The sequence below is a fragment of the Amphibalanus amphitrite genome, unplaced genomic scaffold, assembly GCF_019059575.1.
Source record: "Amphibalanus amphitrite isolate SeventyFive unplaced genomic scaffold, NRLGWU_Aamphi_draft 001683F_arrow, whole genome shotgun sequence".
NCBI lineage: Eukaryota > Metazoa > Arthropoda > Thecostraca > Balanomorpha > Balanidae > Amphibalanus > Amphibalanus amphitrite.
Window position 1 is genome coordinate 1 of NW_024883176.1, and position 71,029 is coordinate 71,029.

The following is a 71,029-nucleotide window of genomic DNA, read 5'->3' on the forward strand; positions in this document are numbered from 1 at the left end:
GCAATTAGTTTCGATATTATATACATGGTGTAAGGCAGTGTAGTACATATACATATATGCAGCAATCGGATAATATTGGAATAAAACACTGAATAACATTATCAGCCTCATTTCTCTGCGAATTCGCTAGTATTACGCTCACACCTCTGAATGCAGTTTCCAGTGATATGTTCTTGTCCATTCCTGCAGTCTCTGTATGAATTACATTCACGCGAATGGTGGAGACTGGAGAGGATATCTTGTTAGTCACTCCTGCAGTCCCCGGCGCTCGGCCGCGCGACATGGTGGAGTCTTGTTCGGGCGTTGCAGTATCTCTTCTCTGGACGCAATAGTGAAGGCTTTGGCATTTGAGGTTTGTACTCCGTGGGCTGACGTCAGCGGTCTACATATGTAATAATGGGTGGTTCAGTTGGGGTGGGTGCTTGTGAGCAGCAATCGCCAGGCCATGTGTGGATCGCTCATGATAGCAAATACATACAAGCATGTATGCAAGTTCATTACCGAAACGTCACAACAAAAACGCCAACAGGAGCGGGCGCTAACGGCAAACACATTTCTCATTCCCTGCTTCTGTTTACTTCCAGATCTTGCCACATTAAACAGTGAACACCTTAGCCGCACCGGCGTAGCCTAAGGTGTCTCGGCCAAGTCTCGGCCACGCACATTCCAGCTCCCCCACCACCAATCTCATTTGCGCGCACTTCCCTGCCCTGAGGGCATGAATAAATTATCGACTCAGCTGCACGTGAAATGCCGCAGGCGCCGCCCTGGTTTTCGAACAATGAATGGGACAAAAGCACGAGTCATTCGGGACCCGCAGTGCTTTTACGAGGGAGTAGTGGGGTAGTGATTAGCTACGAAAGGGGAGAGGTAAAAAGGTGGCTTGACGGAAAGTTATCTTTGAATTTTCTCGGAATGTGGAAACCAGGCGTGGTATAAGACTACAACAAATGTATCACAATGGGGAAATATGCAACTTTGTAACAGCTCTTGTGACGTCTTTTGATATATGTAAACATCAAGGACAGCTTTCCTGATCTATTGAAAAATATTACCGAGTCACCTACAACCTCATTCATCATTTGAGCACCCTTTCACCAAGTAACAACTTAGACGTAGAGCTCATGTTCGAAGTCATAACATCGGAATATGGGACACGAAAAGAAACATAAAAACATGTTCGATGAATCGTTAAAACTTCCTTCCCAATTCGGAAAACTTCATGATCTAACAACTCGCCACTCAGAATAAAAAATTATTGTACGCTCGATTGATTAAATTACGAATCAAAAATAGCACAACATAAAAATCTCCTTTCGTGTTGGGAATTGTCAAATCGTCATCCTTCAGTGCAAAGTGCACAACTTAAACTCCCCTCAACTGGAAGCCGTGGAGAACTACTAGCACCTAGGTACTCACTGGGTGTCGAGAGCCGTGGCTTAGCATAACAGCTGACGGATTATAGCGGGCTTAGAAAGCCTCTGCAGCGCCGAAATACTCATGGAATGAAAGGGAACGCAGTGGAGGTGGTTGTGAATGTGTTGAAGGAAAAATCGGCGTTACGTCTGGCACACCTCAATGCTTTTTATCTAAAAGCCTTCAACATTAAGTTCATAGTTATAATCGTGAATATTTGAAGGAAGTATCGGCAGATTAACGTTTAAGCTGTACTTACTAATTGAATACCCATGCACTTGCAAAATAGAAATAAAATGCAGTCTTTCATTTATTGATAAAATTTGAATGATGTTAATTTTTTTTCCTTGCAAGTTGCAACAGTGTATTGCATACGTAAATTTTTAGGTAGAGCATAGATGCGCCACTCTTAACCATGTAAAGACAGATCAACACACATTTTTGAACCTAGCGAAACGAATACTACTTACGTTTAACGTTCAAAAACAGATCTTATAAACCATACACGATAAACGATGTCGCTTACAGCTCAACCACCGCTCGGCAGCAGAGGAGCGGATAGCCGGCGAACGACCAACCGACGCGACAGCCGTAGCGGGCGGCAGCCGTATGTACGGGCGGCCGGGGCGGATCTTGTCCTTGCATAGAGCCAGGGGCAGCAGATTCCTTCGCGGTCGGCCCGGGAGTGAAAGTGTGTATAAGGGGGTCGCACCACGCGGGTGCCGGCGAGTTTGGTGCGTGCCGGCCGGTGAGGAGGACAGCAGGAGGACAGCAGGAGGACAGCGGGAGGACACCGAGAGGACTGAGGACTGAGGACCCGGGAGAGCTGAGGGTCCTGCGGGTTCTCAGGAGGACACCATGAAACTGTTTACGGTGAGTGATTATCATCGTTAAGGGCTACTTCATTTGTGCTTATTTGTGATATAATTAGTGGCAAGAGCATTTGATTTTTAATTTAAAGAGCCTTGGGGTTAACAGTGTTGCGGGATTGTTTAGCATTATGACCACATTTTCATGATAAGCCGGTGTAAATTACAACTGTTTCCGATTTTCCAATAATAATTTAACAACCAGCATCTCAATTGCAACTGAATAGGAAAGACAAAGAAAAGCCAAGAAATGCTTAGAACTGTGCATGAAGTAAGCGTGCATAACACCACTTCACATGCCTATAAATCGGAACATTTCTTCTTTGATATGATCATCCCAAAAAGCCTTTGCCTTCAATTCAAATAGATGTATGTTTCCTATCTATCATGAGCGCTTCAGGATATCCGCCAAGGGTCATGCAACATACAGAAACCATGCGAATTTGATTATTTAAGAGTCGCCAATATGAAGGATAACCGATAAGCATTAATTGCGAGGTGACATCATAGTTAATTCATTATTTGTCTAGGCGAATGCTCAGTGATTTGATGTCGTTCAAATTAACGACAAAAACCCCAATGCAGTGATGTGTTTTCTCTCACTGTATACCTATATTTTCGATGGACTTTACATTAGTACCTACTGAGTGGTAAATTTGTATATTATACGTATCATTGCTAACACCGTCATGCCCATCCGCCTATATATGGAACACACATAGTCTTTTTTTTTAAGCGAGCAATAAGTCAAATATTGAAACTTTTTGGTCTTAGTCAAATAACTAGGCAACTATTTTCCGCCATCGCCTTGTACTTGGAGTCGCTTTACTCATCGAACTTCGAGAGGCACGCAGATAATTGGCTACTATAGTTTTTTCAAACCCACGAAAGAACAGATTCAAACCGTCACCGCCGTTAATGCACGCGCCCTTTTATTGCCTGAGATATGTCCGAGAACATTTCTTTCACGGCTTCTCACAAAAATTGTTTCCGAATCATAACTTTCCAGTGACCGAAACACGTGCAAAGTGATTCATTCGCTTCAACTCCGTTTTTTCTTACTTTTGTCAGACTACAATAGAGCACGGGGAATGGAAATGATAGAAAAAAAAAACATTAAGCGTACTCCGGGGTGTTACAGTCTGGCAAACCTAAGAAAGAAGGGAGATAAAGCGCCTGAATCACTTTGCACGCGTTTTGATTACTTAAAATGTATGGTTCGGAGAAATTTGTGTGAAAAGTTGTTACAGAACATATGCTCTCACATATAAATGTACATGCATCAACGGCCGCAGCACTTTAAATCCATTCTTTCTTAGGTTTGCCAGACTATAGTAAAGTTATCCTGTTTCGGAATGACACTGAATTAAAAAAGCATCCGGAAGGTCATTTGCTACCAACGATAAAAGCATCAAATGACACGCGTTCCCTCGTAAAAAGGAGTCACGTGGTTGTGCAACCCCACGCGACTCACGTTCTTTCAACACCAACACTCGCACTGTCCTAGAAAAACGTCTAGTGGCCTCGTAACCACGTGCTATTTTTGCTCTGCGGACCGCCGAAAAACGGCGGCAAACACATCGGTAAAGGCGCGGCTAGCAGCGGATTCCGATGCGCGGCTTCACTGGGATGGTAACTCTCTAATCCCAATGGTTAACTTCTCTTGGAGTGGTATCGCTTTTGCGGAGAGAGGTTCGACAAAAAGGGGTACTATAGTGATGTCTTCATCTCCTCACCTCAGTTCTTGAAAGGTTCATTAATTGAACCTGTAGGTAAGGTAATTCAGTCTTTTTATAATTGATCGATTTTTATGTCTTTATTCATTGTATCAGACTAACCAGGACGGTTTAAAATTGAGTCAGGGCCGTTTGTAATATACATATACATTGACCTAAATGTCGTTTGCGTCATTTGGCACGGCACTCAACAACGACATTTGATACATAAAGACAGTGATGTAGGTAAATACAATACAACAGACCACACATTTTCAACACCTTTGGTAAGGTGTTTCGACACCTCTTGTGCTTAGCGACACGAGTGTAAATATCCCATGCAAGAATGATTGGGGACATGCAAATGAAGCACTCTTACGAAAGAGTCGGTACTGCAAAGTGCGGGTTCAAATGTGACTGAATGGCTGTTTAGTGTAAGCTATGAGAATGTCTAGAGACGGGTTTAGGCGTAATGTGTTAAACGTGAAAGTTCATATGCTAGTTGAAGACGGTTAGTACTGTTAAGATAAGTAAAGGACCATTACTATGTGACAATTTAATCAATTTTGAAGTGAAAAAATTGAAAACATGCGGGTATTAGCCGCTTTCACGACGGCTATCTCATACGTTTGGTCATATCTAGTGCGATTGATCAAATTAGGTTCATAGTTGATGCTTGTTGCTGTCTTGGTTCAATTAGTTGCGTATATACTTTATTTTTCAAATAATCAGACATCATTTTCAATCAAAACATTGAAAAAGTTGCATGCTATAATATATGTGTGGTAAAAGAAATTTGGTTAGCTTTGCTCAGGTTTGCTGCATTCGCTTGGGGACCCGTCGGGAAAATGGCTATTATTGCATCAGCAAAATCAAAAACTCATAAGGACACCTTAGAAATAGTTAATTGATTCGTAAGTCTAGTTATAGTATTTAGAAACGCCATTTATAGGATCACATTCAATGCTGAAAGTATGAAACCACCGGTAGATTACTGCTCTGCAGACACCACTTTTCATATATGGGCATTCCACGTCAAATCGAACAAAAATCGGCTGTTTTGCACCTTACCATCAGCGATTTCATTATAAATTTGTGAGCGAGTTCCTGTGTCGCCCCGGACATTACATTGATGTTTTTTGCACATTCTGACCACAGGTCTTCTAAATAAAGGGCATCAAATTTTTACAAAATGTTGCATCTTTATATTTTTGAACGACCATAACTTTGGTTGTACTTGTTTGATTTCAATGAAATAAACCTTACTGTTTAGGTAATTCCTTAAGCATTTGTTTAGAATTGCATCGACTTAAATATATGACCTTGAAATTTGCTTAACTCTGTTCTTAAGCACAAAAATTGAAATAGCAAAAAACACGCCACCTTCGATTTGGCTCATTTTCATATATTTTATTGCCTACCATATTCTTAACAACCTGTGAAAAAATTAGAGTGGGCCATTCATAAGTTTTGAAGAAAATGGCACATATGCAAACGTATGTTAGCACGCGCAGTGGAGGGGGAAGAGTGAATTTCGCCCCACCCTCCTGTTTTTCGCCAATATCTCATAATATTGATGCGAAATTACCTATGGCTACCTGTCCAGAATTGAATTGCACATCTCATCGTGCAAGCAATAAGAAAATCGGTTCACAACTGTTCTAGTAATAGCGGTGTAAAGTGAACATCCTGTCGCCGCGGCGACGCGGCGACTCGGCAGCCGGCGCCGACCGCTACGCGCCGCCTGAATTGTAGACTGTGCCGGGACGGAACGGAACGGTTCCGTCTTTACATCGCGCTCCTTACCGCTGATTACGTTCGATTCGCGTCAAATTTTGTGAGAAGACTAAGAAATGTACAGGCAATCTTATGGTGAAAGAATTCTGAAAATAGGTTGGTAAACAATTGAAATATGAACGTGTAAACACAAAATTGTGACTGCTGCGTTTCCCGCGTCGGCCGATCCCGCCTCAGCCGGCGACATGTTACTCTTAGCAGGATTCTAACTGCCATTTATTATCGAATTAACTAGAAATTCCCCATACATACTCAAAAATGTATGCTCTTTCGTATAGTGAAGATCAAAAGACGTGAAGATATCGTTGCGTGATAATGTTTTCGTTGAATTTATTTCATGATGCATTTCCACACGGCTCAAAATTCACCGCAAAATACCGTTTGCCTGAGACACTTTTACAATGGAACGTGAATGCTTGACTACGATGACTATGCATTACCATTCTCGCAGAGTTTGGGATATCACTAATCAGCAATCATTCATTTCAGAAAGTGTACACAAGCAAGCATGTCTTGACTCTGTCTTTCAAGGTCACGCGCGGTTGCGTGATGTTGATGCATGAAAACGGCGTTTGCCGCTAAAGTTATGAATGGCCCACTCCAATTTTTTTCACAGATGGTTAGGAACATTGTGACGGACATAATATGTAAAAATTACTCAAATCGAAGGTGGCGTGTTTTTGCTATTTAAATTTTTCTGTTTTAATTCAAGGTCAAATGCATTTCAAGGTCACTTCAATTTAATTTTATAATTAAAAATCAAAGCCTTATCAATTGCCTACAAGACCCTGTTAATATCATTTTGATACCAGAAAAGGAACCAGAGTTATAAGCATTTAAAAAAAAAATGATGTGTGGCATTTTTGGCTATATTCGATGACCTATATCTCGGCGATACGTTATCAAATTTTGAAAATATTACACGTAACTCAGTTTTGAACCATGCCCAGTCTGCCTACAAATTTTCAGAAAAATCGAAGGGGATGACGGATTTCGGTGTTGATTTGACGTGGAATGCCCCATATGTCATATACCCAATCTCTTGACAAACGGTCGTCGGGATTTATCGTATAATCTAACTAACCTAAGAAAGAACTGATTTACAAGGTATCCGCTGTTGATGCACGTGCCAATTTGTTATTACCTACAGGCTACAATATATCCTAGAACATTTTTCTCACGGCTTTTCTAACAAAAAGTTCTCCGAACCATACATTTCAAGTGATCAACACACGTGCAAAGTGATTCAGACGCTTTAACTCAGTTCTTTCTTAGGTTTGTCAGACTACACTTTTTACCAACCAGATTCGCAACACTGTTTTCGAGCAAATTTATCTGTGAGCGAGGATGAGCCATATGATCTCTTAAGGAAAAATAATTATAAGTAAATAACCGTTAGACTTGCGGTAGCCCTACCAATAAGTCCCAGCAATTAAACTTTCGAAAATATCGACCGGCATTCAACCAGAATAACCTAAATGACAAATCCCTTTATCTAACTTCTAAGCATCTCTGACATTGCTGATACCACTAACCCGTAGCCACAAAGCTGACATAAGCTGGGCCCACTGTATACTTCTAATAGGCATTTCTCAAAACGACCCTATTCCCTCATCCAATCGATGCCAATCCCATGGCGACGCGCCGACGCGACTTCGCGACATCACGTGACCGGCTTGACGAGTGCTTCATTGCATTTCGCACGTGCAGAATAGCTTCACTGACCAGTTTCGTAACTGAGATGTAAATTTCGGCAGTAGTAATGCAAAGTACGTTGCGGCGTGGATTTACATTTATAGCTGAGTGGTCCTCGACAGATTGACAAAGCTTGAAGGAAGTGCCTATGCTGAGGACAATGCGCGTTGCATGGGTGAAAGTTTGTTGCAAGCGGGTTCAATAAATGCATGCAGATATTCTCTGCCGCAACTCCGGAGTGGCTTATGCGTTGGTGCATAAATTTGAATGGGCTCATGAAAGGTAGTCATACAGCTAAGACACAGGAAGGAACAATCGCCTCGGGTACTGACCGTTTTTTTTTTAAGACAACAAATATCTACTTTTATGATATAAATGGTTTGATACGATATGATACATCCTACAGAGCATCTCACTCGCTGTGTCCGTTATAACTAAAACACAAATTACAACACAAAAATTCGCCTAAACGGCTTATTAGACATCTCTGCCTCTCATTCCATTAAGCTTAACTTCTTGTTTTGACGCCATCGTCATCTCTGTCATGTCCTCTCTCTCTCTCTCTCTCTCTCTCTCTCTCTCTCTCTCTCTCTCCTCTCTCCCCTCTCTCTCTCTATCCCTCTCCCTCTCCCTCTCCCTCTCTCTCTCTCTCTCTCTCTCTCTCTCTCTGTCTGTCTATCTATCTCTCTCCCCTCTAACCAATCATTTTCCAAAGAATCTATCCATGCTGGGTCTAGCGTCCACCCATCTCCCTCTCTATCCCCTCTAACCAGCCGTCTCCTCTAACCACGTTTATGTACTCTCTTTCACAGACTCTCCTCGTGCTCGTTCTACCCTCCCTCTCTCCTCTAACCCCCTCTCTCTGGTACTCGTTCTACCATCCCTCTCTCCCTCTTCCACCCTCCCCTCTTCTCTCTCTTCCACAGACTCTCTTCGTGCTCGGCCTACCTCCCTCTCTCCCTTCTAACCACTCTCCCCTCTCCACAGACTCTCCTGGTACTCACTACTCCACCTACCTCCCTCTCTCCCTCTAACTACCCTATTCTCTCTCTCCACAGACTCTTATCGTGCTCGTTCTACCCTCCCGCCTCCCCTCTAACCACCACCCCCTCTCTCCACAGAATCTCCTGGTACTCAGTTTATTAGAAAAAGATCCACGACGAGGCTTTTCACTCTTTCACGTCAATCAATAAAACGGCGACAATGATGGTGTAGGACAAGCAATCACCAACTTAGCTCACAGTATCAAACGCACACATACGCTGCACATACGCACGTAAAAGCATACATTCAGTACTCGGTCTACCCTCCCTCTTTCCCCTCTAACCACCCTCCCCCGCTCTCCACAGACTCTCCTCGTGCTCGGTCTACCCTCTTTCCCCTCTGACTACCCTATTCTCTCTCTCTCTCTCTCTCTCTCTCTCTCTCTCTCTCTTCTCTCTCTCTCTTCTCTCTCTCTCTCTCTCTCTCTATCTCTCTCTCTCTCTCTTCTCTCTCTCTCTCTCTCTCCTCTCTCTCTCTCTCTCTCTCTCTCTCTCTCTCTCTCTCTCTCTCTCTCTCTCCCTCTCTCACAGACTCTCCTCGTGCTCAGCCTACCATCCCTCTTCCCTCTAACCACCCTCCCCCTCTCCAGACTCTCCTCGTGCTCGGTCTACCCTCCCTCTTTCCCCTCTGACTACCTATTCTCTCTCTCTCTCTCTCTCTCTCTCTCTCTCTCTCTCTCTCTCTCTCTCTCTCTCTCTCTCTATCTCTCTCTCTCTCTCTCTCTCTCTCTCCCCTCTCCACAGACTCTCCTCGTGCTCAGCCTACCATCCCTCTCTCCCCTCTAACCACCCTCCCCTCTCTCCACAGACTCTTCGTGCTCGGTCTACCCTCCTCTTTCCCCTCTGACTACCCTATTCTTCTCTCTCTCCTCTCTCTCTCTCTCTCTCTCTCTCTCTCTCTCTCTCTCTCTCTCCCCTCTCCACAGACTCTCGTCGTGCTCGATCTACCCTCCCTCTAACCTCCCCTCCCTCCACAGACTCTTCTCGTGCTCGGGCTGGCCGCCAGCTCACAGGCCACACTCCACCTGTTCCGCCTCCTGACCGGAGGTGGACACGACAGTGGATACGGAGGTGGACATGGTGGATATGGGGGTGGACACGGCGGGTATGCGCAGCCCCTACCCAGTTACGGAGCGCCGAGGCCTATCTACGGGCCCCCCAAGGCAAGTTACGGACCACCCAAGGCAAGCTATGGACCACCCAAGGCAAGCTATGGTCCTCCTAAAGCAAGCTATGGTCCTCCGAAAGCCAGCTACAGGCCGCCCCAGACGAGTTATGGACCACCGAAGGGAGGGCATGGTCACGTGGCGCCCAGACCAAGCTATGGTCCTCCTAAGGCTACTTATGGTCCTCCCAAGTCCCACGGTCATGGCCACCGCAGGCCCGTGAGGCCTAGGCCTTCTTATGGTCCTCCTAAGGCCTCTTATGGTCCGCCTAAGCCCTCTTACGGCCCTCCTAAGGCTTCTTACGGCCCACCGAAGGGCGGACATGGACATGGGAATGGACACGGGCATGGGCATGGACATGTTACTCCGGTGAAGCCCAGGCCCAGCTATGGCGTCCCTCAGAAGCCCTCTGGAAGCTATGGCGCTCCCAAGCCAAGCTATGGTGCACCACAGAAGCCCTCGGGAAGCTACGGAGTCCCACAGAAGCCTTCGGGAAGCTATGGCGCCCCGCAGGTGCCGTCTGGAAACTACGGCGCACCCCAGACGCACGGTGAGTTCGGGGCGTAGTTTCAAGGGATGAGGCGTTATAACTTATATAAGTGATATAAACACTGATATAAATATCTACGATTAACAATGAAGAATAAATGCAAACATACATATGGATAAACATCGTAACAGACCACAACCGTGGCAAACATTGAGAAAACAATCATTACAATTTACAGGCGTAGCATTGAATGTGGCACTAAACAATATACCTATAAACGGTTTTTTTAAGCTTGTCAACCTAAGCATTCTTGCTGACACCAAAGATTCTAGCGTATAAAGACAGCCATTGTCGATGTCTGACGCTCTCCCCCTCTTTCCCAGCACCGACCGGAGGCTACTCTGCCCCAGCCCCCGTCCCAGACGTCACCTATGGGACACCTACACCTGTGGCCATCCACGAGCTTCCCGCTCCCGACCTCAGCCAGGGCTACAGCACCTCTGAAGGCCGCGTGGTGAGTTACTAGTTAGCGCAGCGGCCACCAGAGGCGCTGCTGTCGTGAGTCTGGCGCTGTGTTCAAACAAACGGAGGAGATGAGCTTTGCAGTGCATTGTGCTTTGCATTCTTGATCTTATCTGAAAAAGGAGCTAGCAATATTTTAGCATAAGCTGCTGAATGAATTTGGCAGGCTTTTGGGCTATTTCAGTCGTAGGTACAGGGCTTAGTCAAGAATTTGACAATTGGGGACTAGAACCGGTTTAGTTCAGTCTGTTTTTTTTTTTCTATGCAAGAACTGAAGGCACTACAAAGCCACCCAACAATCACATTTCTCCCTCTCCACAGCCTACACTGGTCAGCCAATCACTGGGCCCGGTCACCGAGGTGGGCGGAGCTGTGGACCAATCATACGTCGCCCCAGCACCGGTCGACCAATCATACATCGCGCCGGCTCCGGTCGACCAATCACAGGGCCAGGTGACTGAGGGAGGCGAGACCGTGATCGGAGTATCGACGGAGGTTATTGATGGTGGCCAGACGATCATCGATGGCGGAAGTAGCGAGACGATTATCGACGGGGGCATCGTCGAGGTCGACGGCGGTATCGTCGGGGTCGACGGCGGTGAGGTGGTGGAGACGGCGCAGCCAGACCAGGACTACACCGTGCCGCAGGTGGGTGGACGGGTTAGTGAGCGGGGAACGTGGGTTCGAATCTGGTCAGGGGACTTATTTTCTCAATTTTCCTATCGCTTATTTTCTCTTATTTTCTCAGCACTTATTTTCACTTATTTTCTCAAGTCTCAAGCCACTTATACAGCACTTATTTTCTCAAGTTTGCTCTATGAAATATAATGTTATTGTCTCCATTGTCAATCAAATCCAGCCTTATCTTCTGTGACGGGCAGCGTTGTTTGGTTAAAACTAAGCCGGTCACAACTTGACAATACTTAGATATTCTCCAAACAGCCAAAGCAGCGAGTGACATCCATATTTTCCAGTAGCGTTTCGAACGTAACCTCTCGTTGCAATGTTGTACCACTGATTTTCACACACCACTGACGTCATTAACCATAATGACCAGGGACGTAGTCAAGGGGAGGCCCCCCCCCCCCTGAAGGCGAAAATATAATAAATTATAAAAAACAACTGCACCACACCCCACAAAAAGTGGGCCAAAACCGAGGAGTTTTCCTTGTTTGTAGGTGGTACGACACTAGGAAACGACCTGTGGCCCCTCCCTGAGCAAAATCCTGGCTACGTGCCTTCCAATGACGTCACTGCCTGTGTTTACAGCTGGTGGTTCCGGAAATTAACGGAGGACTGGTTCTACCGGTACAGTCAGAGTATGGACCCCCAGAGGACGCGACAACCCCCGAACAGGTGAGACAGCACCACAGTTGTTGGTGGATATATGAAAAAGTAGAAGAAGCCACAAGGGCCAAATATCAGTCTCTTGTATAAGTATATATTTTTTCCGTCATTTTTTATTAAGTACAATATGAGCAAAGGCTATTTCGTCATCACTATGACAATGGTTGGTAGGTATGGCTGGTAGGTATAGGTAATTGGTAGGTTACGGACGCTTGCTGACGCCACTGCCCCTGCTCAGATGAGAGTACACTTCAGTTGCTGGTAGGCAATAGCCAATAGGCATTGCTGAACGGTCGGTTACGGGCATCTGCCACCTCTGTTCATGATACGCCCAGCTTTGTCAAACCAGTATGGTTACACAGCATACCTGAAGACCACAAATGAGACCTGATGCAACACTTCACTTTGACCGAGAGACAAGTCGGGTTAACCCATATGCGTAATACCAAATCCATCATGATTTTCTCAATTGACATCTACCAATAAGTCGCTAGAATTATATAACAGCCAGTTATTGCTCATGTTAATGCTCACGTAGACCGGCTATGAGTCGGTCAAGATCCATTGCAAATCACTCGTTGATCATTTATTCGGCAACGGCATTTTATGCAATATTTTCGAAATACGAACACAACACAACGTAGAGCACCAAGTGCTGTTTTTTATCGTGTGTATCTAAATCAGATCAACTGAAAACTGACCTATATCGTCTCTCCTCCCCTCTCCCTCTCTCGCAGCCGGAAGAGGACAGTGCCATTGATCCCATCTTCGTCCGGAGCAACGTTCCCCAACCTACCTCTGATGGAACTCCGGCCATTGGAGACATCGGGGTCGCCGGCAACTTCTAGATACTGAGGTCATCAGGTCAGTTCAGCGACGTCACTGGTGACCAGTATTACGTCACTAATGGCATAAGCTGGTTCAGCTCCTGCTACCAGATTTACTTTCGTTGTAGTGTGGACAGTGTCGTTTATAGTCTTAGATGGTACGGTTTAGCTTTCGTGATTTGTCGTAGTTCCTAAAACGTTTGAAGCGTTCTTTGCAGGAGATGAATGTGTTGTTTATGTTTATCGGTTGTAGGCGGATGCAATTGATGGCTATACTTTGCAATTTGCGTCACAACAAGGCACTTGCTCCCTAAATTGTGTAAAATAAACACTTTTCATGAACGCCACCTCACTGCCATCTGTTGTCCGTTTCAGTAAACTCCGTGCCATTCGCCGTGTCAGGCACTTCATCCCGCATCAGCTGAGCTCAGCGAGTCTGACGTCACGCCCCGTGACGTCACCCGTCGCCATGGTTACCGCGTTGAGGCTGTTTGAGCTCCTCCCGCAGCTCAGTGTGTGTTGTTAGTGTTGTTTCCTTGGTGCCAGTGTACGTGGTTGAACGTCATTGGCCCCTCATCATTGCCAGTATAAATACATTGTGATCCATACTCGGTTTGTTTAAGTGATTCCACTACGGAGAACAAAGACATGAGCTGGTGTTACTTTAAAATTGGAGGTCTCGACGCCCTAATCGTGACGGAGAGGCGATGAAACTCAGGAGAGGCGATAAAATCACGCAGAACGTCAGGAATTAAAGTTATTCAACTGTATCTAAAGTTAGTTTATTTTCGGGAGTATTTGACGATTGATCATCGACACTCTAAAAGCTAGAGACGGCGGAACATGACACCTATTTTGTACAGATCTAACAACACAATACGAAGTCCTTCCACCACCTTCACTGTCTTATACGTCAAAAAATACAGCTGACTCATATTGCACTGTGCCTACCCGGCAAAACGCACAACCATTATCCTTGGAGGATAGCAACATCCATCATCCGTATCACTCGGACTCCCTTACCTATCACACTAGCTATCTTGTAAATCCTAGCAACTCAGCTAACTTGGAGACTATACAACCGGTCACAATGACTTCAGTGTCGCGTCAAATATCATTCGTCGATTGGGGAGCCGTTTGAATGTGCCGGAGAGCAGTTAAATTCACCGTTTTCACCATCACTTTCTAGAATACGCAACGTAACCTGAATCCTCCAGATAGCGCAGCCTGTGGCATTTGGGTAGCGCCAACTATACGCCCGCCACGCTACCTATATACCACCAGCGCCACCTATAACCCCATCTCCCTACTTATACTCCGCGTTGAGCGCCCTGCCAATCACCAGCCTCCTTACTTCACTCGTACCCGCACCGATTTCATACAGCTTCGCATCCCTCAGAAGCCTACCTGTGGGATAATCGTTGATGTACCCATTACCTCCGAGCGCCTGGACCGCTTGGAGCGCCACCTGTGTGGCTTTCTCGGCGCAGTAGAGGATAACCCCTGCGCAGTCCTTGCCTGAGACATGACCGTTATCACAGGCGCGGGCGACGCTGTAGAGATAGGAACGGCAAGCGCTGGTGTCGCAGTACATGTCTGCCAGCTTACCCTGTGGGAGAGACCGGCGTTGGTGGAATAGTGGCGCCATCTTTAAGCTCGCAGCGCCACCTATACAGTCGCAGCGCCACCTTTCTACGGTAGCGCCGTGGGCCATGTGTTCAGCACGAGGCCACGAAAAAGCAGGGTGTCGGGAGGAAATGTGCTGGGCATAGGCGGCGGAACGGGGAGGGCACCGGGGCACCGTGCCCCCTTTGATTTTGATATTTTAACCCGCGCCCCAGTGGCGGTCTCAGCCAACTTCGCCCTAGTGGGGGGGGGGGGGCATATGTTACCACCCACCTCTAACTCAAAAACTAAGAGGGTTAGAAAGACGCGGTAAAAAGCAATCGATAGCTCTCAATGCGTACGTTTGAAAGTATTTCAGTCATTTTTCATCTTAGAGCAATATTGGGGTCACTGGAGCATGGGTGTAGGAGCGCCAAAAATATTGGTGAAGGATGTCACCTGAACCCTCGGAGAAGTCACCTGAACCTTCGGAGAAGGTGCAGGACCTTACCGCAGTGGAGGGGGGAGGGTGGGGGGGGGGCGGAATTTCGTCAACTCCTGTTTTTTTTTTCTCGCAAATGTCTCACGCCATTATCATCTAATTAACGCCAACTTTTCAGTACATGCCTAAAATTGAATTTTTAGGTATCCAAGCATACCTTTGGATACCTACCAAAGGTATCCACTATCCAAGCATACCTTTGGATACCTACCAAAGGTATCCACTATCCAAGCATACCTTTGGAACCTAAAGGTATGCTCCACTGCTCTTTTTTCGTGACCAAAGTCTTACAACTTTCCCACGAGTAAAAACAAGCACAAGCCAATATATTTTGATATTCACGGCATTTACTGAGATTAAAGGGACCCTCCCACCTTAACATTAGTTTTGAGTTGAGATAGCCAAGTTTGCGGCCAGGCTCAGAAACCACCATTTATCCTGGTCGCAACCCCCGCAGCTTTAAGGTGTTCAAGAAATTTCTTCCCTTTACTTGCAGGGTGGGACCAGCGTGGTCCCTATCTCTTAACCCGGCACCGCCTGGGCTATTTCCGTACCCACATCAGCCTGGGGGGGGGGGGGGTCGGATCCGACCCCCCCTGTTATCTCGAGAACCAATGGTCGTATCGAGCCCCGCGAGGCGGCGTTCGAAAGGTCTCTTCGAGGCCTTCCCAAAGCACTCTTAAGATTTTAAGATTGAGGTCAACTTTCGGGTCAAGGTCAGGTCAAAGGTCAAATTCAGGGGTTTTGCATGATTAGGCTTACGGACAGCGGAATCGATAGCTGCTGCTCGAAACTCACCACAAATGACCTCAAAGACCTAGTGAAGGTACCATGAGCGTATAGGGGTCATACTAAGTACGGGTCAAGGTCAGGTCAGGTCACGAAAGGTCACGGTTTTCACTTTCTGCTACATGGGCGTGCGACACATGTTTTATGGCTTATTTTTCACGCCAAATCCGATGGTAATGGTTATATGTGACCCCAAGTCACTGTGCTGGTGATAAGTGTGCATTGAAAGCATAAAAAATCGTTTATACCATACATAACTAAACGAGGGCTAAGAAAAAAGTCAATTTTTCAACTTTTTATTTTTGACATAAAAACGCACTTTTCTAGACGAGCTTTGTCCCAGGAATCTAGTGGTGCCATTTGTTTTCACATGCAATGTTCAGAAGTGCCTCTAATTCGCGAAAATGCTTATGACGTCACCATGCCCTATGCATGTTGGAGCTATTTTTTACAATTTGGGGGTCAAAAATCAAGATAGAAAGTTGAAATTTGGGACATCTAATGTTCTAATAGAGCTCTATAACATATATTCCGGTTTTTTGGAAATTCGCAAAATTTTGGATTTTATTAGCTGTTTTCCAAAAAATATAGTTTTTTGAATTTTTAGGGGTAAAAAACGCATTTTATGGAAAATCCGAGATAGCCATTTTAAAGAACTCGTTGAGCTGCGTCTTTTCATGTTCTTAATTTGCAATTTGCTTAAAACCTCGATTTTTGGCGATTTTTTAAACATTTACCATTTTTTGACTGAAAACGCCATGTAGTTACATCACTAAAATCGATATATTTCAAAAAAATTTGAAAATTTTTTCTTGAAAATTGCACAGGAGACGTCAAATTGATGGGGGAGAAGGTATGCGAAGTTTCAAGTTGATAGCGCAAGCGGTTCATGAGTTATTCAAGAAAAACGGAGGGGGGGGTCGGATCCGACCCCCCCCAGGCGGTCGCGGGTTAACCATTACGGGAATCTGATGACGTCATCAGGCTTTCGAACGTCCGTTAAATGTTTGACTAAAACGTTTTGTAGCACGCGGTGGTATATGCTGCTTTGCGCGCAACAAATGCCGCACTTTCAAATAAAGTCGCTAGGAACAGCGGAGATCCCAAAAAGTAAACAAAAGTAAAAGTCTAATATCTTGAAAACCGGTGAATATTTTTCGATGAAATTTGGTAGGTATTCGTTTTTGCTCTTTCTGAACCGAGCGACATCACTTTCATGCCAATTCATTAACTTTTTTGAAGGTGGGAGGGTCCCTTTGACGGAAATTTCTGAGTATGAGCGGCCGGCCGACCGGTCGGCCGGCCGGCCGCGGTCACGGTTCTGCGACGCTTATATCTCAGCAACCACTTGACCGATTTACACGCGGTAATTTTTGTACGGTAGCTTCATTCCTTCTACCAAGTATTGGACTATTCCCGATGCATGTGGGTGACCCCTTATGCACGTGCCACGTGCAAAACGAAGAGGTGTCACTTTTGTAATTGTTGCAATATCTCGGTAACTACTTGGCCGATTGCGCTGAAAGTTGGCATGTAGGTAGGCACCCACTAGGCAATGCATATCCATGTGCCAGAGTTGGGGTGCTGCTGCACGTGCGCACGTGCAGGGGTCGATTCCAGATCTCGACAATGGCTGGACCGATGGCGCTCAAATTTGGTAAACAGTTAGGGACCGGTTAGTAGGGTGCCGTGCAAAAGTCAGTTGGGACCCATTTTGCACGTGCGCACGTGCAGGGTGCCGCTTCCAGATCTCGAGAACGCTGAACGACTGGGCCGATTGTGCTCAAATTTGGCACATCGCTAGAGACCGGTTAGTAGGGTGCCGTGCACAAGTCAGCTGGAGGTACCCCGTCGAAATTTCGCACGTGCAAAGCTCACCCTCTCGCTCGCTCCGTTAGTCGCCCCAAAAGGCGTTATACTGGTTTATTAAATGGCGTGAATTGTGAAGAAGGTGGGCATAACACTTCATAACTGATAAGATGGGGTAATTGGGTACCTGTTGCCGTTTTAGCAATAGCCTTTTTGTTGAACCCAGTCGTTCTAGCATTGGTGAAGACCCTCACCTGCATTGCTCAAGATTGGTGAAGGATCCTTCACCAATCTAAAACTTTGGTGAAAGGTATCCTTCACCAAAGAGATACGTTGCTACACCTATGCACTGGAGGTCATCAAAGGGCAAAATTTGCCAAACGTCATTATATTTTTCAGAAAACATGCATTTATCTCAGGAACTATGATAGCTAGAAAAATGCGTGGAAAAGCAATCGATAGCTCTTGAACTCTTCTTTCGATAAGGTCCTTATCAAAATTGACCTCAGGTCAACGGTTTAGCCTCCAGAGGGCAAAAACTCCAAAATAGCTGTTTTTACGAAAAGTGTTTTTCGACAATAACTTTTGACTAAAAAAAGCCACGACATTTCTATTGACAGAATCGTGTTCCTCTCGCCGAGACGCATCGAATGAATTATAATTTGACCTTGAAAGGTCAACTTGAAAATTTGACCTCAGGTCAAGGTCATGACCTGACCGGATAAAGGTCATGTTGCATATCAGTCGATGCGTCTCGGCAAGACAAACACAATGAGACCATCCCCAGCGTTCTATCTCTTTCCAATCGAAAGTTATTGGCAAAAATCTGTTTGTAGCCTCAAATGACCTCGGATGACCTTTCTAGAGGCTATCAGCAAAAAAGACACCTTGGTCGTCACGGGTGGTCCAAATCATTGTGATTCTGAAATATTTGGACTGTTCCTATGCGTACACACGGATCTAGAGGCATTTTCATTTTTCTCCATTGACTTGGAAAGGTTTTTTTCTCCATTGATATTTTTCTCCATTGATAATGGAAAGATCACGTCACTGACCTGACCTTAGGTCACGGATATAAAAAATCCGAGATAAACAAATTGTAGGCGCCCATAACATGATGCAATCCACCAAGCTTGAAACCTCACTGACAAACACTGCAGGCTGGATATATTGCAAACTTTTTTAGGCTTGGTCAGTTAACTTGACCTGGTGGGTGACCTGACCTGACATGACCTGGGGTCAAAAATTTCACACATTGTCCAAAATTGATGTACAAAAATCTACCCCAAGCGGCGCAGCGCTACGCGCCGCGGTTTTTTATTTACACGCAAAAAAACGCGACAGGGTGGTAACTTATGCCCCTCCCCCCCCCCCCCACTGGGGCGAAGGTTAACATTAGCCCTATGGGCGTTGCATGGAAAGAATGGGACCAAAAGTCGGCAGTGCCTCCCCCCCCCCTAATTGAAGGTGTTCCGCCGCTACTGGTGCTGGGATCGAAGTCATCGGTTGAATGACGACTCCAATTTCTAAATTATACTGGCTGATAATTTTACCTCAGGGTACCATTCTATGGACCAACACCGTTACCACGTCATAAACGCAGTCGGTGACCTTCCACTATTTGAATATTCGATTACAAAAATCTCTTTGAATTCGTCTCTTTGGCGCGAAGGTGAATGACAATACATACAAACTACCACCACGAAACGCTTGATCAATCACGAATAAAACACTTTTCAATTTTTTCAGTTTCAAAAAACATACCTGCATCAGCTGGAAGTGACCGATGGGCTGGTTAAACTGCTGTCTCTGGTGACAGTAGTCGAATGTGACGTCACACGCCGCCTGCATTATACTGCAAAACATGAGGCTGGAGTCAGAATGATGCCAATATGACGTAAGCAGCCACCTGCATTTTACAGATAGCTGACAACTAGCAGTTGATGTCGCAAATAAGAGAATATGACGAATATGACGTCAGGATTAGGGCAAAAGAAAGGAATCAAAACCGTACTTTGCATTGAAACGGAGCAGCTAAAGGCTAATACAATTTTCTATCATTTTTAAAATTCCTTCTAGTGTGTAGTTCATGGCTCCCAAATGCCCAGCATCAGGATTTCTCAACTCTTCCCGTTCTGGGTCCTTCAATTCTATCCCATTCAGTGTCTCATAGTCATAACCCTCCTCATTCAGTGGTTTTCAACCCCGCTCCATTCAGTGTCTCTCAAATCTCCCTCACTCAGTGGTTCTCAACTCACCCGACCGGTCCAGCAGCCAGCACCAGTCTCTCCAAGTCCAGGCCAGTCATCAGGACGTAGACTCCCTTACCAACTGGGCCGAGGATGTTAGAGTCTGTGAAATAGAAGCACCGTGTAAGCTGAAAGTATTGTAGGCACTTAAGCCTCTACAGCTAACGACATACCCAATATCCATTATGCAGGCTGTCATAAGCACATTCACGCCCTTTCCAACCGGGCCTAGTATGTCAGCGTCTGTGAAACAGAAGCAAGCCGGAATATTGCCGGGAATACAAGCCGGATCGTGTAAGCCGGAATATTGTAGGCAGGAAAGTCTCTCCAGGCTAATAACATATCATCTGGGTCAGTCATCACCACATACACTCCCTTTCCAACCGGCCCCAGAATGCTAGAGTCTGTGGAATAGACACATCGCGTAAGCTGGGAATATTGCCTACGGTCAGTAGTCAGTACAGTCTCTTCAGCTAACGACATATCCATTATACATGGTGTCATAAGCACATACACACACACACACACACACCTTCCAAACTGGGCCGAGAATGTTTGAGTCTGAAACAAATATACGAGTAAGCACGTACCGGCATCTCAAACGTGTCATATTGCGGCGGATTAGCGTTATCACTGTGAGGGGAAAATGTCGTATTGCATCGAGCACCAAAGCCGTACTTTTGGCTCATATGTTTCGCTATGTAGTGAGCGCGTTGTGACACTGGCCCGTCCGCGCGACTAGGCGTGCGATAATCAATACGTGCGAGCCTACTGCTACGATATCTGAAATGATACTGAATGAACTACATTATCTTTTAAAACGTCATAAATATGAGATATTATAAATCACCACTCACCCGGCACGAAGCAGTCTTCAAACACCAGTTCACAGGTCGGCGATCCTCTCATGCCCAGCTTATCCAACTTGGGCGACGTCGAGAACCCCTTCATTCCCTTCTCAACCAAAAACGCCGTAATTCCGTGCTGTGGCTTACACTCCAAATCACTCTTGGCGTACACCACTAGAACATCCGCCACGGGGCCATTTGTAATCCAGAACTTGGTGCCGTTGAGGATGTAACCGCCCTCGGTGCGAGTAGCTCGGGTTTTCATTGAGACGACATCAGAGCCGCTGCCCGCTTCGGACATGGCCAGCGCGCCGTAAAACTCGCCGGAGCAGAGCTGAAAAGGGGAGGGGGAGGGTTAGAGATAGGAGATGGAGGAAAGAACACCGGCTGCAGTTTATATGATGCTCAGTAGGAAAGTTTATAGAAACGCTCAGTATATATTAGAGTTCAGTGGTAGGAATATGAAAGCAATAGGCGACGATGAATGAAGGCCTTGAAAAAAGAAGCTCGCAATAAGCCCTAGAAAAGTTTAAACTTATTGGATAATTGCATTAAAACCAGAAAAAAAACATGAAAAGACCCATGCTTGCAAAACGCACGGAACCGTTACCATAAAAGCGATGAATATGGTAAGATGTATGGCCCATAGGTAGGTATCCAAAGAACATGAACTTCACGAGCAACAGTTGAAGACAAGAGTGTCAGACGTAAATATTTGACTTTCAATGACGCAAAAACAACACTAATCGCCCTCACAAAGTCCATCGGCCACTCACCTTGGGCAAGAACCGCTCCTTCTGTTCCTTTGTACCATGTCGGTTAATCTGATTCACACAGAGATTACTATGAGCTCCATAGCTGAGCGCCACTCCTCCTGCCGCTCGGGACATTTCCTCCACCACCAGACAGTGCTCCATGAGCCCCAGACCTGAGCCGCCGAACTCGGGGTCCGCGGTGATCCCCAGCAGACCCATGGAGCCCAGCTGACGCCAAAACTCCTGTGGGGGGGGGGGGAGTGTTCTGTCAGACAGTGTTCTGGGAGAACTCCGGGTCCGCGGTGATCCCCAGCAGGCCCATGGAGCCCAGCTGACGCCAGAAATCCTGTGAGCGGGGGGGGGGGGGGGGGGGGGTCAATCAGACAGTGTTACATGAGACAGTGTTTCAGCAGACAGTGTTCTATGAGACAGTGTTATATCAGACAGTGTTCAATCAGACAGTGTTCACTGTTCAATCAGACAGTGTTCCATCAGTGTTCCATCACACAGTGTTTCAGCACACGTTTTATCAGTGTTCCATCAGGGTAGCTGAGAATAGTGCTGTGGAGAATGGTGCTATAATTTATAATATGGTAGGGGAGTGGGTGGGTGAGATCTCAGAAGACCTAAGGCACCTAGCAGCTGACACCAGAACTCCAGCGTCTAGAGAGGAAGAGCGAGACAGGGCGAGTAGCATATTGCCAACGGCAACAATACTCAAGGGAAGTGTGAACAGGAAAAGTCGCTCAGGTACACACTAGGTGTTAGAACTCGTGGTAGGTGCCAAAACTACTGCAGCTAGTGGAGGACGGAGATGCGCGAGATTTCGGCAAACGGAACGCACCAGAACTTCTGAGGAGAGGAGAGGAAGGAGCAACAGTGGCGATATTACGACAGAAATCGAGTGGAATGTGTAGAGGGTTTGGGGATCAATGCTAGACGACTCGAGTTGCGACCGGTGGCGACATCTACACTTTGGTAGCCTAGCTTCCCGAATACGTAGATGGCAGCACCTTACCGCGTATGAGCCTGCGTTTTATTTCGGGACATTGCGTAATTACGCCTGTTATTCGATCTTCCATAGGTGGGCATCGTTCCCCAAAATTGTAACTTCGTTACTCGTTCCTCCGTTCCTTCAAAATGTGACTTCCGTTACTCGTTCCTCCGTTCCTCTGCATATAATGTAACGGAAGTTCTTCTTTAGTCCGTTACTCCGTTACAGCAAAATAAAAAACATTAAAATGTTGGGTATTTCACACATTTTTTTAGACCATTCTGACAAAAACTAAACCTACCGAGAAAGCGAACTGCCCACCAAATCTACCAAGACAGCGGGCACTGATTGGACACTAAACCTTGGAACGTCTGGTAGTACTGATGTGCATCACTGGGTTCCTGGTCAGATGCCGGTTGCCCTTCACGAACACTAGACGCTCCAGGTTGACATCTGAGAGCATAGGCGTCGGAACGGGGGGGGGGGGCACCGGCGCACCGTGCCCCGGTTTGCTTTTGGCATGCTAACATTGGCCCTATGTGCGTTGCATGGAAAGAATGGGACCAAAAGTCGGCAGTGCCCCCCTCCCTTAATTGAAGATGTTCCGCTGCCACTTTCTGATAGGGTAGCCCTTTTTGCACGTAGCACATCTCTTTCCATTGAGAACATGCATGCGCTCTCAAGGGACGCTTGAAGGGACGCCCGTGTTGAACTCTGCGAACACATACTGCAACGCCGGCTCATTGCGGCAGGCCAGTACACTGAGGCCATCTTCCGTCTTCAAGTCAGGGCTACTCAATAATCCACTATTCCGCTGCTGCATCAATGTCTGTGGGTTAGCTGAAAGATCAACCCACTCGGAAAACGAAAAGTAACGGAGGAACGAAGGAACGGACTAAACAGTAAAGTGTAACGGAGGAACGAACAACCAATGTAACGGAAGTTACTTGATCCGTTACCCTTTTTAAAATATAACGAGTCCGTTCCTCCGTTCCTAAAAATTGTAACGGCGTTCCGGAACGGAGGAACGGAGGAACGGATCGTGCCCACCTATGCGATCTTCTAAGTTCTAACTCAATTTATTTTGGAATTTGTCAATTTATTTTGGAATTTGTGCTCAACATCGACTACAACAAGGCTGGTGGTCATTCATCGAGTGCCTGCATAATAGTTTGCGGGTTGCAGCTTGTGGAAATGTTTCCCGTTCGATCCAGTTTCCAGTTACTAGTTATTGCGTAAAGGCCTGGCTACACTATGCGTTTTCTGCGTGCGTTTTTGCAGGTTTGCGTGTTTGGCGTAATATCGTTCTAGGAAAAAAGTTATAAAGAATATAATTTTTACTTTGGTTATATACAAAAGCTAATATAACTCTTATGTAACTAAAATTTAAGGTGAAAAACATCACAAAAACGTAATATCGTTTTTTTTCTAGAACGATATCACGCAAAACACGCAAACACGCAAAAAAACGCACGAAGAAAACGCATAGTGTAGCCAGGCCTTAACAGTGCCTATATTCGTTCATTCGCAGCCATTCTTGACATCCGTGATGTTAAAAAAGTGATAATCGATTACTACTTTCTGTTCGTCGCTGATGACGAAACAACTGATCATTGTAGACATCGGTTTAGTTCGTTTCCGGTTATTGTCATCCAGTACCATTCTGTCATCAATCATCATCATTTCAAAGTTTATTTGTGATATATAGTACCGTAATATAGCTTAAGTAGCTTAAGTAAGAATATGTCCTTCTACCTATTTGCTTATGGCATATCACATACATTTCCTAGATTACAGGTGACTCAGGAGTCAGGACTCTTCCAGGCAGCAGGCTGCATTTATCCGCTTCTTCTTCATTGATCATTCTTCCCACAATTTATTTTTTTGCACATGCCTAATTACCCTGTACCTCTAACCAGGGCTGCGGAGTCGATGGATTTACGGCGACTCCGACTCCGACTCCGACTCCGGCTTTCAAAAACCGACTCCGACTCCGACTCCGGGCAGAAATGTCGACTCCGATCGACACCAACTCCCGACTCCGACTCCGCACACCTGGCAGGGCTGCGGAGTCGACAGATTTTCGGTGACTCCGACTCCGACTCCGGCTGGGGTTTCCAATATCGACTCCGACTCCGACTCCGGTCACAACTGTCGACTCCGACCGACTCCGACTCCGACTCCGCAGCCCTGCCTCTAACAAATCCATTTATTTTATCCCTAGTATACCTATTGCAACTTGCAAGGATAATGCCAAATAAAAAATTGTATAAAATTGATGTAAGAATAACCAGTAACCTCATAATATAAATCTGAAATAGGAGCCAAAAAGTTATATTTAAGATTATCGAATATTTCGCTCCTGGAGCTTCGTCAGCGATAATAACAGAAAAACATATACGTTTTAAACATGGAACAACAAAGAACACTGCAGAATAAATAGCAAACTCATGCTACACTTCGCAAGGGACCGACATTTTTGGCGAAGTTCGAATAGGTACAATATGAATGCATGTATATAGTGTACGTATTTACAATATACACGTATATAGGTACAATAAACAATAGCTTTACATATAGACATAATCGACTACATGTGCATACATTACACATAATATCATCAATTATTCAATTATTCACATGTGATTGTTATTATGTACACTTCACACTATATGTACCCAGAAAAGTTTGTGACGCATTTACATTTTGAATGATGTTCTCTTTATGATTATACAATATATACATATTTATAATATACTACACATATATACAGAGGAAGTATTATACAGATATATACAGATGTGCAATGTACAATGCTTACATATATTTACATATATCTATGAGTCATATATCATCTATGTACAAGTGTCACGTACAGTATACATATATATGTATGTCTAAGGCTGCAGCCGTGTCAGCGGCCACGAGGTAGTCTGGGTGTTAAGTGTAGGTCTCTGGTCTCTGATGTACATGGACTCTTTTATTTTTCTGTCGGGACCATCCTTGGCGCGAGCCAGAATGCTCAGTTTAAGGTTGTTGCATGTCAGAGGGGTGTGTAGGTGTTGGTTTTGATGAGAGCCAAACGGTGTGTCTATGCGTTTGTTGCGTGCGTCTCCAAGGTGTTCATTGAATCGTTTCCTTATCGAGCGTCTGCTTTCACCGATGTAAAAGGACTGGCCCTCGGGGCACAAAGAACAATCAATCCTGTAGATGGTGTTTTTGAAGTGGCACTTCCCTGCAAGCCCTGCACAGCATGTGTTGCAGCGCCTGCCTCCACCTGGGCAGGCAGGAGGACTGAAGGCTGATTTAATCAGCTTCTGGCCGACAGTCTCGCCGCCTATCCAGGCCACCTGAAAGGCAATTTCACTGCGCCTCACGATGCCTTGCACTATGTGGCACAATTTATCGTCAACGAATGGCAGAACGAGTGGGGTTTTGTAGGCTCTAACCTGATCGTGCTGACCTCGTGTGCCTGTGTCTGTCCTGTGTACTGGCCTGTGTACTGGTTATTCTTACATCAATTTTATTCATCATGAGCCTCAAGCAGAGTTTCAGCTTTCTAAGAAGTATAAAAAATTGTAAGTGAAAGACTGTCATATGAACTTTACCACAACCAGCTTGCTTATTGTCTTATTAAAAGAACTCACCTTCCTCTTATCCCAGTCATCCTTCTTGTCGATCTCATCAGCAAATGGAGCCAACTCCTTTTGAACAAAGCCCCTCACAGTCTCTCGCATCTGTAAAAAAGTAGAGGTGTGGTAACTTTGGTAGGTAACTCAAATCTGTGGTACCTACCTACACACAAAAAGCTTAACCAAATTTAAAACTATGATGAATTATTAATTGATCTTATTCCTAATAGAACGTTAGGTACTTATACTGCTAAAATCCTGAAGGAAAGGTATCTACTAAGGTACCTAGGTACCTACATTGACATATCAATCAAGTGCAGCCTGCACTTGCACGCAGTGCTATCCGAACATGGCTAGATTTTCATTCAAGAGAAGTTCCCACTCTTTCCATGAAGAAAGTGCTTAGACTGTAATAAAAAAAGTTAAAATCACCTGCTGCTGATCCTCGGTAAGGCCGAATAAGGCATCATCGACCGGATACAAGGAAAAAAGCCGAATATTGTAATTAGCTGATGGAACCACCGTCTTTCTAGCACGCAGAACATTAGCTAGCGATGAGGACAGCCGCATCAAATTATTCGGTCTCAAGTGAAACATGTTTTCCTTCAAAGGGCGGTAGTCAACTTGCTTTAAATTTTATTGAAACTATTAATTGACTATGCACTCGAACGATTTCCACACGAGCTCTAAAACACAGAAAAATAACTCGAAGACCACAAACGCAGTAACTGCGCCGTTTACACCGTAATATTTTTTGCTACCATATTTCAGAGTTTTTTTTTCTTTTTTTCTTTTTCGCACTTCACGATGCAAGTGATCGGTAATCTAATGAGCTTTTAGTAAGTTTGAAAAGAGTGATCGCGCTTATTATTTAAATGGTGTTTTATGCATGAATAAACAAAAATTTAAGCAGAAAATTGACATGGATTTAAATTTTGAATCAAAAGAGCGAAAATTCCTGTCCTTTCAAAGAAATCCTTTAAAGTCCATAGCTTCCATATGCAGAGGGACGAAAATACACTCAAATTTGGTGTTAGTTGGGCATTGGTTAGTTGTGATTTTCGGATCATTTTACACCTTCGCTTGGGATTTGAAGTCGCATACCGTGACCGGAAGCTGGTCCTAAAATCACAGTAGTATTTTTCACGGTAAATATTACTAGGCCTTGCCGACTAGAGTAGGTAATTGTTGGTTTGTTTGTTATCGATAGTCATTGAAGTTTGCAATTGTCGGAAACTATTAGATCATAGTTTGAGTTATAGTTCTGAAATCATTCAAGTTGTTTATATCCCATGGTTTCCATGACTCGGAAATTGACATTAAAGACATCTGGAGGCAATGCTCAAGATGTGAATACCGTTCTTCATGAATACGTTAACCAGATTACAATATCTCTAAACTTTTATCAACAATGTTAATGTCTCCACAGGTGTCACCATGTCCTTCCTGGACACATCGTCTCAGTCGGGTCTGCTTGACTGCTCTGAGGGAGAGATGAAGGCGGCAGTCTGGGCGAGCGCCGACCTGCTGGATCCAAGCGGCGACGCCTCCGACTTTGACATCTCAAGCTTCTTCAGTCAGTTGGCTGCCTCATCGGCGGCCGTGGAGGCATCACATGGCGGAGAGGGACTCTGTGAACCTTCAGGTAGGTGGGGGTGGAGCTGGGATAAAACAACTTCATTTGAGACCAAATTACAGAGGTGGTTCTGATTCTGACATGCTTTACCAACATGCTGTCCTGCTGTTTGTGTTAAAGTTGTTCCCACCTCACAAGTGTTTATAATAGGAGTTGTATGGCCATTTGTTTCTCTTTCTGATAGCATTTTAGAGCTAAGGCCACCTTTTTGTGGCTGCAGCTATGGCTACCAACAAAGCATTCAAACCATTGTGTCTCTGACCCGCATCATTACTTAAACACATTTCCTTATGCTTCTCTATCTTTATCTAAGCAGCCAGCACACACCATAAAAGTTCCTACAACTGGACTCCCTTACAGATGTATCTGGCAGTCACCTGGCGGTGCATCGTGATGACAATGCCTCCCTGGAAGATCCCGTCGGCCAGGACGAGGCTGATGTAGCCAACGATGCTGCCGACGTGTCACTATCGGCACTTCTGGGCGAGCATGCTGAGGTAGGTGGTTGCTGTTTGGTTTGGTATGGTATGTTTGAAGGAATATCCCTCTATTAAGGTATATGGTGGACATATTTGCAGACAAAAGTATGTGTCGTAAAAGAACATAGTTGATAAGGTAAAGCAGGTTAGGACAAAAAAGAATGATCACTAAAAAGACCAAACTAACATAAACTACCGAACCCAACCAAGCCTAACCAACCTAACCCAGTCTAACCTATGCTAAAACATACTTTTGTCTCTACGTACCTAATACCTTACATACGTACATAGTGCTGTAATTGCATGTAAATGATCGTTTCGCGAACTTCACTGTCGTCTCATCTTCCTGATCTCGTATCAGATTATGGTACAAGCAAAACGTCCAAAAATCAAAACACCGATGAACAATCATTCAGTTATCCAGCCAAAATCATGTTTTAAAAATCATCCCCTTATCCCACACTCCTCTCTGTTTTTGACACATTTTGTTCTCTATTTCCACAGATTCAGGAGGCTCTACTGGCTGCCTCCCAGCCCCCGCCGCCTCCCCCCGCGCCCATCGCACGTGGGAAGACGGTAGTGGTCGTGAAGAGACAGCCACCCTCTCCACCCCCGTCTCCCTCACCCCCTCCCCCTTCATCACAACCAGCATCACAACCAACATCTCTTCCATCATATCTTCCTATACAGCGGCTATCACACCCCCAACCTACCTCCTCACAACGCCCGGCTCGACGAACCCGGAAAGTTCCCCCACCGTATGGTCGTCCACCAACAGCTCCTCTAAACGCCTACTGTCTCTTCTTCAAAGAGCAATATGCGGAGTTGAAGCTACGCTGGCGAGGGTTAAACACGCGCCGAGCGATACCAAAACTATCCAAACTGTGGGCGAGTCTTGGTGTTGAGGAGAGGAGACCGTACGTTGAAGAAGCTGAGAGACAAAAGGGGAAGTACCGTGTAGAGTTAGCGGAGTATAGGAGAAGGGCGAGGATCTGGAGGAAGCAGAGGAAGCCCGGTGATGTGGCGGTGGATGATGGAGAGGATGTGACGTCAGTGTTGTTGACGTCGTCGTCTTCATCGTCTGGAGGAGCGACAGGATCATCATCAGCATCAACAGCAGCAATGGCAACGTCAACAGCAGCAGCAACAGCAGCAGTAGCGGTAGAGACAGACATTCCACCTTCATTGGTGACAGCAGCCGTGGTGGGAAGCCAACCAACCCTCCCCTCGATGAACGCATTAAACGGGGACTCCACTATGACTCAACCGGAGCCACTATGTGGCTCTATAAGCGCCAATATTGATGTGGGTGAGAGTGTATGTTCTACGTCTATCGTAGCAGTAGAGCCAGCGATGGGAAGGTTGATGTCGGGGGTGGGTGAGAGTCAAGAAGAAGAGGAAGAGGAAGATGAAGAGGCACACTTCGATGACGATCCTGCTGATCTGTTCTGCAGCCTGTGTGGACTGTACTTCAGCAGTTCGCACAACAAGCAGCAGCATCTGACAAGCAGGGGTCATATCAGGGTAAGAATGGGGATTTAGTGAGTGTATTTGGGGGATAGTGAGGGGATTTAGTGAGCGGGATTGGCATAGAGAGGAGGGGGAAAGAGGGTATAGTTGATAAAGGGTACATATTGGATGAGGTGGGGTGGGGGGTTGTCTGATCGTTTTGTAAACGAGTTCTTGTGTTTAGTCTGCTAATAATGATGCGATTTCAAAATTCGTCGATGTGATAAATAGGTCGTTTTCATTTTGTGCTCTTGGGTGATTTGGCACGAATTAGGCTACATCATTTTCTATGCTGCAAAATGATAATAAAACCTTTTCTCAATATTTATTGTAACAACATCGCGGCTCCTCCGGGTGTTCCATATAATTCAAAGGGCTACCGGTTGCCTTAACTATCGGTGAAAATCAAGCTGCCTTCAAAATGTGAAGTGGCGAGTGGCCAGTCTGATAGCATCCTATTTCTTTGTCGAAATGGCGAGTAGCTAAGCACCCGTTTCGTTAGGTGTTGTGCCATGAATCCCGCCTCACTTTTTCCACCCACACATGACACTTCTCCCCCCCCCCCCCCCTTCACAGAAAATGGAGGAGCGGGCTCTATCCCAGGAGGCCCGCGCGGCCTCCCTGCGCGAGTCGCGACTCCGTCTACTCCGCGAGTCAAAGGAGTACTGCTCTGACGTGACTCTCTCAATGGAGTCAACTCTGCAGGCTATATGTCTGAGGGAACGAGAGGTCGGGTTTTTGAAGGAATTTAGCGAGGAACTGCGGAAGAAACAGGAAGGATTGAAACAGCAACTCGCAGAATTGGAGGTGAGTGCTGGGAGGGATTTTCGGAGGGTGGTGGGAGGGGTTTTATGTATGGGACTACAGGTTTAAATGGGTGATGGAGGCGTTTTAGATAAATGGCGACCGGGATGGAATTTAAGATTGATGGTGGTAACGGCAATAATAGGACCGTGCCGGCAGGGCTTTCAGATGGATAGTGCAGATTAAATGAACGGTGAACTTAATCCGGCTTGTGTGGGGAATTAACCCTCGCCGGCCGAGGGGGGGGGGCGGGTGCCGCCCCCCCATAGGTTTTTTTTCGCGATAGCTCCGAACACGCTGGCGATAGAGAGCTGAAACTTGGCATACCTGACCTTTGATCCAAGCCGGATCTTTTGACACCAACCGCATTTTTGGGTCAGGTCAGGTCACTGACCTATGACGTCATAAGTGAACCTCTGCACGGTCTTCAGATGTCGCAACTTCGCAACGCCCTCACTGCCAGAGGAGATGTCACAGGGAAATGAAACTTGCAGGATCTAGTATCCATTATTAGTCCCACAACTTGTATATCTCGGATTTTTCCTAAAGGTCATATGAGGTCAGTTCATTTTCGTGACTTCACCATTATAAGTCAATGGGGAAAAATGAAAACTGCTATTCTGGCGCCGGGAACGATCTCCAACTATCTCAAGCACACAGAATCGTGATTTGATGCACTCCTTGCAAGGTTAGATGCGTCACTTTTGCAATGTTGACCTTTCGTGACGTCATTTATGACGTCATCAAGGTCATATTAGTTTTTCGTCAATAACTCTTGATCAAATTGAGCTAGCGAGTCGGGAAAGCCACCAATGGACTCAGAAAGGCCTGCCGAATCGAATGATATGCGACATGACCTCTTTCGACCAACTTCGTGACCTGAGGGTGCTGACCTGACCTTGACCTGAGGTCAACACCCCAAGTTGACCTGACCCGGACAAAAAGTATATCATTCGACGCGCCTGAGCGAGGCGAACACGATGCTGCCAAAATCGGCGCTCTGCGGCCGTTTTTTTTGCAAAGTTATTCACCAAAAACTGAACCGTACTTTGGGGCACTTGACCTGACCTCAGAGGTCACCGGTTGACCTAGGACCTTAAAATCGGGTACCAATCTCTGCGTCTCGTAACGGCGCACACGCTCGTTTTTTCCGCGACGCGCTAGCTCCACCAGGGGCGAAACGGCGAGGGGGGGGGTCGTACCCGCCCCCCCCCCCTCGGCCGGCGCGTATGTAGAAAACCAATAGGTCCGGCGAGGGTTAAGGAATAAAAGTTTAATGTGCCCACGTATACGGACACTGGACAATGTGGTGCATCCAACTCACAGGGTCCGTCCTGCCTGCTGACTAACTAATAGGCTGAGCTGCTCCGACCAACCACTTGCCATCAGGCGCGGAGCTTCATATTCAGTTGGTGGGGCCATCTTTTTCGCATTGAGGGGCTTTGAAATGTATACACTGCAAAATATTATCTCTGAATGAAAATAATCGATTCAGTGTTGCATTTTATCTAACTTAGAAATTGGACGATGTAGGTTTAACGACTTTTTGCTCCACCAACTTCCCTGGAAAAGCTCCACCCATGCTGGCCATCCCTGTCAGGGTCCCATGCATCGAGCGTTAGAGCTCTTGGTCACCGGGAGAGTGCTCCAGCAACATAGCTAAGGGACGTACGGTGACCAGATTTCCGCTGACCCAGAATACATGAGCAGTCATTACGTATTACGAACGCATTTTTATATTCGTTTGGCATAATTGCAGTCCGTCTGTGATGTCAATTTACTCAGCTCATGTAGGTGGCCCCACCAACATGAGCTGAGTAAATCGATGACTGAACAAATCTTGCAGAGCATGGATCACTCCCAAATCACGCTACTGGCCTTGGTTGACCTCAGTCGATGTTTTGATGTCGTGGACCACGCGACACTTCTGGATAGTCTGGAACAGCTCCAGATTTCTACAGGCTGGATCAGGAGCTACCTGGCTGGTCATACGCAGCGTGTGCGGATAGGTGACACCCTCTCTGAGCCCCGCCCCATCGAAATTGGCACTTTCCAGGGTACCTGTCTCGGCCCACTCTTGTTCAACGTGGTCAGCAACAGCATCAGCTGCTATATACCCGACAGCATCAACGGCTTTAACACCTTCTCGGCTCGTTATGCTGATGACACACAGATAGCCATATCGGGTCCTCGCAGTAGGCTGCCAGAGCTGAAGCTTGCGTTGGAGAGCCTGCTTGACACGTTGTGTACCTGGTTTTCCCAGAACGGCATGAAAGTCAATGCCAGTAAAACGGAGCTCCTCATGTGCGGCGACCGGCGGCAGCTGATCCAAATTGGAGAGCCGCCTGAAATAGAATTCATGGGCGAACCACTCACCCTATCAAAAACTGTGAAAAACCTCGGTGTTATCATGGATGGCGAATTATCATGGGAGCCACACATCGACAACGTCATAAAACGCTGTTTCGGCATCCTCATCGGACTCACCCACATCAGGCACATAATCCCAAAGTACATCTTGCCGAGGATTGTAGATGCTCGGGTTTTCTCCCATGTGCGGTATTGTGCATCGGTTTACGGTAGTGCAAACCGCACCACTATAGCTAAGCTTCAAAAGGTGGTTAATTTCGCAGCTAGGGTGATCTCGGGTAGAAGGAGACATGATCACATTTCTGATGTCATCGATGACCTTGCATGGCTGCGTGCGCCCGATATGATCTCGTACTTTGACATTACATTAATTCACGGCATCCTTACGTTCAAGAAGCCTGACGTGCTGCGTTCCTGGCTATCTTATAACCACGAGCACGTGTGCCGAGACACCAGGCAGTCACATTACCTAACTCTGCCACGTGCCAGGAACAATCATGGAAAAAGGCGCTTCATGTACCGAGCCGCTGATATGTACAACAGAATGGCGATAGCCAACAACCACTCTTCTCTGGCCATGCCTCTTTTCAAAACTAGAGCCCGCGCCTTACTTCACAGCAGACAGCGTGACAACTAGTCGTGAGAGTTGACAGCCGCGGTGTTACCTGTGCGCCTACTTTCACAGCCATGTCGTATTGTGTTTAAGCGTGTTTTTATTTTAATTTGTCGGCTTTTAAACATTTTTAACCATGTGTTGTGATCATGTACAGACGAAGATCGTAGAATAGCCCTTTTAATAGTGGAACGATCGGATGTGGTGCAATACAATACAATAGGTATTCGAGACCAATGTTCTAATCTTAGCTGACACGCTCCCGACTCCTCACAGGAGCGCCGTGCTGCTGCGATGACGTCACAGGAGGCAGTGACGTCACAGCACCGTCAGCTGACTGAGCAGGTAGAGAATCTCCTATTAATACCGACCTTGTTTGGAGTGATGAAACTGTGGGGACGCGACACCCAACGCAGCGCCATCTCTGTTCGCTGTGGGCAACTAGAGTTGTGATCGATGACGGAAAGATGTCGCTTTGTATCGACGTTGAGTGGAATCTTCTGCCATTGTTGTGATATCGGAACGTATTTTTGGATGGTATGTTACATAAATATATTCATTTTGTATCAACTCGATTATCGATTTGTCGCTGGTAAATGAAGATTCGTAAAACTGTTTCAATCTAAAACACCTGTCTCTTGAAGAAAGAAGGCACGCCTTTGTGTCGCGTTAGTGGCACGTCACCAAACGAAGCGTCCTAAATTAAGGTGGTCCTACATGAAAATATGTTCTTATGAAAGCTGGTGATCCAGTTGACCGCTGTACAAACCACTACTTTAATTATGAACACGATCAATGTAGCAATGCATAGTGGAGTGAATTCTACTTGGACCTGGACACATCACAATCACATACCTAATACATGTCCTTTGGATGGAATGATTAGGTCCCCATAGAGACCCCATGGCGATTGGCCGAAACACACTGCAGCATGGAATGTGCCATGTCGAAATTTTGTTCTTGTGTGACTGTGGAAATCAAGCGTCAATTCGCACTTGGTACAGTGTAGCTAAAAGATAAGTCAATGCCTCACGACGTCTAACCCTAATCCATCGTTTGAAATTATATTGGATTTTGCATCTCACTGAAAAACAACGGTCATTTTTTGATCTGCTCAGTTCATATCAATGCTCTTATGCAAAGTTTTAGCCAAAGTACGCTAATACCCCTCACGATTTATGATATTAGGCCTAATACGTGCCGAGCGTAGCTAATCACTCCGTAGCTCATTTATGACTAACTTCAGTCATCAGTTATGATAATACTTCAGCTGTTAGACGGATAGGAGCTCTTTTTTGAGAATGAAGTGTAAAATTACATCTACTCTCCATGTGTCTAATTTGAGCTCACATTAACCTTTATTTAACTCCGTGATGACCCTGCATAGTCTACTTCGCTTACGCGGTATCTCAGAGAGGGTAATTTTAATCCGCGACTTCGTGGAATGCCAATGGACTTGCTTAACGCTATCTAACTAAACCACCTTTTAACGTTGAGGAGGTCACATGCTGAATTTTTAATGGCACCGCCTGAGAAATCGGCCAGAAGATTGCGCACGAGCCACATTGACGATTTTATCTGCTGATGAGTAGATGTGAATAAGAAATGAGATAAGCCTCCCAAAACCCAAGCCAAAACCGTTTCGTAGACGGAGTAGTTTGACGTAGTTCACTTGACACGTGGAACGTTCCGCCACGATCACTTACCTAGCTGCTTCAACTGTGTGGTCACTCTCGGGACAGAAGTGCTATCGGGGTACCGAACATAAAAAACCGTAAACGGTTTTTTACTGACCTAATGTGACCTTGACCCGGCCCATACCTACTCAAAAACACCACCAATGTATTCTCCGTGAAGTTAGCTTTCATATGACACCCAGATTGCCTATTATTCACGACGTTCTGGGCAGATGTTATTTTTATGTCAGGTGACAGGTCATGACCACATTGTTGACCTCAGTATGAGGTCAACGGGTCCGATACACCAACCAAATCACATACAACTATTGAGAGCATAGATAAGACATCTCTGAGGAAAAAAATCAGAATTTTTAAAATAGGACGAATTTGAAAGGTCACGAGGTCAAGAAAACGTCACAAGGTCACGAGGTCAAAAAATGACCTTGGGGTTTCATTCACATTTTTGCTAGATGCACTAGCCTATGCGCTTATTATTTCATGCATAACTTTTCTTGATCCGGTGAACCGTTGCAGAGATAAAAAATACTTTATATTTCAATATTCCGGGAACCCTTAAAATTTGCATGACCCATATCTCATGACCCCTGTGACCTAGAGACTAAAAATTCACTGGGACGTAGTAGTGCCCATAGGTCAACTTGCATGTCAAATTTGAGCAAAATCGGAGAGGTCATGGTGAACATGCCTAGGTGATCTGTCATGGAATTGCCCGTTTGTCAATCGTGTGTACATACGGGTGCTAGGATATAAGCATCTGAGAAGCGGTACAATCCGGGCCAAGCCGCTCAGATTTTCCCGTTATGTAAACAAAACTGTGCTCGCTTGTGCATAAATGCGTAATTGCAGACTGATTGCGTAGAATTACCCCTACGTATACCTACCTACTTCTCATTTATCTGGATAGCGTTCCTAGACACACTGATGTTCATTGCCATTTTCGCTTTTTTGCATTGTCACTTTCTCTTCAATCTGCCGTTTTTGATTTTATGCATACGGTGCAATTCAAAGGTAGGTAGTCCGTAGTCATATCACTTACCAGACATTCGCCGTCGATCGGTTGTATTGAGTATCAGACATATTGTGATACACACCAAGCGTTGTCATGGAGTTCAAATGGCATGTAGCAAAATACAAAATCCAGTGCCAGCATCGGATTCTCAACTCCGCCGGATGCCAGCAGCGGTGCACTTATCGGAGAAATACACATCGCCATTTATGAGCTTTATAAGGTTTTCAAGATGTGACTTGTGAGAAAATCAAGGCGAGGATTCAGACGCCGCTACTCAAAAGTCAAGAAATATGAATGCATTGTTGAGTAGGTAATAGGTATATGAGTCTCGTGCTTGGAAGAACAAATACTTAACCCGCGCCCCAGTGGCGGTCTCAGCCAACTTCGCCCTAGTGGGGGGGGGCATATGTTACCACCCACCTTTAACTCAAAAACTAAGAGGGCTAGAAAGACGCGGTAAAAGCAGTCGATAGCTCTCAATGCGTACGTTTGAAAGTATTTCAGTCATTTTTCATCTTAGAGCAATATTGGGGTCACCAGAGGTCATCAAAGGTCAAAATTTGCCAATTGCCATTATATTTTTCAGAAAACGTGCCGTTATCTCAGGAACTATGGTAGCTAGAAAAACGCATGGAAAAGCAATCGATAGCTTTTGAACTCTTCTTTTGATAAGGTCATAATCAAAATTGACCTCAGGTCAACGGTTTAGCCTCCAGAGGGCAAAAACTCCAAAAATAGCTGTTTTTACGAAAAGTGCTTTTCGACAATAATTTTCGACTACAAAAAGCTACGACATTTCTATTGCCAGAATCGTGTTCCTCTCGACGAGACGCGTCGAATGAACTATAATTTGACCTTGAAAGGTCAACTTGAAAATTTGACCTCGGGTCAAGGTCATGACCTGACCGGAAAAGGTCATGTTGCATATCAGTCGATGCGTCTCAACAAGACAAACACAATGAGACCATCCCCAGCGTTCTATCTCTTTCCAATCGCGAGTTATTGGCAAAAACCTGTTTGTAGCCTCAAATGACCTCGGATGACCTTTATAGAGGCTATCAGCAAAAATGACACCTTCGTCATCCCGGGTGGTCGAAATCATTGTGATTCTGAAATATTTGGACTGTTCCTATGCGTACACACGGATCTAGAGGCATTTTCATTTTTCCCCATTGACTTGTAATGGAAAGGTCACGCCACTGACCTGACCTTAGGTCACGGATATAAAAAATCCAAGATATACAAATTATAGGCGCCCATAACAGCATACAATCCACCAAGTTTGAAACCTTTCTGACAAACACTGCAGGCTGGACATGATTGCAAACTTTTTTTAGGCTTGGTCAGTTAACTTGACCTGGTGACCTGACCTGACATGACCTGGGGTCAAAAATTTCACACATTGTCCAAAATTGATGTACCAAAAGCTACCCCAAGCGGCGCGGCGCTACGCGCCGCGGTTTTTTATTCACACGCAAAAAACGCGACAGGGTGGTAACATATGCCCCCCCCCCCACTGGGGCGAAGGTTAAGCTTATACTTTATAGGAATGGCGTATCCTTTTCTCTTAATTAGCGAATCACCCAACGTTTGGATAATAAATGGTGCGCAACTGCGCATGTTTAAAAAAAAAATGCATGACTGGTGCAGAAAGCATAGTTTAACGGCCAACCCCTATTCACACGATCATAACTTCACGAGGCGAAGCGATCGACCAAATAACAACTTTCTGCGCGCCCAATACACGCTATACACTGTGCACTGTACAGCTCACATTTCTTCGAACTAATTGAGCTACTGTATTTTTAAAACGTCCGCTTGTCGCATTGTGCCTTGTGCTAATATGACGTCATAATAGGTAGTCAAACAGAATAATTCATGAATGTTCAAGAAACGGCGTCTATTTTTTACGATTTCTGTGATATAGACTAGCTTTTTCATATATCCATTGAACTGAATTAACCGCAAAATCAATCTCACCGATCTTTGGATGATGCATAAATTAGATGGTATATAGTTATATATAACTATATTCGTGATCTCCATAACATATCCTAAGTAAACATAAACCAGTAAAACGCCTTTTGGGCGAAGAGCGAGCGAGCGAGATAGTGAGCCCTGCACGTGCGGAAGGGCGAGAGGGTACTTCCAACGGGCTTGTGCAAAGCACCCTTCTAACCGGTCGCTAGCGGTGTACCAAATTTGAACGCAATCGGCCCAGCCGTTCCTGAGATCTGGAAGCGGCATTCTGCACGTGCGCACGTGCAAACGGGGTCCAAACTGACTTTTGCACGGCACCCTACTAACTGGTCCACAACCGTGTACAAAATTTGAGCGCAATCGGCCCAGCCGTTCTCGAGATCTGGAAGCGCCCCCTGCACGTGCGCACGTGCTGTAGCACCCCAACCTTAACACATGCAGATGAATTATCTGATGGAGACCTAACTGTGTACCGAGTTTCAATTCAATCGGCCCAACCGTTATGCCGTTATTGAGGTTGCAATTTTGGGGGCAGGGTTGTATACGACTCAATCAATAGCAATCAATTCAATCACGACAAATTTGGGAAACCAATCAAATCAATCAAGTCAGAGCAGTTTTCGGGAATTGATTCAATCGACTCAAACGCGACAATGAAAGGAATCAATCAACTCAATCAAACGACTCAAACCAAGACATACATTAGGTTTTTTGCCCCACCAACTTGGAAAAGTGTCCATAGCAGTCTGGTGTACCTACCTACAGGGTGTAACGAAATTATCCGGACATCTATTTTTTCGCCATATCTGCTCGCACAGTTTCTTTTTTAATGTCAGGAGCTAGAAAATTGGATGAATGCATACCTCTGGTATCTGCTCTCAACTCAGCAGTGACATGACCTTGCGAAATGACTGTTGCTCTGAGTAAAGGCGGCCGCACACTGGGCCATTCGGCGGGCGAGATTCCGCAAAAGCGGAATTCCGTAGGCGACATTACGCCTTCGCGGACGCCGAACCAACCGCCGAAACGAAAAATGTGGCTGTGAAGGGTCGGCAGCCAGCTGTTCACGGACAGAGTGCGCATGCGCGCGGACAGCCGAGGAATCGCGGAAAAAGCTGAACCGGTTCAGCTTTCCCGCGACTTCACCGCGGACAGCCGATATTGTGGAACTTGATACTCACTAAAGGCGGCCGCACACTGCGCCATTCGGCGGGCGACATTCCGCAAAAGCGTAATGCCGCGGGCGACATTCCTACAGCGGCTTTCCGCTTGTTTACAGGACCATTCGGCGGTGCAATTTTCTGCTTGGAATTTTCAGGAACTTAATGTGACTTATTTGATGACAAATTTAAACGAATTAAAACTAAATACATTTAAGCAAATACATCATTTCTTTATTCAATGCAATTATCTTAATTTCTTTCTAATAAAATTCAAATATCTCCTAACACGACCTAATTTCTCAAAGATTGAGGGAAAATAAAAGGTTCTTGATTAATTGTAAACAACCGTGTTTGTCGACAATTGCAAAACACCTAAAGACAATTGCGGAGAGGCACATAACAACCTATTATTGGAATAACCAATGAAGTGTATAAAACCATTTAATATGGCGAAAGAAGTGCCGCTACGATTTTTTATCAAGTGAAGTCTATTTCTTGGCTGCTCTATCAATAGTTGGTGAGTTTAAAGTTCCACAATTTCGGGTGTCCGCGGCGTCGCCTCGGAAAAAGCTGAACCGGTCCAGCTTTTTCCGCAACTCCGCGGCTGTCCGCGCGCATGCGCACCATACCCGCGGACAGCTGGCTGGCAGCGGTCGGCTGATAATTTTGTCGTTTCGGCAGCTGATTCGGCGTCCACGAAAGCGTAATGTCGCTACGGAATTGCGTTTTTGCGGAATGTCGCCCGCCGAATGGCCCAGTGTGCGGCCGCCTTAACTATTGATGGTGTGGCCGAGAAATAGACTTAATTTGATAAGAAAGCCGTAATGTTATTTCTTTCCTCGCAATAAATGGCTCTATGCACTAAACTGGCTATTCAAAAAGTAGGTTGATATGTGCCTCTCCACAATTGTCTTTAGGTTTCTTGCATTTGTCGACAAACACGGTTGTTTACATTAATCACGAGCTTTATTTTTTTGCAACTTCCTCCAGAAATTATGTCAAATTAATAGATATTCAAAACTTTTTTGTACAGAAATATAGCATAATCGTATTAAATAAGCAAATATTGTATTTGCTTAAATGTATTTAGTTTGCATTCGTTTATATTTATCATAAAATATTTCACATAAAGTTCCTGAAAATACTAAGTAGAAAATCGCACCGCCAAATGGTCCCGTAAACTGCTGAAAACAAGCGGAAAGCCGCTGTAGGAATGTCGCCCGCGACATTCCGCTTTTGCGGAATCTCGCCCGCCGAATGGCCCAGTGTGCGGCCGCCTTAAGAGTCGAGTCGCCGACGGGTTCAATTGATAGTTTTCGTTTAAGGCAGTGGAGAGAAGGGAGTACAGTCTCTCGTTTCGTAGTAAGGCTACTTGTTGGTGGCATGGTGGCATGCGCCAGAAGCTGGTCTGTCAGCAGCTGGACATCAGCAGCAGCCAGTAGCACATCTGCCTGAGGCGTAATAAGCTGGGACTTGGTGGGAGACTCAGCCCGGCCTCGATCGCAAAAGGCGCCCTTTGCCAAGTGGTGAGGAGAGTTGTCAAGATAGCGACAAGGAAACGGCACCAATTAATCCGCATACTGACTCGAAATCTTACCAAGGCAGATAATAAGAGGTCCCACATCATGATTCACCGTTACCCGCCCTTTAGCTTGGTTTTACTGCCCTTCAAACTGGAAAAGACAATGAAATTGACGGGAAAACAACCAGTCCACCACCTTTGGCCTCAGGCCAGGGCGTGTCCACTGGTCGAAGGAAGGCATGAATGAGGTGACCTGGTCGGATAGGAAGCTGTTCGAGCTGCGATATCCGTTGAACCGTCAAATCGGTCATGTGTGGCTGCCAGCAGCTCGAACATGCCGGCCGTCGCCGGCGTCAAACATCCGGCCAAAATCCAGACCTGGAGCATGTCCAGCTACTGTGTAATATTCAAGCTGTTCATGACGACACAGAAAACCACTATCAGTGATGAGTATTACCGGCGCAACATCCTGGCTAGCGATTGGTTGGAGACACTCAACCAGACGGCACAGGAGGGCTCGGTTTCTGAACGTGTACCGATGCCTGATTCAAGCCGCGGAGTCTTCATGCGGGGCGGCGCACCACCTTCAAGTCCCTGGCAGAATGAGAAGTGATGCCGAGAGGATCTATTTTTCTCCTGGGCTAAAGGGCTATGGCTTGGAAATAGTTCCCATGCAATTCCATCGATATCTTATGGACTATTGTCCATCAGATGAATGAGGGGACACCCGCCACCAGCGCCGCCCAACTGTGGGCACAGGTTAGTAAGGCGCTACTCTATATGAAACCCACTGTGCTGGAAAATTCAGTGGCTGGAATGCTCCAAAAATGTGTACCTGCGCTCTTATGAAAGGTGGCTATATAATAATTCAAAAGGGAAAATATCAGAATGTCTTGCTTCTTAATTACAGCGCGAAGAAAGATGTCCGGATAATTTCTTTACGGTTCTGCGACACCTGAGCGAATGCTATTTCAGCGAACGACATTTGAGCGAAACATTTTCAGCGATTATCAATTTAAGCGATTGGCTTTTTCAGCGATTGTCAAGTCGACGAACTCAATCACAGCGATTATCAACTTAAGCGAGGACCAGAATCAGCGAAACCAGATTGAGCGAATATATGGTGGTCAGTGGGAGACCAATTGAGCGATGCAGTTACAGCGAATGACCGAACGCGACGAAAGCCAATCATTTGCTACTTTTCGGAAATTATTGCACCTCTTTACGCATCATTCGAATTCTGAAGACACATAAGTACATCGGACGACCAACAATGGGTGCATGGGAGGGAAAGGAGGCGGGCAAAATTTGAAATGAAAATGCGGAACGTGAGAGATAGGGCGACGGAAGGAATGCCAAGGACCAATAATAAACTAGAGAGATGGCACAGGGGAATCCAGTCTATGTTTCAGGGACCTCACCCAAATATCTGGACATTCGTACGGTGCTTGGGGCAAGAACAAATTTTACAAGTTACAACATGGGGAACTGATCCAAATTCAAGCGGGGCAATTTCGCGAAAAAAGCAAAAGCAATATTGAAATCTGAACAAACGTTTGGTCACCATTATTGACAAAGAGCAGGGTGGGGGGGATGAAATTGAACCGTTGGAATTTTTGACAAATGTAGCATTAAATTTGGAGCTCAATGCCTGACCTTTGAACGCGCGACATCCGCCATCCAGTTCCGGATAACCATGAGAAATTCTGGAAACATTCGTACGGATACGCTCGCAAAATAAAAAAATCCACCGTTACAGGACGATGAAATGTTTCGCTGAACTGACAGTCGCTCAAATTGTAGTCGACGAAATAGATGTCGCTGAAACATAGCTTTCGCTAAAATTGATAATCGCTATATTTGATAATCGATGAAGTTGATAATCGCTGAATTGCCATTCGCTGAAAATGGTTCGCTCAAATGACGTTCGCTCAAATGACACTCGCTAAAGTCGCTCGCACCGTTTCTTTACACCCTGTACCTACCTACCTACAGAAGAAACATAGAAATATTGTCATTTAAAATTATAAATTGCCATGCCATTCAAAGTTTCTATGTAATAAGGATGGATACCTAGTGATGGACAGGTGGATCATGATATTGAGGTTCAATGGGTAGAATTGGAGCAGAAGTTTCATTTAATGGGTGCAAAATAACCCAGTAGTTGACTCGCCCCTCAACCCAAATCACCACCTTTCACCTAAAAGTTGTTAATTTAATTTTGGCCATATTCCAACTCCATTTACACTAAATATCAGATATTGCAGTTGAAAGTTGGCTGCTCGGATTTTGGCAGTGTTCGTGATTTGGCCATTTACCCTACACCATGTCTATTTTAATGGATAATATGCATCAATAACATATTAACCATAGGGAAATAGAAATAAATATCTTACCTGCATGTGACGGTTTCGGTTAGACAGAGACTGACGGGCAGCCTGAAAAATCTTTACACACAATGTGCATTTGAGACGTGGGATGTTGTCAGATTGGGAAGAAAGAGATTTGAAGTATTTAGCGGTCCACGACTCTGGACGTGGCATGTCAATGTTAGGTACCTATGTGAAGAATTCAAAACATTTTATTGCAATACAATTTGAAACTGTTAGGACTGGGGGATAAGGATGAGGATTAAAAATATATTTAAAAGGAAATGGAGAGGACAGGGACTCTGGAACCACAGGATAAGTTAAGGACAAAGGAAGTAGGAACAAGGAAAATTAAAACGCGAAAACGGCACGGTGCGACTGCAAAGAAAACGTTTTGCCAATAAGTATGCTAAGCTTTTATAAATCCTTATTCTACGTCTTTTGATTTTTTGGTGAGATGACGTCATTGAATATCATGCAGTATGGTAGATCATCATAAAATAAATCGGTTGTACAACACCAATTTCGTTTTAATTATTATTTCATTTGAAATAAAACCACCTAATAATATTCGGTAAAATATTTTAAGAAAAATGAAATATATTAAATATGTTATGCTTAGTCTCTCAGGAGAAAAGGATCAACAAACGTTCTGCTGCAAATTAAACAATGCAGCAAATTAGCTATTAATTAGGTAAGCAAACGTAATTAGCGAGACGAAAACGGCGCTTTTGTTTCAGTTATTTTTGTAGGGGTTTTAGATATTTATAGAGTTCAGTGGGTTGTTTCTGAGGAGATGTGGAGATGTGAATTATTAATTAGTCACACTTTATTAGTATAAAGGGCCTTGCACTTTATCATCTGGATAAAAAAGGTTTCCTGCTGAGTGCAGAAAGGTAGGTAGGTGCATCGCCAGGTTCTATCACCAGGATTGGAGCAGTTATGAGTTACTGCAGTTGAAAGTCAAAGTTGGCTGTTCATGCCCTCTTCTTTATTTGGCCATCTACCCCATATTGCAGTTGTGATGACAAGCAGTTTTCAGTGTAGTTTTGTGATCTTTGATGTCATCAATTGGTGTCATTATTTTTTGTCAACTAAAACTTATTTGAACTTTCCATTCAATCGACTCAATCATACGAGTCACTCTAATTTTCGGGAATCAAATCAGTCAACCAGTCGCTAAAGTCAAACGAGTCAGTCAACAAGTCATCTCGAAAAGTCAATCGACTCAATCCAATCAACTCAAAATACGCGTTGAAACAAATCAATCAATTCAATCGACTTGATTGGTATACAACCCTGTTTGGGGGTTCTTAAAAAATGTCCAACTTTACCACGCGCCACGTGCATTGGTTGGCAAGAACGCATGGTGGCCATCACACCACAGAACTTTTACGTCCACGTGACATTCAGTAAAGAAGACCGCTTGTCAATCGGATGTCCCGTTCCTAAGATATTAGCTTTTGAAGAGCGTCCCCACGGCCGGCCGGCCGGCCGGCTGGCCGCTCATAATCAGGATTTTCCCTTAATTCAGTATGAACTCGCTCGCTCGCTGCGCTCGCTCGCTCGTAATAAACATGATGAATTACCCCGATTTCACTTCAGTAACTTTATGCAAGTTGAAACAAACAATAGATACCTATTGGTATTTCATCTTTATGACAATGATAACTGTAAACCGAGATATCAGTGCATATCAATGTCATCTTATCGTTCTTTCCAGGCTTTTCACACCTGACATTACATTTATAAAACCGTTCACGACACACGAAACAACAATAAACTTCATTACAACATTCACTCAGCATTGTCTTTATTCGAGTGTTATAACTATACAGTATACAAGCATAAGCGAGAAGATACTGTCTGAAGCCCCAATTGATGCGCCGTTTGACAATCGTTTCAGAACTCGGTTTGACAGAGTATCGAGAGAAGCTGATGCTTTCCCGCTCGGAATTGTTAGATAAATCTCCCATTTCCGACGTTGGGTTTTCAGTTTATTACGATGGCAGCCCGCCACCCGATGCGCTATAGTTCGAGAGAAGCTGCGATTCAGATGCTGGTGCTACTGGCATTACTCTTCCATTCCATAACTGTGTCTGGTATAACAAATATGAGATCTCGTGTTTCTTTTTACTAGTACAAAATCACAACCATTGCCACTCTTGCTTAACCCGCGCCCCGCTGGGGGGGGGGGGGCAGAATCTGCCCCCTCCCGTTTTTCGCCAATAACTTCTAAACGCGTTACGCCAGCAACGCCAAACTTACAGTACCTTATCATACATGAATTTGACACGTTCCCTGAAAATTTGAGCGGAATCCGTCGGAATTTTTTTTAGAAATTGACGTTTTAGTGACGTCGTGTTCTCCATTTTCGCCTCAAAAATGGCAAAATTTCAAACGCCGTTAACATCTTCAGTTTTAAAGGAATCAAGACGTAACAAAAGAAAGGTTATACGTGATTCTACTTTGTCTATCAAATGGCTATCTCGGGCTTTTGAAAATTTTGGATTTTGACCCAATTTTTTTCTCCAAAAACTGACTTTTTTGGGAAAATAATTATAAAATCCAAAATTTTGAGTGTATCGAAAAAACCGGAATATATGTGAGAGAAGTGGTCTATGTGCACCCACATACCAATTTTTAGAAGAATCGGTTCAAAAATGTGGGAGTTATTCAAAATTTTATGACGTCACGACACACAAAAATTATGAAAAATGATTTTTTTTGAAGTTCTAGACCTCGTACGGAAACAAAAGTAGCACCATTCGATTCGCCGTGAAAAACTGCATCAGATAGACATCTTTTGAGGCCTTAACAACCAACTTCAAAATTTGACCTCACTTGACCTGACCTTGACCTGACCTCGACCTGAAATTCATCCAGAGGTGGTCAATATCACTTATTGAGTGTGCCTATTGAATTCTATGAGTAAAATGAACCATAAAACATGTGTCGCACATGCCCTCTTCTATATTTTGTTTTTGGTGACCTGACCTGACCTGACCTGACCTTGACCTTGACCTTTGAATGACATTGTATGTAACGAATATTGTCTTGGTAGTCTAAGAACACGTTTTGGGCAATCAGTCTCCGTCCATTCTTCGGCAACTACGGTGCAAGGCCGATACTGTAGAAACTTGCATTTTGTACCCTTGACCTGACCTTGACCTGACCTCTGACCTACTTAAGCAAAAAAATTGGGCTCTTAAGATCCGCCTTGTTGAGAGCTTTCGATTGCCGTTTTCCCCGTCTTTCTACGACCATCGGTTCGGAAGTTAGACAGGGGGGGCAGAATCTGCCCCCCCCCCCCCAGCAGGGCGCGTATGGCTGAATAGCCCAGGGGGGCGCGGGTTAACCCTCGCCGGACCTATTGGTTTTCTACATACGCGCCGGCCGAGGGGGGGGGGGCGGGTACGACCCCCCCCTCGCCGTTTCGCCCCTGGTGGAGCTAGCGCGTCGCGGAAAAAACGAGCGTGTGCGCCGTTACGAGACGCAGAGATTGGTACCCGATTTTAAGGTCCTAGGTCAACCGGTGACCTCTGAGGTCAGGTCAAGTGCCCCAGGGTACGGTTCAGTTTTTGGTGAATAACTTCGCAAAAAACGGCCGCAGAGCCGCGATTTTGGCAGCATCGTGTTCGCCTCGCTCAGGCGCGTCGAATGATATACTTTTTGTTCGGGTCAGGTCAACTTAGGGTGTTGACCTCAGGTCAAGGTCAGGTCAGCACCCCCAGGTCACGAAGTTGGTCGAAAGAGGTCATGTCGCATATCATTCGATTCGGCAGGTCTTCCTGAGTCCATTGGTGGCTTTCTCGACTCGCTAGCTCAATTTGATCGGGAGTTATTGACGAAAAACTAATATGACCTTGATGACGTCATAAATGACGTCACGGAAGGTCAACATTGCAAAAATGACGCATCTAACCTTGCAAGGAGTGCATCAAATCACGATTCTGTGTGCTTGAGATAGTTGGAGATCGTTCCCGGCGCCAGAATAGCAGTTTTCATTTTTCCCCATTGACTTATAATGGTGAGGTCACGAAAATGACCTGACCTCATATGACCTTTAGGAAAAATCCGAGATATACAAGTTGTGAGACTCATAATGGATACTAGATCCTGCAAGTTTCATTTCCCTGTGACATCTCCTCTGGCAGTGAGGGCGTTGCGAAGTTGCGACATCTGAAGACCGTGCAGAGGTTCACTTATGACGTCATAGGTCAGTGACCTGACCTGACCCGAAAATGCGGTTGGTGTCAAAAGATGCGGCTTGGATCAAAGGTCAGGTATGCCAAGTTTCAGCTCTCTATCGCCAGCGTGTTCGGAGCTATCGCGAAAAAACCCTATGGGGGGGGGGCGGCACCCGCCCCCCCCCCCTCGGCCGGCGAGGGTTAATTCTATTTATCGTTTTCAATCATTTGCACAACGTGTTTAACCGACCAATACACACAAATGGAATATGAATAGTAAATACTTCGCAATGTATCAATATCCACAGGAATAAAGCTTATCTGAATGAATAGCAGGCGCATAGGGACGTACAAGTCACAAATGCGACCAAGTGTGCCATTAGATGTGCGATTAAATGTGAAAATGTGCGTACACACGAGATAAGAAGAAAATGTGTAACAAGTATGAGTATTGTTGAGCGTAGGCCACGCCTTCCAAAGCAAGCTTAACCAATCACCGCGCCACGCGTCCTTTGATGACGTCATACGTCACAAAAGGCGTCATATAATCAAAACTGACGTCACATCAGTTATAGCGGTAATGCCAGATTGTTCAACGTTCACTGATACCGTGCGGCAGAATTATCAGTAACGCGACCTCGCCATTCGCCGCTTCAGCAACGTCAAAATGCTGATGTGTATGACGCGACATCACATCACTATCCGTAACGTCACCACAGCACCAACACAAATGTTCCTCCTACATGTGTCCTTGTGATGTCATCGCTTATTCGGTTTCACCAAGGAAGTGTTCAGCATCGTCTTCGGCAACATGGTGATGCGAGATCTTCTTCTACCAGCGCCACATCAGCTGAGAACATCGGTCTGAGCACGTCACTGACGTGTTCATCACTGTTCGACCACTGATGTAGACATCACTGACCACTTCTGTGCAAACACGGCATCACTGCTAGTTCCACGCTAATGCCACGTTAACAAGCTCGAGTGCGCTTCAGTGGCTTAAACACGAGTCCTGCGGATTTAGTTCAATTCGTGTCGCTAACCACTGTTAATGCCATTTGAATGTCATTAGCCTGACCTTTTGTCAGAAGACCCGTCGTTTTGTGCCGTGGTTTTACAAGGGAAAACCGTCTCCCTTTAAGCCGCGGATCGCTGAGCAGAGTTAAAGATAAGCAGTCTCTGACTGCACCAATGCTCAGCAGTTCTGTCCGTACTAGATTCCAGCATAGACACCGGTTACTGTTAGCACCAGCCTTCACTGTCTTTTCACTGTTTTCAACTGTCTCCGTCATTCCACTCCTCACATTTCTTTTGCCACCACTTGTCTTCAACATCCCTCTACATTTCTTCGTCGCAACGCCAAGTCCTTCATCATTTCACGTTCCGAAACAAATCACTCCTAAAAAAGCCTGTCCTCCCCGACTGTTGCACAGTCCTCCGCACTTCTCTACAAGAATTCCCACTCCTCAGTCCCTACTGAACAGTCCTCAGTCCTCAATCACCACTGCTCCTCAGTACTCACTCTCCACCCCTCAATTCCCACTCCTCAATCCTCTCTGTTCATTCATCAGTCCTCCCTCGCCATTCCTCAGTCCTCGCTCTCCTTTTACTCAGTCCTCACTCACTACTCCTCTGTCCCCACTTCTTTTCCCTCAGTCCTCACTTCTTTTCCCTTACCCATCACTCTAAAACTCTTAACTTCTCACTCCACAGGTCCTTTATACCTTTACTCTTCACTCCACAACTCCTCAACTCCTCATTCCGCCTCCACACTGATGTAGACGATCAGCGCTATCATCACTGCCACGGGAACCACCGCTGTCAACAGGGCCTCACAGTAAGCCGCCGAGCGGGTCTTCAAGGCATGATGTCGACAATCCCTCCCACAGATCACGAAATTCAGCAGTCCAGCCACGTAAACGAGAATGTAAACCGCCAGCACGGCTGCGGCGGTGGCTTGAAGCCATTCGTATCCAGCCCATATACCGACGCCGAGTGCGACCAGCATGGGAAGGACGATGACCAGAGCATACCATGCGTGCATGTGTGGCGAGCACCAGAGGATCTGGCATTCACGACCAATCTCGCGACCGATGGCTGCCTCAAGGTCCGGAGTCAGCTCGGCTGTGACGGAGGCTCGCGGGGACCAGGGTCGAGGTTCCCGTGGTTCACGAGGCTCCCACGGACGATGGCCCGAGTTAGAACGTTGTAGGCCGCCACCTTGACTGAAGACGCTAGAACGTCGTGAAACCGCCACACTCCCTCGACGTGAAGGGGTGACACTAGGTCGCCGAGAAGAGTTGATGTGTGACGGTCGTCGAGCAGAATGAGGTCTTGGAGGACTTCCCTGACCAGTACTGGGTCGGGGGCTTCGAGGAGGAGGCTGGATGCCTGAAGACCTGGACGGTGTGCGGCGAATTCCCGAAGGCGATCCCGCTCCTCCCGCCGCTCCAGACACGGCGGTAATGGATCCGGCGGAGCTTCGGGATCTCCGACCCGCGTCGGTGACATCTCCGGCAGGACTCCCGTCGGAGGAGCTTCGGGCCACGGCGGGACTGATTGGTGGGAGAGTGGGTCTTCCGCTTCCCTCGGGGGGCGAGGGAAGGCCCAGGCGGGTGTGAGGGATCTGGCTGTCCCCTGAAGACATGGCGGAGGTGCTGGACTAGCTGACGACGGTGTAGAAGAAGAGGCTGGACGGCGGAGATGAAGACGGGACGGAGATTGGGACGAAGCGGAGGGTACAGATGGGAAAGGAAAGATGTTGTGTATGAACAGAGACTTACATTAGCCTCTCTTAACACAGCGTCTACTTGAAGTGATGATCTGAACTTCTAGAATGTCCAAGGATGCCTCGAGTCATCCAGAATGTTACGGTAATATTTCGCTTTGTTGTCTTTTGACGTGAAGAAAATTCCAGCAGTGATGGACTGGCATCAGATGGAGAAATAGCATTTAAAGCTGCTTGACACTACTCAGAAGATCTTCAGTAATATCAAGCTCCTGGGAAACGTCCACAGGAGGTATTTGTTTTCAAAACACGCTGGCGAGACTCTTCAACAGATAAACTCGCTGTCAAGTTTTCCACTGAACTGCGCCGCATCCGCCGGCAGCTGGTTTCTGGGCCAACCTTCGCGTCTTCCTTCTAGAGCTTTCTGGAACCGTCTACGCTTGTTGTTGGGCCAGCTTGGCCGACTTATGCACCGCCCGTTCTCGGGAACGCTCTAGAAGAACCACCGTCTACTGTCTACGATCACGGTACCCGCCGCTTGAACCGGGTACGTCCTCAACTATACACCACTGCTGACCGCTCTCTTTCAGCCACTCTCGTCCACCGTAACCCACAGTGTTTGTCCACACTCTGTCCGCTATATTTGTCCACTCTATGTCCACTACAGCTCTGTCTGTATTTTCTAAACGTCCGTGTACTCTCTTTCACTTCCCGTGGACCACTTCTCACCGCTTCCGTCCACGACCTATCCACTACGGCCGTCTACTCTGTCCACTTTGTCCACACTATCTGTCCACCGTCACCGTCTTTCCACAATCTTCCACCACCTTCCACCGCGTCACCACCACCTCAACTACCGGCCACACCTCAATTGATCGCCCGGGTGCCGTACGGCTGCCGCCACCACCGCCCGCGGCACCACCTCAGGCATGGCCCCAGGCTACGACGAGTCACAATACACTGGGGCCGACGGCCGTCGATGAAAATCGTTACCCGTCGGAGTTCCGATGCGCGCGCGTCGCCGTCGACGATGTGGGGTGGGGGGAGGGGGTTGACGATGCTGGCAGCTTGGGGAAGGGTGGGAGGGTGGGATAGTTGAGGGGTCGGGAAAGGGGTGAAGATTGGAGTTACGGGGCAGGGAGGAGAGGGAGGGCTACATTTCAGTTGCATTTTGTTACGTTTTATCTGTTTTAGTGCCTGTTGGAGGATCATTATGAATGTAAAAATCAAGTACTTCTTTGTTATCATGACCTTTCCACCTCTCCAAAAATATGCTGAGCCAAGATTATATTGTTTTAGCGTTTTCAAATATATCGGCCACAGGCCTTCATAAAGTGAAATATCCAAAAAAGAATATTTCACTGTTGATTTGGATAATTCACTGATAGGCCTGTGGCCGATATATTTGAAAACGCTTAAACAATATAATTTTGACTCAGCATATTTTTGGAAAGGAGGAAAGCTCATGATAACAAAGAAGTACTTGATTTTTACATTTCTTACATTTTGGTTACTGTCAAATGGTTGATAGTGGGGGAAGGGTAATAGTTTGAATGTTTGACTGCCAACTAGGGAGGGGGGGGGGGTTGAAGCGATAGAGGGGCGAAGGACTGGTGGGGGTTATTGGCCAGTCATGTGGTGAATGTTGATGGCAGGTGACGAAGTCACAAAGAGATTTCTCAAGTGATGTGAATCACACAGCAGTGAGAGGAGTAGGAAGAGGAACCGTTTGAATACGCTGACGTTTTGACAGGAGTTTAAGCGGAAAAGGTCGAAGCTCATTGGCTGGAAAACTCAATTGTGGGAAGTTGTGGGGGTGTTTGACCACCACGGCACTCTCTAGCCCGCTGGAGGCTGGAGAGGGACGCCTCACAGGACGGTAGTGGGAGAAGGGGCGATACCCGCGCCTGGCCAACGCCCCAGATTTACCGACCTCCGAGCTGTCGCTCGTTGAGGAAGGGAGGTGTAAGCGGATTGGGCGATTGACCGTAACTAACTAGGTTAGTGACCGGGAAACAAAGGAGGCTAGTCGGGCACTCGATGGCCCAGTTCGCTTTCTTTTACGGTATCTAATAGCGTAACGATTTCCTTCTGACAATAGACTGCATATAATGCCTGCGGCTTTTCAGCAATGTTTGTTGCGATTTAAATTTAGGAACCATAAACCTATTACAAGCTCATTTACCTATAGGCTTACCCTATAAAAAGTTAATTGCAACCAGACATTCTATAATAGTAAATTATGGCAGGACTCACGTCTTAGTATTTTGTCAAAACTGTTCATTCACTTATTGCAGAATTGGGAGTGTTCGAGAGAAAACGTACCGTGCCGCACAGCGACGGCAGCGCGCGGCGGGCACGGCCGAGCCCCGCCGTCCACGTGGTCGTCTACAGGGCCTGGGGGGTCATCTGGAGCACATATGTGTGCTGACCGGCCCCAACGCGCCGGGCCGGCCGCCGCCGGCCGGCTCGGCAGTTCGCGACGAAACGACGACGACGGCGCGGCTCCGCCGGCGCAACGGCGCCGGTGTCGTACGACTCGATTGACGTGCAGTGTGTGACGAGTAATCCAGAAATAGACATTCATCAAAGAACTCTTTTGGTCCTCCGGTAAATGAAATCATACGATCAGATACGCAATTCTTAGTGAACGGGACGATTACATGAACACTTTGGTCTGCCGTGCTGGATCGGAGTAAACGACCACGAATCACACGAACATTCTGGTCCTCCGGGCCGGATATCAGTGAACTAGTGTGATGGATTTACAGTGACGACGCGGTGTTGTGAACTGTGAGTACAATGTCTGACAAGCGGTCACGACATGGCAGTGATGCGAAATCACATCAAAGCCGCCGAAGCTCGTATCACACGAGGAGCGAGGCGAGCTTCAGCACGGCGTCCTCCGGTCTCAGTGAAGCCCGCCGCCGGGCTGCACTTAGCCAGCTCCAGGCGGAACAGGCCCAGCGCGCTGCCGCCGCCAAGGCTGAGCTGGCCCGGCGTCTGGCGGAGGCGGACGCGGAGCAGGCCCGACGACAGGCGGAGCAGGCCCGACAACAGGCGGAGGCGCAGGCAGAGCAGTCCCGGCGGCAGGCGGAGCAGGCGGAGGCGCAGGCAGCGCTGCAAGCTCAGGCGGCGAAGGATGAAGCTGAATACCGTCAGCTGGAGCTGGAGCTGCTGGAGCAGGAGGAGCGGGGTTCGGAGCACCCTCGTTCTTCCGCTGCACCATCCGTCGCTGGTCTTCCGGTGGTTGCAACTGAGCCACCGGCACTGGTGGACGTGTCTCGACAGACGGACGAGTCAACCACGCGCACCCGACAGTGGCTGGCTCAGTCTCAGCTGCATGTGCCGCCAGTGGATACGGCTCCTGTCGGCACCCTGCCTCCACCTGCGGTGCGGCTGCAGCACCCGTCCCGTGACGACACCAGAGCGGTCCCACATCTGCCGCGCATCACGCTGGAGAAGTTCGGCGGCTCTGCCATCGAGTGGCCGCGGTGGATAGCCCTCTTCAAAGCTCTGGTACACGACCGCGCCGACCTCACCGACGTAGAACGGCTGACCTATCTGCAGACTCACCTGACGGGGCCGGCGAGAGAGTCTGTGCGCGGCATGCTCTGCGACGCCAGTCTCTACAGCACCGCCCTGGGTGAGCTGGAACGAGAGTTTGGTGACCCGTCCCGTGTGATACACGCCACGATGAAGAGACTGCTCACAGCGCGGCCAGTGAAAGACGGTGACCTGTCAGCGCTCACAGAGCTGTCTCGTGAGCTCCACACCGCGGTGAGCGTCTTACAGTGTTTACACTACGATCACGACCTTGCCGCCGCCACGAACGTCACCACTGTGACTGGGAAGCTACCAGCCTCCCTCGCCTGGAGGTGGGGCGAGCACATGGTGGAAAACGGCATCACTCGTCCGACGCTCGTCGATCTCGACGAATGGCTTCGCCGTCATGTGTCAGCTGGTCGGTTGGCCTTGAACGTGACCACCAAGCAGCTGCCGAAGGTCGAGGCTAATGACGCTGAGTGCCGCCCGAGACGCGTGTTTACCACCACGTCGGCGCGGCCCACGCCGGCGGCTGTAAAGCGGGGGAGGACGGCGGCCATAAAACCATCAGCGGACGGGAACAGCGCCGGCTGTGCCATGTGTCAGCAAACACACCAGCTCCAGCGCTGTGACAAATTTCTCGCATTGACTGTGAGTGAAAGGGCAGAGTTTGTCGGCAGAAACAGACTGTGTTTCAACTGCCTGGGCCGCGATCACATCAGCGCTACGTGTCCCAGTGATGCACGATGTGACGCGGAGCACTGCAGCAGGCGTCATCACGCGCTGTTGCACAACGGCAGACGAGTGTTTCCACGGAGTGATAACGCTGGTGGCACGCCGTCATCCACCAAACACGTCGGCACAGCGTCGGTCGAACCTCGCGGTCATATTCTGCTGCAGGTGGTACCCATCACCGTGAATGGTCCGGCAGGTAGCCGCACCACAAACGCGCTATTGGACTTAGGAAGCCAGGTCACACTGGTCACCGACGGCCTGTGTGACCGGCTCGGCATCTCGGGGCCCGCGGGCAAATTGTTGCTGAGCACTCTGAACGGGAACCAAACGATGCAGTCACGGCGCGTATCCTTTGCTGTTGAGGCTGTGGGAGGCGACGGCAAGGCGCACTGCATACAAAACGCCCAAACGACGCCGACGTTAAACGTGTCAGCCAAGGTCATGGACTGCACGGTGGCAAAGGAGGAATGGCCGCACCTGGCCGACCTGGATCTCCCCAGCGCCACCCGCGACCCGGTGGAGGTGCTCCTGGGGACGGACGCCATCGAACTAATTGTGCCACGGGAAGTGATTGAAGGGCCGCCGGGGACGCCGTGCGCGGTAAAAACCCTGCTGGGATGGTCAGTGACCGGGCGAGTGCCGGGGCGTTCCATGTATGAACAAGATGAACACGCTGTGCACCATGTACGGGTCAGTGACGAGAGGAGTGTGCTCATCGAACTTCAGAATCAAGTAAAGCTGTTCTGGACGACCGAGGCTTTCGGTACAAAGTACGAGAGTGCACAACTGCACTCGAAAGCAGATCAGAGAGCCATGTCCATTCTGGAGAGCGTCACGAGACAGACCGGCGACCGATACGAGACCGGTCTCCTGTGGCGTGATGACGAGGTGCAACTCCCAGACAACCGTCAGACTGCTCTTACGCGTCTGAAGGCGGTGGAGAGACGCCTGGACCGAGACCCTGACCTCTGTCGGTCGTATCGAGACACGATGAACGACTACATCACCCAAGGTCACGCCAGCAAGGTCAGCGGAGAGCAGCGCACGCACGGGCGGACGTGGTATCTGCCCCACCACGCCGTTCAAAACCCGAACAAGCCAGGGAAGGTGCGTGTCGTGTTCGACGCGGCGGCGAGGTGTGGTGGCACGTCACTGAACGACAATCTCATCACTGGACCCAACAATCTGAACTCACTCGCCGGTGTGCTCATGAGGTTCCGACAGGGCCGCGTGCCGATCGCGTCTGATGTGAAACAGATGTTTCACCAGATAGCCGTCCGTGCTGAGGACCGACAGGCACAGCAGTTTCTCTGGCGTGATATGGACATGACGAAGGAGCCAGAGACGTATCAAATGAACGTGGTCATCTTTGGTGCAAAGTCATCACCAAGCACGGCCACCTACGTGCTGCGACGGTGCGCAGAAGACGGCAGAGACAAACACCCTCGGGCGGCCGACAAGATCGTCAGCCGCTTCTACATGGACGACTACCTGGACTCCGTCGACACCGAGAGAGAGGGACGGGAGCTGGTCAACTCGCTCAACTCTCTGCTGAGCGCCGGCGGCTTCCACCTGACAAAATGGACGAGCACGTCAGACGTGGTGCTGAAGGACGTGCCGCCTGAGGACAAGTGTGAGGAGTCGCGCGACCTTGACCTGACCGGTGAGAACAGATGGATGAAGACGCTGGGCGTTCACTGGTGCGCTCAGGATGACCAATTCAGGTTCAAGGTCAAGAAGGTCGACAGTGGGAACACCAAGCGTTCCATCCTGAGCATCACGTCAGCAGTGTTCGACCCGCTGGGCATGTTGGCTCCGTTCATTGTCCGCGCCAAATGTCTCATCCAAAAGATCTGGCTCGGCGGATGGGACTGGGACGAGGCCATCAGCGACAGTGAACTCCTCGCTCAGTGGCACAGCTGGCAGCTGGAGCTGAACGACATGGACTGTGTACGAGTGGGCCGCTGTTATCGCCCTGACGACAGAGCAGCCATAAACTGTCAGCTGCACGTGTTCGGCGACGCCTCTGAGAATGCGTTTGGTGTGGTGGCGTACCTGCGGTTCGAGCTCGAGGACGGCACCGGCCACTGCAGCTTCGTGATGTCCAAGGTGCGCGTCGCGCCCATCAAACAGCTCAGCATACCTCGGCTGGAGCTGCAGGCCGCTGTCATGGCGGTCCGCGTGGCTGACACCATCAAGGCCGAGCAAGATATGGCCATCCACGAGACCGTCTTCTGGAGCGACTCGTCCACCGTGCTCCAGTGGATCAACAGTGAGAGCAGGCGGTTCAACACCTTCGTCGCAAACCGCATCGCCGAGATCCAGGACGCCTCGGATGTGACTCAATGGCGACACGTGCCAGGGCCACTGAACCCCGCGGACATATGCAGCCGAGGCTGCTCGGTGGCGGAGCTGGCACCCGGCGGAGTGTGGGTTCAAGGTCCCGCCTTCCTGTGGCGCCGTCCCCAGGACTGGCCCGCCGCGCCGCCCCGCCCGACAGAGCGCCCGAGAGACGAGGAAACGGCCGAAATGAGGGTAACAGCCTGCGCCACCGGGGCAACGGAGCCGGTCATAAACCCCAGCCGGTTCTCATCGTGGCTCAGGCTGCTGCGTGTGACAGCGTGGGTGCGCCGCTTCGCTCACAACGGCCGCAGCCGAGCGACTGCTGATCGGCGGACGGGACCGCTGACTGCGGAGGAGCTGAGGGAGGCTGAGCGCGTCTGGCTGCTCAGCGCACAGGCCGAGCAGTTCGCCGATGAAATCGCAGCTCTCCAGCACGGAAGGCGGCTTCCATCGAACAGCCGCCTGCACCAGCTGACCCCCTTCCTGGACTCGACCGGCCTACTAAGAGTGGGGGGCCGGCTCCGACACGCCCAGATGGACTTCGAGGTCAAGCACCAGGTGATACTACCTGCACGCGGAGACATCACTCGGCTGATCATCACCGACCGACACAAGAAGCTCGCCCATTCCGGTGCTGAACACGTGCTGACTCACCTGCGGCAGCAGTTCTGGGTCATCTGTGGCAGAGCTGCAGTGAAGCGGTACACACGTGCCTGCATGCTGTGCCGGAAACGCTCAGCCCGGCCAGCACCGCCGCTGATGGGTGACCTACCAGCCTTCCGAGTGGGCGAGCCGGCCCCGGTCTTCGCTCGTGTAGGAGTGGATTTCTTCGGCCCCCTGACGGTGAAGAAACATCGCAAACGAGAAAAGAGATATGGCTGCCTGTTCACCTGCCTGTCTACCCGAGCAGTCCATATCGAACTGGCGCACTCACTGGACACCGACTCGTTCATCATGGCCATGCGACGAATGATGGCGAGACGGGGCAACGTCAGCCTCGTGTGCTCGGACAATGGCACAAACTTCCGTGCTGGTGAGCGGGAAATGCGGCAGGCACTGCAACAGTGGAACCAGACAAAGATAGCGGACACTCTGTCTCAAGAAGGGGTTGAGTGGCGGTTCAACCCACCAGGAGCACCGCACTTCGGTGGCGTGTTTGAGCGACTGGTCAGGTCAGCCAAACGCGCACTGACGACTGTGCTGGGAGACCGTGCCGTGGACGATGAGACGCTTCGAACGGTCGTCACCGAGGTGGAAGGGCTCCTGAACGGCCGTCCGCTGACCTACATCAGCACCGACCCCGACGACTACCAGCCGCTCACCCCCAATCACTTCCTGATCGGGCGCGCGTCTCCCCAGCTGCCGCCCGGCATGTTCGTCGACGGTGACCTGTGCGGCCGACGGCGCTGGAAGCACACCCAGGTGTTAATCGACCACATCTGGCGGCGCTGGCGACGGGAATACCTCCCGACGCTCACCACGCGGGTGAAATGGCGCGCAGCCACGGCTGACGTGCAGCTCGGGGAGCTAGTGCTGGTAACAGACGACAATCTGCCCCGCGGACACTGGCCTGTGGGGCGAGTGGTGAACGTGTTCCCTGGCGCCGACGGCCGAGTGCGGGTGGTTGAAGTGGCCACCGCCACTGGACGCTATAGGCGGCCGGTCTCTCGACTCTGCCGTCTCGAGTGCGATGGTGACGGACAGTAAATGGACTCAGAGGGATAATGTGTGAGTGAGTGGGGCGACTAGTGAGCCTTTTACGACCACCGTGTGCCGCTGCCGAGCAGCGTCGGAGTCCGGACATGTGTGAGTGTTAACTGCGTCTGTCATTCGTGTTAGGTTGACGTGTGCGTGTGTGAGAATGAGCCGCTCATTCTGTGCGCTGTCGCTTGTGTCAATTGTCATTTGTTTGGTGATTAGCCATTAGCTAACAGCTGTGAGCCGTTCGACAGTGCTACGCGTTCACACTGTCATAGTGCCCCTCCCGGGTCATTCGGCCGGTCGGTCTGTGCGATTAGCAGTTTAGGGCCTTAGAGTGTAGCAGCCTTAGATTGGGACCGACGCGCGGCGCAACCGATGTAGTTTACAGCCTTAGCTTTAGCGTTCGTTTATTGCTGTACGATACGGACGGAGACGCTGCTTGCGAGCAGCTGTTTGTTGTTTCGTTAATATTTTCTCTCTTACGTTTAGAATTTCCGCGAGCGACGCGAAAATTCGGGCCGGCCATGTTCGAGAGAAAACGTACCGTGCCGCACAGCGACGGCAGCGCGCGGCGGGCACGGCCGAGCCCCGCCGTCCACGTGGTCGTCTACAGGGCCTGGGGGGTCATCTGGAGCACATATGTGTGCTGACCGGCCCCAACGCGCCGGGCCGGCCGCCGCCGGCCGGCTCGGCAGTTCGCGACGAAACGACGACGACGGCGCGGCTCCGCCGGCGCAACGGCGCCGGTGTCGTACGACTCGATTGACGTGCAGTGTGTGACGAGTAATCCAGAAATAGACATTCATCAAAGAACTCTTTTGGTCCTCCGGTTAATGAAATCATACGATCAGATACGCAATTCTTAGTGAACGGGACGATTACATGAACACTTTGGTCTGCCGTGCTGGATCGGAGTAAACGACCACGAATCACACGAACACGTACCGTGCCGCACAGCGACGGCAGCGCGCGGCGGGCACGGCCGAGCCCCGCCGTCCACGTGGTCGTCTACAGGGCCTGGGGGGTCATCTGGAGCACATATGTGTGCTGACCGGCCCCAACGCGCCGGGCCGGCCGCCGCCGGCCGGCTCGGCAGTTCGCGACGAAACGACGACGACGGCGCGGCTCCGCCGGCGCAACGGCGCCGGTGTCGTACGACTCGATTGACGTGCAGTGTGTGACGAGTAATCCAGAAATAGACATTCATCAAAGAACTCTTTTGGTCCTCCGGTTAATGAAATCATACGATCAGATACGCAATTCTTAGTGAACGGGACGATTACATGAACACTTTGGTCTGCCGTGCTGGATCGGAGTAAACGACCACGAATCACACGAACAGGGAGCGAAAATGGCTCGTTATTCCTGATTCATTTATCACACAAAACAAAGTCCGCCTCTAGCCAAGCTTCACAATTCCTTAACCCTCGCCCGCACATGGGGTGGTTGCCACCCCCCCCCCCCGTCAGGCAGTCTTTCTGCTCTGCACTCAACATTTTTTAAGCTAAAAGCCTGATTTGTCGTATAACTGCTCCTCTATCCTTTCTTGATGTCCACTGAAAATTTCAAGTTTCTGTGGTTTTTGGTTTCGGAGATATGACCTTGTTTTTCAGGTCATGTCATGACCCAAATGACCAATTCTCAACATCTTGCGTTGGCTATGGGCCTTGGGAGCTTTTGACACCTTGATTTCGGCCTTTTTTGCCAGTCTTACCTCCCACCTATCATGGAACATGCTGTTCGACGATGTGTAGAGGTCAAGGTCAGGGTCAAGGTCAACCTAGGTCATCTAAAATAATTGCGTTTCAGGCAAGCTGAATTTACTTTTCGTGAAGTTTTTTGACTGCATTTTTGGTAAAAGCTTCTCAGATCATGATTTCATGTAATACGGACACATAAACACTCGGTGCACACATCAGTATACACACAGACACACACAGACATACAAACACATATCATTGACCTTGACCTAACTTGACCTGAAATGACCTCAGCAGCAAAAATCTGGTCGGGTAGTGTGACAAAGAGGTTCTAGCTGGCTTGGCACCAGAAAACGGCATCGTCATCGGTATATGATAAGCAGCGCACTTGATATCCAACGGTGACCCAAAACAGCAATATTTTTTAGTTTGACCTGACCTGGAAGGTCAATGACTGACCTGAGAAGGTAAAACTGGGTATCATTGGATTCGTCTCTTCCCAAAGAATCTTTTTGGTCTTTACCGCGAAGCTCTATCTCCAACAGGAACGAAATGGCGCGGGGGGTGGCAACCCCCCCCCCCCCCATGTGCGTTCTATAGGATGGGGAAAATGGCATGTGCGGGCGAGGGTTAATTGGAGTGGAATTCTGAATTCGTTTATCCGATAATATGGAAGGCTAACATTGCTTACAATTCATTCTCTGGACAATGCTAAACTCGATTGGGTACAACCAGTAGTCCCTGGCGGACCCAAGAAGATGGCTTGGATGCTGCGTTGAAGGGGGGAGGGGGGTGTATTAGGACCTTCTCTTCTCTCCAAAAACCCTCCTCAATTTTCCAACTTTGTCTTCCTTGCATCTTGCTGTGTAGTTAAAACAAATCTTTCCTGGAAAGAAGATGTGAAGCAAAATTTCTATCCTACAAAAAAAACGGTAAGTTTTCATCGATTTTGGGCACTGCGGTTGGGCTAATTTCCCCAAATGCCCCCCCCCCCCTTGGATCCTCCAGTGAGCACTGCTCCCCGAATTCGTTTATCAGACAAGATGGCGGACGATGACAGCTCTCCGAATTCGTTTAACGGACATTATTGAACGGACGGCTAGTGACTGGTAATCAAATCTGAATCAGATTCGCCCGTCCATTTCAATATCGGTTAATTGGGATATAAGACGTGTGGTTATTGGAGCCTGACAGGGCTGGCGTTTTAGGGAATTGATCCCGAATGTGAGCCAATGGTGAAGTGGCAGAGGACGAAAGCGTTGGTGATGCGTTGGGTAGCGTTGGAGAGATGGGCTGGCGGTGGGGGTAGTGGTGGTGTTGGTGACGATAGTGGTGCCGTCACCGTCACCAGTGTCACCACTCTGACTTTGTTTCTTGGGAAGCGCTGACAGCATGTGGAGTGAGAGCGACACCCAGGGATATAATATAAAATGCCTGTCATGTAGGTATAAACGCTCATGTGCTTGCCTGAAAAAGCCAGGGATGCATAACATACCAAACGAACGTTAAGGCCTACCAGCATCTTTTATAATATGGATATGCCATGCCCATGCAGCGTCAATTGTTGTCAGACTGCAGAATCCCTGGATACAGCACCCTCGAAAACTAATGTCAGACCCAGCGATGTCTGGCACCAACTCTAAGCACACTTCAGGACGCCCGCCTGCGGCGCTGTCGTGGGTTCGCGGCCGCACCTCGCGTGTGCCCTGCGCCCTGTCGTGCCGCCACCCGTTCAGAGCAGACTAATTCGACCCCAGGCTCCAGAGTCTAGTGATTAGGGTAATGTAAGTCTTGTGTAAAGAATGGGGATTAAGAGGGATCAACTCAGGAGAGCCTGCTGTACTGGTGAGTAAGCTCGGCTATAGTGGTTGGGTTAATTTTAGAGTAGGTATTGGAAAATAGAAAGTCCAAACTGGCCGCAGATCTGTCATCCGAAAGGAGCGGTATGATATAATAGGATCTATCGGAGAGACGATAACATACGATAGGATCTATCCGATAGAATAGATCCTACGATAGGATCTTCATAAAAATAAGAAAAGGCGAGAAAATCATCATTTAATTTTATCATCATGAATATGTTACAGGGAGTTTGAGAAATCCGTGAGTTTGCAAACTCACTGAACGGTCAGGGAGTTTGAGAAATTCCAGAGCGATTGGGCCAAATAAAATCAAATGTGTAAGATGAGGGTGGCATACGTGCCGTCCGTGATGTTAAAACAAAAGCGACTAGTGGTACGGCCTATATAGCCGTCGCACGCTGACAAAAAGCTTACAGATCCTTCATTGTTTTACCGAAAAAAATGCTACTCGCGGCTATGTAAAGGGAAGGTTCGGAGCAACGTGCTCCTCCGTTTCGTCGTTTCCATCCTCAGGAATCAGGATACTGAAATCCTTCTCGTCCACGCCGAAACCCCCACTCCGGGCTGGACAGGCACCTTTATCTCATGCGGGCTGCTCCCTTGGAGCGGCACCGCTGCTCCCGAGGGAGCGCACCCCGTAGCCGGGTGCAAAGAGTGCTTGGGGGGCTGGTCGGTCTGTCAATTCGGACGGGCTCAGCCCCGGCGACTCTGCATATAGGGTGTCTGCCCAGACCAATGTCTCCCCCTATAATTCCTATCATCCGTCCGACTCTGAAATGGTCTTGTCAGACCGAAAGGGCCTAACCCAACAAAACAAAAACAGACAAGCAGCGTGCGCCAGTCGCAGCTGGGCTGGCTGTGTAGCGCCGGCTCTTGATGAGACGTCTATGGCGGAGTGGGAATGGGCGTGAATTGGTGCGTGTGCCTGTACTATAGCATAAGTGACCAACTGAGCTGTTTCTACTTTGATATATTTAGCCTGACTCTGGAATAGCCACACTTGAGCGGAACGGGTCTAATTGGGACGTGAACTAAATAAATGTATAACTAAATAAAGCGGCGGTACATGCATGGGTAAATCACTGAACAGTTTAAAATAAAAAAGGTATTTATGGTGTGCATATGATCTATAAGCTTTTTGTCAGCGTGCGGGGCCTTGGAGCTAGCCTCCTTTGTTTTAACATCACGGACGGCACGTATGCCAACCACATGCTGCACACTTGTTTTTATTTGGCCCAATCACTCTGAAATTTCTCAAACTCCCTGACCGGTCAGTGAGTTTGCAAACTCACTGATGGGTCAAGGAGTTTGCAAACTCACTAGGGAGTTTGCAAACTCACGGATTTCTCAAACTCCCTGTAACAAATATATTGCTGCACCTGTACAGGGGCGCGGGAACTACTTTCAGACGGGGGGGGGGGGGGGGCACACCATAATAGAGATCAACCTAGGGTACCCCCAAATCTCGTCATAAATTGCTTTGCTTTCTGATTACGAAGCGAGTGGAGTCTTTCCTTAGAATACAACTGTTCATTGAATCATTACTTACTCCGTCTCTCATTAACACTTTGTTAGTCTTACTCGACATGTCCTCCGGTTCATTACTTATGTACTTGCCCCTGTGCTTAGCTCCCCCTGTTTTATCCGCCTCTGTGCTTAGCTCCCCCTGCTTTATCCGCCTCTGTGCCAGCCTCCCTTCTTTCTCCGCCTCTGCCTTCCTTTACTGCACCACGGCACGCCCTCAGGGGGAGGAGGCTGGGGGGGGGGGGGAGGAGTACGCCCCCTACTGACTCCTAGACGGGTGCTGGCCTGACTCCGTCCGGCGCGGCGGCAGGTATTGATCAAAGGCCAGGCTGCATTCTAGAACGTCCGAGAATTAACGCCAGGCCACGTGCATGAATTCAGGGCGGGGCAGCCGGTGTTGTAATGAATATATTGCTGTCTGTTTATCTAACAGTTATGAATAAAATAATAAGAATTATGAACAGGGACACGGGAACTAGTTTGAAGTTGTGGGGGCAAGGGTCATGGCTGTGGCGAAGACCGATTCCGGGGACAAAACCATGGTACCCTAAATTAAATTTTCTCTTCGGATTTAGGCCACTTCATTTCGCAAAATGTCGAATAACGTAATCAAATAAATTTGAAAAAAACGGTGAAAATATTAAAATTACTGCGGACTTCACCTCTGCGCCGTGGAAGGGGGCATTCAAATGCATTAGCCCTTTAAAATTCGAAAACTGCAGACTTTGAAATTTAATATATCTGAATCAAAACAGTTCTCGTTGTGAGTGCCCAAATCGGTAATTGCAGGCTAGGGACCCCAATTTGGCTATTTCAACTCAAAACTAATGTTAGGTGGGATGGTCACTTTAATGGAAATGAGAGGAATGCCACCATATCAGACTTCAGAGCTACCAAATATAAATTTTTTACGCTAAGTAAATTTCGTCGCCCCCCCCCCCCCCCACAGTGGCTCACCTATTTTTGCCTTGATTCCATTTTATCCAACCGTGGAGGGGAGGGCAGCTTGAATCCCCAAAACCAAACCACCCCATTTTTATTAGTTCGCATTTGGGCCACTTCATTTGGAAAATTACCCAAATTACATTTTAAAGCTTTAACAAAAACAAAATATATAGCGATTAGCGAACATATTCAGTTAAAGTTGTGGTGGTGGCGCCGCCCCCACGCCTTCAAGTTGTGGGGGCAGTTTGCCCCCATTGCCCCCACGGTTCCCGCGTCCATGATTATGAATAATAAGTGAATAATGAAAAAGAAAGTTTAACATCCATCAACTTTGGATAGCTCAACGCCGAACTTATTGTTTAGACGAGCATGATGGTTGCGTGTGAATGTTGTGCGAAGTTTCCGGTTAACCTTATTGCACCTGTAAGCAAATGTATAGGTTCTAGCTTAGTGATGCTACCTATACCTATCATGAATGTCTTTATTTGCATTGGTTATCGGTAGACTGTAGACAGATTCCCTGTCAAAATAAATAAATAAATGATTTAATCAATTTCTTTCTAAATAAAGTGTTTTCCAAAAATGCTCAAAACAAAGCAAAAGCTAGGGATCGCTCATGGTTGTATAATATTACAATACAAAACAAAGTTGTACCATAAGAATCAAGGGCCGTATAGTGCTGTGTCATATAAGAAATTAAAACCATCAAAGTTTGGAAAGTTTTATGCTGTCCCCTTTCTTGTTCATGTTTTTGGTTTTAAGGATAGGTATATGCTACTTCCGACATGTCCTTTTACTTCAATATGTTCTGTTGCGTATTTCGACCCCTATGATGTGTGTAAATTGTGACATTCCATTCAAACTCCCGAAGCACTTCCGGTTCATTCTGCTCATTTCTAGAAATTCATCTCGCGAACAATGCCGATGGACATGTTTGGGAGTAAATAACAATAGCAGCACAGATCAAGGAGCGTGGGATGGGCAAGTTCCAGGCCTAGAATGCTAATTGCGAACGAGAGGAAATTGTAAGAAGCAATAAAATAGGTTTGACAACAAGTTGCTTACCATCAATCATAACAGTTATAAGAACTATACGATCGTTGTTTTTCTGTTTATTACAGTGACATTGTTGTCTGGAGTCTAGACAACTAAGCAGTGTACAGTGTACACTAATGCCTATGACAGTGGCTATGACAGTTTATGACACTTGCAATCTGTCGACGGTTGCAAAACCGGTCAGACAATGATGGGACATGAAGTTGCACGGCCAGTCTGTCTGTTGGAAGAGACCCTGGTGGCCGGAATCCGGAACTGCCGATGGCTCATGGCGGCATATTTAAATTCCTCAAGCGAGCCCCTGGCGGCTACCCCAGGAACTACAACCAATAAATTAGTATGTCAATAAAGCTCACAATGCCACCCGAACTACAAAGACATTAGCCCGTACTGCCGTTGCTGCTGCTCAACCGACGACGCCTGGCCGGTTATCAGCCGACGACGACACCCGCTAGTCAGCTGTTTGCCGCCAGTCAGCTGTCTATCTGAGGCTTCTGCTGCGTCCGGCTCGGCGAGGGGCGTGAACTTCTCCCCATTGGCAGGCTTTTGGTTACATTAGCTCCAGTGCCAGGACTGAGAGAAGACGTCTGGCTCCAGCACCTGCATTACAACCGATTTCAGGTATTTATCCAGGTTTGTTGTACGTTTTTGCAGATATTTTCGGAGGCTTGTGTGCGTCGGTATTGTCTGCCGGGCGTCAAATGTGTCGCAGGTATGGGACGTGCACATATGGGGCTTCGTTATCTATGTGCCTTCGATTTGGTCACTTCGCCCTACGTTTCTGCTATAAGCTATTTTAGTTGGGATTTGTGTCGTGGAGGTGAGTTTTAGCTAATAATTGAAGAAGTAGGTATGCGTTTGCAACGCTGCCTGTCGTCTTCATACATGAACGGAATGCCCCAAACAAAAATAGATTGACCTAAGAGACGGTACGTACCAATTGGTATGTAGTACCTATGCACCATGCATACATACATATTGCACATTTCACGGCCGATTGACAGACTTGTATCGCACTTGCCTCCTACGCCTACGTTAGGCCCATTTCATTCACTCATTCCCAAAGTTCTACTAATTCTGAGGTAGTCACCCCATATCTCACTTTTCACCTCAAACCTTCCCGAAGTATTCTGCACGCTTTCTTAGCGTTTATTTATGATAGCTCTTAACCCCGTACTGGTAATTTCAGATTTCACACATGGTGACAAGTTTAAAGTTATGACGATAAATATTTCAATTTGCTATTAAGGTATATTTTAAACCATTTTAGCCAACATTATTGATTTCACGTTTATTTTACGCTTCGCTGAATAGTCTTAACACGCTTTGCACTTTTCATTAAAAGTCGGCGATCCAGCATCTTTTAGTGCTAGGCTAGATTTCATTCCATGTATTTTTATTTTTCTCTTTTAGCAAGCGCCAGGACCACGCCACGTTCTTGTCCCAACGCTGATTGGCTCTTGCCCATCACGTGACCAGTCGCCTGACGTTGACGTTCTATGACGTCATTGTATATGCGACATGCGTGTTGGCAAGCTTGTGAACAGGGGCGCGGGAACTACTTTCAGACTGGGGGGGGGGGGGCACACCATAATAGAGATCAACCTAGGGTACCCCCAAATCTAGTTTTCTCACCGGTTTTAGGCCACTTATTTTTCATCCCTTGGCTTTTCAACAAAAAAGAAAAGATTTGCAAAAAAAGTGTGGTATTCCGTCTCAAAGCTGTGGGGGCACCGCCCCAGAGTTGGGGGGAGCACTGCTGGCTGCCCCCCCCCCCCCCCGGCTCCCGCGCCTATGCTTGTGAATGGGATGGGCGACTGTTTTTTCCTGCCCTTTGAAATTCTCGTACCTCCATTGTCAATATTACCGCAATTCGTTATTCGTGCTTCGCAACCGGATTGCACGATAACGTATGCTGTTTTCTATTCGTCCTATAACATTTCCGATAGGGTTATCAGTATCACCGCAGGATAATCAGTTGTGATCCCTCCGTCTTTATCCAAACCCCTGTTGACCTATCTATCCATCTTGTCTTTATATCCGTACCTGTGTGTGTGTCTCCGTCGCTCTCTCTCTCTCTGTCTTCGTGTCGTTCTCTATCTGCTTCTGTCAGTTTGCTACTGTCTCTATCTTCGTCTCTGCCCCGCCTTCGTCTTTGTTTCCGTCTCCGAATTTGTCTCTGTTCCCGTTTCCATGTCCCCATCTCTTTACCTGGTCTTTTGCTGAATCTCGGTATCCATTTGAATCGTCTTCATGTAACATTCCATTCTGACAAACACGAGACAGTCTTCATACATCTCAACTTCCCCATATCTGCACAAACAGACCCATGGCAACCGGGGTATGACGTCACTAGTTTACCGCTGTGACGTCATTTGTTTACCGTGTCATTGGCCACATGGCTGAGAGTAGAGTGCAATGGAGGAGGCTTCCGGGAAGACAGTGAGAGTCGTCCGGACGCTGCATTATGTGATGTTCAGGCGTAACTTTCACATGTGGTCTGTGGATTCATCTAATTCATTCATCTGGGCAAAACTATGATACTGTGACTGAACATTTAAAGAGATAGGAAAAATGTATTTAATGTAAAGACGGTGACAAAATTTTGGAGAGTGCAATGCACGGGCAAGAAAAATTGTTTGCTTTAACCCGCGCCCTGATGGGGTCTGCCGAGCAACGCGGTCTGATGGGGGGGGGGGCATTTTGGCCCCCCTAAGATCTCGAGAACCACGCAACATAGCGACAAGCGGTAAACGGCGTTGGATAGCCCCAACGGGGAACTACCTTGTGACCCAATTTCATTGACCTCGGTCAAACCGATGACGTCACAGGTCAGGTCAAAGGTCGAATTTTCACCGTTTACAGGCATTTCAAGAAATGCGTTGTAAAATCGAGTGAAATGCATTTCATTGAAAATCGTCGATGGGGAAATGTTCTTCAAACACATATTTTGCTATTTGAGGTCACTGATACCAGGTCAGGTCACAGAGGTCAGGTCACTGGGGGGTCACAATATGAAAGTGTCGTGTGATGCATGTTTTATGGTCCATTTTACATGACAAATGCAATTATGTGGGTCAGTCAGACTTTTGGGCCATCTTAGGTCACGTTTTGGTCAAGGTCAGGTCAAGGTCAGGTCAAGGTCAGGTCAAATTTGGTCAAATTTCAAAGTTGATATTTTTGCATAAAATGGGTATTGATTCGATGCAGCTCGTCACGGGGAGTTCAATGGTGGTCTCCGTTTTGCGCTACGAGGTCTAGAATTGCTAAAAATTGAGTTCAAAAATTTGACGTTATCAATTCTTAACAGTTTTTTCGCTATAACTTGGCCCAAAAAAGAGGTATTAATCTAAAATTGTGTATGTATATCGAAGAGCGCATGGACTATCACATATATTCCGTTTTTTTTTCGAAATTCGAGAAATTTTCGGAAATTTTTTAATTTTTCTAAAAAAATCAATTTTTTATTTTTGGGGGTCAAAATCCCAAAATTTCGAAAATCCGAGATAGCAGTTTTGTAGCGCCGTTTTTTCTCTACACAACCACATAAAGAACTTTAAAATTGCTTGTTAACTGTAGAAATGGTGAGCGTTTCAAGATGTCATGTTTTTTGCTCATTTTTACTCGAACATGACCTCAGTTTGACCTCAATAACTCCTGACCTGAGGTGACCTGTGACTTGAAATTTTGTGTGAAGGTGTCAAGTTGATGCCCGGTAAGGTACCCGAAATTTGGCGGCGCTGCGCGCCGCCGTTTTCTCGCTATTTAAGAAAAACCACAGGGGGCCAAAATGCCCCCCCCATCAGGGCGCGGGTTAAATGGATAATCTTCTTGCTTTTGCGCCTAGTTATCAACTGTGATAAACTTTTAGTGAATACGCGGAAGCCCTGTTCAATGTTCATGCATCCACGATAGGTCATACTACACCTACACGATAATGACGAAAATTTCAGTCACTTATAAATAATAATCGTAAGTAAGCATGCCTCTGGCATGATGAACTACGTATCCAGCAAGGCATCGAATGTCCTAAAAATGCTTCGAATCTTATGGTACCTACCAGGGATGCGGAGCCGGAGCCGGAGTCGGAGCCGGAGCCGCCGGAGCCGGCATATTTTGCCCGGAGCCGGAGCCGGAGCCGGAGCCGTGAAACAATATAGCCCGGAGCCGGAGCCGGAGCCGGAGCCGCCAAAAAAGGGGGCGACTCCGGCTCCTTTTTATTTTTTGAAGAGGAAAAAAATAATTGACCTAGTTCGGTTTAACAGAACAAGGCAGTAAAACATATCCGTACTATTGGTCTCAATATAAGTGCCCAGGCGACCTGTAGTTTTGATGCGTTGAATACCCTCACTCTCGCCACAATGCGAGTGGGGGTGGCGCTGGCTGGGAGGAGGGGTGCACTCGGCCCGAGTTGTGGCGAGGGTAAGGGTATTCACCGCATCAAAACTACAGGTCGCCTGGGCCCTTATCTTGAGACCAATATTACGCCATGGGCCATCAAGTGAATGAAAAAGCCGAATATCCCCAGTATCCCACAGTACGCAATCAACTTCCTGTCTGCTCCTCCCCCCCCCCTCACGTCTACTGCATCCCCAGAACATGAGGACCGGTCATCAGGTGACGGCCATTGTTTTGAAGCCAGTGCAGTGGACTGCGACTCCCAGCACCGTCTCTTCCCACCCCCCACCCCATCCCCCAATGCAGCCGAGATGGGTGTCAGCTTACGATGGTTCAGTAAACTCCGATTCGCGGCGACTGCGTTTCCAATGCCATCGCTTCCTAGTCCTTTGTTCTGCCAGTTCTCTCCGAGGTGCGTTTGCGCGGGGACGCGGTGAGCCGGTCATGACAAGAGTACATAGGTAACGCGTATAACCAATCCAATTTTTATTCCACCCGCATTTAATTGATTGCATAGGGGATGTACTGAGTCGGAGCCGGAGCCGCCGGAGCCGGAGCCGCCGGAGCCGGACCATTTTACTCGGAGCCGGAGCCGGAGCCGGAGCCGCCATAACATTTCACCCGGAGCCGGAGCCGGAGCCGGAGCCGATTTTTTTCTCCGGAGCCGGAGCCGGAGCCGGAGCCGTTTGAAATTTCCACGGCTCCGCATCCCTGGTACCTACCTATCCGTAAACATCTGAACACTGGGTCGCATCGGTCGATGTATTCAGTGGACACTGACTTGGAGACTGGCTGAGTTCCGGCACCTGACATACGTTGGTCTGACTCAGTTGTTGACGGTTGAGCCGTCCAGAGGGGAGGGAAGGGGTGTCTCTGGTGACATGACCGGACGCGAGGGGGGAGGGTGGAGGGGAGGGGGTACAGAGGGTGTCATGTGTCGTCAGTCTTCAGTCGGGTGTCTGGGCTGCGGCGAGTGGCACGGTGGACCGTGGTGGGGACGCTGCGCTCTTGCACGACAGCAAGGGTGGATAGGGAGGTAAACTACATAGTGCAACAATTTACCCCATCGGTAGCGAG

At 47.7% G+C, this 71,029-nt stretch overlaps 5 protein-coding genes across 8 annotated transcripts in view; 4 read left to right on the top strand and 1 right to left on the bottom strand.

The window, feature by feature from the left end:
- Positions 1 to 1,961: 1,961 nt before the first annotated feature.
- LOC122374620 (pro-resilin-like) lies at positions 1,962 to 13,495 on the top strand. 2 transcript variants are annotated; one of them, XM_043353463.1, is made up of 8 exons: positions 2,132 to 2,289; positions 9,513 to 10,251; positions 10,575 to 10,705; positions 11,035 to 11,085; positions 11,116 to 11,361; positions 11,983 to 12,069; positions 12,798 to 12,924; positions 13,263 to 13,495. In XM_043353463.1, the coding sequence occupies exons 1-7, from the start codon at positions 2,275 to 2,277 to the stop codon at positions 12,906 to 12,908; spliced, it is 1,380 nt and encodes a 459-aa protein (XP_043209398.1). In that variant the 5' UTR covers positions 2,132 to 2,274; the 3' UTR covers positions 12,909 to 12,924; positions 13,263 to 13,495. The 2 variants fall into 2 exon arrangements, with proteins under 2 accessions (XP_043209396.1, XP_043209398.1); XM_043353461.1 differs by having other exon boundaries at positions 1,962 to 2,289; positions 11,035 to 11,361.
- A 158-nt stretch (positions 13,496 to 13,653) lies between these two features.
- LOC122374621 (isovaleryl-CoA dehydrogenase, mitochondrial-like) lies at positions 13,654 to 26,784 on the bottom strand. Its single transcript, XM_043353464.1, has 7 exons — positions 26,503 to 26,784; positions 26,086 to 26,175; positions 21,466 to 21,687; positions 20,699 to 21,023; positions 19,851 to 19,944; positions 19,357 to 19,447; positions 13,654 to 14,496 (listed from the first exon to the last, which is right to left on the bottom strand). The coding sequence occupies exons 1-7, from the start codon at positions 26,665 to 26,667 to the stop codon at positions 14,194 to 14,196; spliced, it is 1,290 nt and encodes a 429-aa protein (XP_043209399.1). The 5' UTR covers positions 26,668 to 26,784; the 3' UTR covers positions 13,654 to 14,193.
- Positions 26,785 to 27,058: 274 nt separating this feature from the next.
- On the top strand, positions 27,059 to 34,051 carry LOC122374618. 2 transcript variants are annotated; one of them, XM_043353455.1, is made up of 6 exons: positions 27,059 to 27,218; positions 27,500 to 27,715; positions 28,067 to 28,203; positions 28,690 to 29,709; positions 30,271 to 30,501; positions 33,758 to 34,051. In XM_043353455.1, the coding sequence occupies exons 2-6, from the start codon at positions 27,508 to 27,510 to the stop codon at positions 33,932 to 33,934; spliced, it is 1,773 nt and encodes a 590-aa protein (XP_043209390.1). In that variant the 5' UTR covers positions 27,059 to 27,218; positions 27,500 to 27,507; the 3' UTR covers positions 33,935 to 34,051. The 2 variants fall into 2 exon arrangements, with proteins under 2 accessions (XP_043209390.1, XP_043209391.1); XM_043353456.1 differs by having other exon boundaries at positions 27,109 to 27,251.
- An 18,893-nt stretch (positions 34,052 to 52,944) lies between these two features.
- Positions 52,945 to 58,473, top strand: LOC122374622. Its single transcript, XM_043353465.1, has one exon. It carries the CDS (start codon positions 52,945 to 52,947, stop codon positions 58,471 to 58,473), a length of 5,529 nt encoding a protein of 1,842 aa, XP_043209400.1.
- Positions 58,474 to 66,033: 7,560 nt separating this feature from the next.
- Positions 66,034 to 71,029, top strand: part of LOC122374619 (inositol-3-phosphate synthase 1-like) — a 13,495-nt gene continuing 8,499 nt past the window's right edge. Inside the window, exon 1 of one of the 2 annotated variants that reach the window (XM_043353459.1) lies at positions 66,034 to 66,175. Coding sequence is in view for 1 of the 2 variants with exons in the window: in XM_043353458.1 (XP_043209393.1) it covers positions 70,834 to 70,988 (155 nt within the window). In the remaining variant the exon portion in view is untranslated. Of the gene's footprint in view, positions 66,176 to 70,703; positions 70,989 to 71,029 lie in introns of those variants that run through there. The other variant, XM_043353458.1, reaches the window with a different exon arrangement.

Excerpts from the sequence above, each read along its gene's own strand:
- LOC122374618 (XM_043353455.1), top strand. The coding sequence starts at position 27,508 with ATGTCCTTCCTGGACACATCGTCTCAGTCGGGTCTGCTTGACTGCTCT. Across the intron at positions 27,716-28,066 it reads GGGACTCTGTGAACCTTCAG|ATGTATCTGGCAGTCACCTG; the intron begins GTAGGTGGGGGT and ends ACTCCCTTACAG. Across the intron at positions 30,502-33,757 it reads AGCAACTCGCAGAATTGGAG|GAGCGCCGTGCTGCTGCGAT; the intron begins GTGAGTGCTGGG and ends GACTCCTCACAG.
- LOC122374621 (XM_043353464.1), bottom strand. The coding sequence starts at position 26,667 with ATGTTTCACTTGAGACCGAATAATTTGATGCGGCTGTCCTCATCGCTA. Across the intron at positions 26,176-26,502 it reads TTACCGAGGATCAGCAGCAG|ATGCGAGAGACTGTGAGGGG; the intron begins GTGATTTTAACT and ends ACTTTTTTACAG. Across the intron at positions 19,448-19,850 it reads CTGGCTGCTGGACCGGTCGG|TATAATGCAGGCGGCGTGTG; the intron begins GTGAGTTGAGAA and ends CATGTTTTGCAG.
- LOC122374620 (XM_043353461.1), top strand. Across the intron at positions 10,706-11,034 it reads GCACCTCTGAAGGCCGCGTG|CCTACACTGGTCAGCCAATC; the intron begins GTGAGTTACTAG and ends CCCTCTCCACAG. Across the intron at positions 12,070-12,797 it reads ACGCGACAACCCCCGAACAG|CCGGAAGAGGACAGTGCCAT; the intron begins GTGAGACAGCAC and ends CCTCTCTCGCAG.
- LOC122374622 (XM_043353465.1), top strand. The coding sequence starts at position 52,945 with ATGTCTGACAAGCGGTCACGACATGGCAGTGATGCGAAATCACATCAA.